The following is a 72,089-nucleotide window of genomic DNA, read 5'->3' on the forward strand; positions in this document are numbered from 1 at the left end:
TTGGAATGGCAGTCAAGTTTGGCCAGTGGAAAGACACAAGGGCCATCTGTAGAGGCCAGGTTGGAGGATAGTTAGAAGCCATTTTGTGGGTGGACATGCACTATGTATTTCACAAGTTGGAGTGATAAGATGGGTGTGTGCTTTTAAAAAAGTATTAATCTGAGCAAAGCAGCTCAGAATATAACACGTTCAGCAGATGCTGGAAAACAGCATCAGAAAAGGTTGACAATGCTCAGGTTAGGCAACAACTGCTGAAAGTTAACATTTCAAGTCAACCTTTCAGAGCTAAGGGAAGTTTAAGGCAGTGAAGACAGGCTGTAGACCAAGGACAAAAGATCTGTTATAGGGTGAAGGGCAAGAGGAGATTGATTTCATGAGGCAATTGCAAAAGAGTGAATCTAAATGAAGTGTGCGAATGGCCACATAGCAACCATCTTGAGCAACATGAACTGCAATTGTATAGGGTGCTGGCGAAGCCACAGCTGGAAGTGTGTGCAGTTTTGGTATCCTTACCTGAGGACAATGTCCTTGCTATAGAGGGAGTACAGCAAAAGATTTACCAGGCTGATTCTTGGGATGGCAAAGAAATTTGATATTTGGGGCTAAAGGGAAAAGGAGGGGGGGAGCGTGGAAGAGAAGAAGGGATCCAAATATTGAATATGATCAGCCATGACCAAAATGAATGGCAAAGCAGACTCAAAAAGGGTCAAATAGCCTAGTCCTGCTCCTAATTTTTATGTTTTTATGAAAAAAGGACAAACAGAACAAAAATAAATACCAAAGTTGTCGTCGGAGGTTGATTTCTGCCTAGTCAGAAGAGCTTGACTGAAACACTGCTGCAGGAATGGACAGCAAAGGTTACCATAAGGCCAAGGTGGAGAATTGACAGGCAAGCACATTTGTCATGCTTGCAGACAATACAGGTTTTCCCCACAGTGGTCACTCGGTCTCTCCAACGTCAAAGATATGAACAGCAAACATACAAAATGGAGTGTACACTTTCATTTGCAAAGTATATTGGGTACTGGGGTAGGTGAAGGAGCACATTCCCATGCATCTCCTGTGCTTGCAATGTGCATGTTAAGAGGCGACTGAAGGGGTGGGCCAGGATGTTGGAGGGGGAAAAACAGCCCCAAGTGGCAGTGCAAGGTGTTTAGTGGTGGCATCATCATACTGGATATGGCAGAAATAGCTGATGGCCGTCCATTGAATATGGAGGTGAGGACAAGGTGAACACTATCATGGTTTGAGGGGGGAATGGAGAGAAGTGCATTGAACACTGTGCAAGGCCTGTTCACATACTAGGTGGGAATCGACGTTGGAGGCAAAAAACCTGGAAAAATGAAATTGAGTCTTTACATGAAGCAGGCTGTAAGACAGTGGAGTCCACGGATTTGTAGTGAACATCAGTTGACAGCCGAGGTCTCATCAGCTTTACCCCTTCATGTATTCAGATGGTTGTTACACCAATTCAAACCTCATTTGGACAATTTTTGTTTTCTATCTCATCACCATTCTTTGGCCATGCCACCCTTGCCTTCCACCTAAATCACACAGACAGACCTTCCCTGGTTTTAAAAACTTACATTCTGATCGTCAGTTCTGATAAAAAAGGTAGTCAACCGCAAATGTCAACTTTTCTCTCTCGATCTTACCCAGAGCTGGACATTTCCAGCGATTGATCATTGTCCCAATTTAAAGATGGAACAACCTCTATATAGATGAAGCAATTCAACTCCTGTAAGGGGTATTACTTAGATGAGGAACTTGGCTGCCGAAAGACTTGAATGTCACAACTGAAGAGGAAAGAAAAATAAATTTGATACTTGACAAAAACAGCTGCACATTTAGCATTGCCCTTATATTACCTCACCAATCTTTTATACCCCCAATAGTGGGACTATAATTTGGTCTAGTTATACACCAAAATTCAAGACAGATCAAAATCCAAAGAATCCTATAACTTCACAACTTTCCTGTGCTGATCAATTTGATATCTTTTTGAAGTAAAGTTCTTAAAAAAGTCAATGTTCACAAGTAGGAACATTTAATTTTCTTTAATGCACACCAGTAATAATAAAATTGCATTACATTTATGTAAAATAAATGTTCCAGTTTATATATACAGAAACACTGTACATACCCTCCCAGACCCAACATCACAAAACGTACAGGCAAAGCACTGCCCAGCTAAACAGGCACAGCTGTGCATCTAAAATCTTAATTGCTCAGTGTTGGAGAAAGTTACTTTAATCCATCCTGGACTAATTGACGTGTTGCAAGCAAGCTGACAGATGCTCTCCATTTTCGTTAAGTGTTGAACATCCCACAATGCTTTAGAAGGCCATGGGCAAGTCACTGAACTTGTGATGAGAAACTTCCATTCATTGCGCCTTCCTCATAGTCCATTTGGCAGAGGATCATGTTATTCTTCAGAAAAAATTTGTCTCCCACACAAAACCTAAAAAAGGGAAAACGAGATAAGTCACAGATATACAAGGGAGTTCTGCAGAATTTCCCATGGTGAGTGGCCTCATGCCACTTCACAAATCCTGCTGACCCAAGTGGGCAGCTGGCATGGAGATCACTTCAGATTACTGCCACGGGTGTTACAAGTGGAGAACGGAGTGTTCTCTCCAACATTTTTCCCTCCCTCAGCCAAAAAACTAACAGGATTATCCATTCATTTATGGATCAAGATCTTGCTGTGTGCAAATTTGCTGCTTCATTTGTCTACAAGGTGACTGCAGATCATGAGTAATTAATTTGTGAATAGCTTTCATACATACTAATGGAGTGTTAAAGTATTAGTAAACGAATACAGTAGTATCATGGTTACGTTCCTGGGTTAGTAATCCAAAGATTTTGGCCTAGATCCAGAAGAGTTCAAATCCCAGTTTGGTAGCTTGAATTTGAAATCAGGTTATTTCAGAATTGGGCTGAAAGGCTAACATGCAATTGTAATGGCCTTAAAAATACTTCTGGTTCAGGAATTAAACCAAGTACTGGAAAACTCAGCAGATCTGGCAGCGTCTGAAGGGAGCGAGGGTTAACAATACAACAGAATTCATGCTTGTCCTATAGAGGATGAAATCTACCTTGCCTACCCTGCTCGTTACTGATGCCAGTCCCACACCAAAGTGGCTCACGATTAACTGCCCTTGCTAAATGAGATAAGCGAGCCCTGTTGGGTACATCAAACCACACCTCCCTTCCCCACACATGCCACACTAGCAGCCCAAATCATCTTCCCATTCTTAAAAGCAAGCTCAATCCACAGGCACATTTTAAAAGGTGGTGACATTCAATAAGAAATGCATTTAGGCACTCCCACATTTCTAAATCAATTGAAAAAAGTGAGCTCAAATGAGCATATAATCGTAGAATCCCTACGGTACAGGCCATTCGGCCCATTGAGCCTGCACCAATGACATATTTACCCTAATTCCCCAAAACAAGGGTCACTTTAGCATGACCAATCCACCTAACTTGCACATCTTTGGACTGTGGGAGGAAACCCACACAGACAGGGAGAACATGCAAACGCCACAGTGACCTGAGCCAGGAATCAAACCTGGGTGCCTGGCACTGAGGCCACAGTGCTAACCACTGTTGCCAAAATGATATCTACATTAAAAAAGATCAAGTAGTAAAATATCCTTTCCTGGCATGCTAAATTGAATGTGGAGATGCCAGCGTTGGACTGGGGTAAACAGTAAGAAGTCTCAACACCAGGTTGAAGTCCTATAGGTTTATTTGGTAGAAAAGCCACTAGCTTTTGGAGCGCTGCTCTTCTGTCAAGTGACTTACCTGACGAAAGAGCAGCACTCAAAGCTAGTGGCTTTTGCTACCAAATAAACCTATTGGACTTCAACCTGGTGTTGAGAAATTTCTTACTATGCTAAATTGGACCCATAAATGAAAGACCAAGCCAAGTGGTGCATTTAGTAGGAAATAAAACAGCTTAAGACTGGTTATTCAGATTTTAAAAGCAGCTCAGGAAATTTCAACTGTATAATAGTTAGAACAGCTTTGCTGGAGACAATGTATTTCTCTGCCTTACCTTTGATTACAAAGCTGACAAGCAAAGCAGTCCAAGTGGTAGACATTTTCACGGGCTCTCATCACCATCTCAAAGGCAGGAATCAGTTTACTGCATGCTGCACAGTTCCCTGTGGTACCAAAGAGCCTGGCCAATGAAAAAAAGCAAAATCCTTTGTAAGTTCAATACAAACCATTTGAATAAAAACATTCCAGGGTAAATGGATCCAGTAAAAACTTCCATTCACAAAGTCATCCAAACTTTGGGATGCGTTTAGAAACTCAAGATAACAGGACAGAAGATAATCCTCTCCAGTGTTGACATTCTACGTTTCTAGATCAACTAGGAATCCTTGACCACTTCAAACTATTAATACATACCCCAATAATCAAGGTTATGAGTTCAAGCCCACTCAACATTTTCACACAAATCTAAACTTTCAATGCAATAGACGAAGCGCAGAAGTGATGCCATCTTAAAGACATTATAGATCTGTTCAGCTGGGCACCAGAACCCATGGTATTTGAATAAGTGCAGATCATCTCCTGATCTCAACTATCGTTCCTCAAAAGATTAATTGGCTATTCAACTCTGGAAAGTCTTAACTGTCTGCCCCATATGCTTACAAAATGGAAAGCAGTTACACTTTAGTTGTGAAAGGACAGAGTTCTTTGCTTTAAAATGATCTGGTCGATCTGTACATTCACATTTAATTACATTTCAGCACAATGTCCTTCTGCTTCATTAAAAGATCCAGTTATTTGTCAAACATTTCTATGTTTAATAGCAGCCATTTTCTTTGAAAACATATAAAGTACATAAAGTAATGTGAACCATCGCACGCATAATCTTGGGATGCAACCAATCACCTTTTAACTAGGACCAATTACAAGAGTCACATACATGCCAGTCTGAAAAATGGACAATATTAGAGGGTGCAAAGTTTGGTTTAAATTGCATGCTGCTTTATTTCACTGGAATATGTTGAATTGTTTTGTAAAGAGCTTGTGGCAGTTCACCAATTCAGTAACTCCTCAGTTAGTGGCTAGCACTGGTAACTCAGCACCAGGGGCTCAGATTCAATTCGAGCTTTGGGTGACTGTGTGGAGTTGGCACGTTCTTGCAGTGTCTGCATGGATTTCCCTCCACAGCACAAAGATGTGCAGATTAGGTTGATTGGCTAATTGCCCCTTAGTGTCAAAGGGTTAGCAGTGTAAAAATGTGGGGTTATGGGAATAGGACCTGGGTGGGATTGTCGTCAGTGCAGGCTTGATGGACCAAATGGCCACTGCCTCAGAACAGGCAGTTTTCCAAAAAGCTTGACTGCCATGACCTTTCCCACATTGAAATATTTGTCAAAGCACACTGCAAGCTGATCAAATTTTTTTCCCCCAACATAAACACCTTGAATACCCAAACAAGCCATTTGTTTGGTTTAGGAATTAACTTCCAATTAGCATATTAGCCACAGCTTATTTGGAGTTTAAATTTCCACATTAGCTTCCAAATTAAAAAGCCTTTTCTCCAGATGTTGAATGAACAAAATTGAAAAGTGATCATCTCTCACTGCCTCCACCACCACCCCCTCCCACCACAAACCCAAACTCCAACAATTCATTTTCCCCAAATGATTTGCCAAATCTCTAGCTTCAACAACATTGCACCTGCTATCTCTATCCATTCTCTGATTTCAAATCTTCTGTGGCATTTCACATTCTAACTCCAAATATTAATGGACAGTAAATCAACAGTACCATGTGCAAATCCTTCTCTTTGGAGGGGGGTGGGGGGGGAGGATAAACAGGAGACAGACTATCTTTTACAACTATTCATTTCTTCAACAATTTTATAATAGCCATCTACCTTTCAATTGTCAAAAAATTTTATTCATACTGCAACTATTCTAAGAATCTATACAAGCCATACCCACTACACAAAAATTTAATTCAGCAAGTTGAAAAATCACAGAAGTCTGGTTAAAAGCCAATTCACTCCCAGAAGTATTTCACTGTTAAAGTGATACCCCTAAATGGTCACAATTAAGACAACTTGTCCAGATGGTACAGACAAGGAAGGTCTGGTTTGACAGATTACCATTACAAGTTATAGTGCTAGTTAGCTGGTTAGCTGGAGCACTAACTCGAGAATGAGTCATTGACCTGAAAATTTTAAACACTCTAGTACTTGTTTCTTTGTTTTGCCATCTACCTCAACAGCATTCAAAGCACTCTATCAATTTACGCTCGCTACCAATTCTGTAAATATCAGAAACAATTGTCTCTTTTCCCAATCCTCAATAGGTCCCCTTAGAGGAATTTTGAACTGTTTGTAACCATAAACTCTCATTTCAGTGAACTCAAGCTATACTTTTTCCAGTAACTTCAATGTATTTTTTTTAAAAAGCAGAATGTGGAAAATATTATACCTAATATACATAACCACATTACAAATAATGACTTATACTGCCTTTTCTACCAGTCAATATCTGAGTTTACAGAACCAGGAGATAAATAAATATTTCCAGATAACAGGTTCTAATTTTACTACTTCAAGCTTGCACACTAACTGTCTGCTCAGGAGTCATTTCTTCAATTTGCCAAACCAGATTTAGCATCAAAATTCAACGCATTGTTTCCTGCAATGTATAAATGAAGGCAGTTTCAGAACTGCCTTTTGGGACAAACTATTCTTATTGTATCAAACAAGGATCTGCTGATGCTTCCCTTTCCTAGGCCTCAATGTAACTGTGATAACATTTAACCTAGAGGCAGTACAATAGGAAGGCTCTGGAATCCAATTCTTTTAAGAATGTTTGAAAAGGACTTAGTTTGCTTTACGATAAAAATTGTACCTTTCCTACATAGAAATACTGGTCCACCCGACTTGGCAACTCAACCTGGTAGTAGCAAAGGGAGCTACAAGAAGATTTGGCCAGAGCACAGACAAAGGAGAGCTACAAGTGGAGGAGCTGGGGTGACAGCAGTGACAGAAACAAAAAGACAAAATTGAAATTGTTAGGGAGCAGAAATAAATTGTAAAAGGCAGTTCTCCCCACACAACACCCCCCAGAAGTGGACAGTGATGCAACTTTGTGAATGCTTGCAGGTGTACAAGATGTATCTTTGTATAAAAGAAATGAAATCCACCTCATTTGAAGTATAATTCATGTATTGGTTCCAGTTTATTAGGCTAGAAGTTACAAAAGTGGAATTTTAATTATTTCATTTGGGGATTTAGAAAAATTGTTGTTTAGTGCTCCTAGAGAGATTGCAACATATCCCTGAAAGTTGGCACCCAGGTTGATAAGGTTGTTAAGGTGGCGTACAGTGTGTTAGTTTTTATTGATAGAGGGATTGTATTTCAGAGCCGTGAGGTCACGTACCAAACTCTGGTGCAGCCGCACTTGGAGTATTGCGTACAGTTCTGGTTGCCACATTATAAAGGAGGATGTGGAGGCACTGGAAAGGGTGCAGAGGTTTACCAGGATGTTGCCTGGTATGGTGGGAAGGTCTTATGAGGAAAGGCTGAGGGACTTGGTTATTTTTGTTACAAAGAAGGTTAAGAGGTGACCTAATTGAGGCATACATGATCAGAGGGTTAGATAGGGTGGATAGTGAGAGCCTTTTTCCTCAGATGGTGGCAGCTAACACAAGGGAACATAACTTTAAATTAAGGGGTGGTAATTATAGGACGGATGTCAGAGGTAGGTTCTTTACTCAGGAGGGTAGTAAGGGCGTGGAATGCCCTGCAGCAGTTGTGGACTCGCCAACTTTAAGGGCGTTCAAATTGTCAGTGGATAGGCACATGGATAACATTGGAATAGTTTAGGTTAGAGGGTCATTAGATTGGTTCCACTGGTCAGCGCAGAGGGCCGAAGGGCCTGTACTGCGCTGTAATGTTCTATGTTCATCTCCTCAATCATAAGGCTGAAATAGCACAGAGTTTGGAAATCCATATAGATGAACAAATTCCTTTTACTTCAATTTAGCCACATATCCCCCAACTTTTCAATCCATTCTGATACCTCAGAACTGTAGTCTCTGGTATCAATAGCTATTTAGTACAACTGAGTGGCCTACTAGGCCAATTTGGAGGTTAATCAGTAGTCATCCACTGCTGCAAGAATGGAATCACTGGAATGGCATGTCTGATGTACGAGAGATTGAGCCTGTTAGAATTGTATTTGGGGGTGGGGCGAGGGGCAAATCTCAAAATACAAAATTCTAACAGGACTAGACAGGATAGATGCAAAATGTTCCTGATGGTGGGTGGTGCCCAGAACCTGGGGTCACACACCAAGGATACAGTGCACAACATTCAGGATGGATGAGAAGAAATGTCTTCACCCAGAGTGCTCAGCCTGTGGGATTCACTACCAGAGCACAGTTGAGGCCAATGTTTTTAAGAAACAGTTAACTCTAGCACTTGAGGCAAAGGGGATTAAAGAATATTGGAGAGGTGGGGCCAGGATCAGGCTATTAAGTTGGACGGTCAGCCATATTATGATACAGTAGAGCAAGCTCAAATGGGCCGAATGGCTTCCTGCTCCTATATTGTGTGTCTCATTGGCAAACTAGATTTGACTTTTTTCCCCCAAAGCAATAATTGGTAGCTTCATAGCACCATGACAGACTAATTGAATGTACATTTCATCAACTGCAGGAGAGGGATTCGAAACCTTGACCTCAGAACCTGTTAGTAGTCTAGTGACACTACCAGTATCCCATCATCTGTGTGAAGCATTAGCCATCTTCAATCTTTTTCAGCCCTACAACTTAATTGTGTCCCTTCAACTCTGGATTCTTATGGCCCATTTCCTTCTTTCATTTTGACTGAATGTTCCAGAAGAGCAGAGCAAATGTTATAAGCACTTCCTTAAATATATGTTCTGTTTCTTGAAATGAACTGATTAGGTTTAGGAGGCATGGTTAGCACTAAAGCAAGTTTTGAAAATTTAATGCAAAAGATGCTTAATGGACTTGATATCTTTTGCTCTTGCTGCTTTCATTCTACTTTTGTATTGTAGACTTTTACTATTAGTCACAGTCCAGTTTATAAAGTCCATTTAAATTTCATCTCTTAATGTCAAGCACTATAAAATTGCAAACACTGGCTACAACTCAGCCTGGTGGGTCATTTCAGATCAGACAAAAAAAACTGGGGTAGAGTTAGAAACCTGCTAAACAGCCAAACCTGTACGCTATATGGAAATAAGCAGTTTTGATATCTAGGATGAATGACCATTTCTGAAATTACTAGATACCAGCAAGGGCAGCAAGTGAAAGTTATACTTTAATTGGTAGTGATACCTGTAAATTAGTTGGAAAATTAGAAGGGAATTTAAAACCATGCCACAATCATGGCTTGAAATAGGCACTTGAAGGGTTTATAATTGATGAGATATTGGTCAGGCTGTCTGCACTTAAACTGGATAAGGCAGACATCGAGACTGGATGAGTTGCATCCAAGGGTAGAGGGCAAAATAGAAAATGCAGAGGTACTGGCCATGATTTTCCAATCTTCCTTAGACTCATGGGTGGTGCCAGAGGACTGAAGAAATGTAATGATACCCAGTTTGAAAACAGATGCAAAGTCAAATCCACCATAGATCAGTTTAATTCCAGTGGAAGGAAACAGCTAGAAATAATCTGGGATAAAATTAAGGATCACAGACAAAAGTGGAAGAAAGCCAGCATGGATTTCTTAAGGAAAGCAAATCATGTTCAACTAACTTGGGAGATTTTCTTGGAGGTAACAGGGAATGAGGGCAATGCTGATGTGGTATACATGGACTTCCTAAAAGTATTTGATGCCGTGCCACAGAACAGTGAGCAAAGTTAGAGCTCATGGAATAAGAAAATAGCTGTTTGGCAAGACACAGTTAATGGAGGTTTTTCCAGGCTGGAAGGTCTATAGGGGAGCTCCCCAGGGGTCAGTTTTGGGACCCTGGCTTTTTTGAAGGTTTAGTGACCTAAACAGTGGTGTACATGGTACAATTTCAGAGTGTGTGGATGATACAAAACTCAAAACATTGTGAATGGAGGATAGTGTAGAACTTCAAAAGGACAGAAGTTGGTAGAATAGGCACACAGGTAGCAGATGAAGTTCAATGTGAAAAATTGTGATGTGATTCATTGAGAATAAGAGTGCAGGAGCATGGAGACCCAAGTGCATGAGTCCAGTTATTAAGGAGGCAGGACAGGTTGGGAGAGTGCTTAATACTGTAACACAACTTGTACAAGACAACTTGGTTTCAGCTCAAGTATTGCATTCAGTCAGGCAGCACAATGACTAGCATTGCCACCTCAGCACCAGGGACACATTCAATTCCAGCCTCAGGTGATTGGAGTTTACACCTTCTCCCAGTGTCTGCTTGGGTTTCCATCCAAGTGTTCCAATTTCCTCAGTGCAAAGATGTGGTTAGGTGGATTAGCTTTTAATTTGGAAGCTAATGTGGAAATTTAAACTCCAAGAAAGATGTGGCTAATTGGAAGCTAATTCCTAGACCAAACAGCTTGTGTGTTCAACATGTTTATGTTGGAGAACATTTTGATCAGTCAACTTGCAGTGTGCTTTGTGACAAATATTTCAATCCAAGATCACAGGGTAATCGAGCTTTTTGAAATTTGTGTGTTTGCCAAGAGTGGCCATTTGGCCCATCGAGTCCTCCAACAATTCCACCCAGGCCCCATCCCCGTAACCTCACATTTTTACCCTGCTAACCCCCTGACATTGAGGGGCAATTAGCCAATCTAATGTGCATCTTTGGACTGTGGGAGGAAACTAGAGTGTGTGGAGGAAACGAGCAGTCACAGGGAGAAGATGCAAGTTCCCAACAGACAGTGACCCAAGTCAGAAATCGAACCCAGGTCCCTGGCACTGAGGCAGCAGTGCTAACCACTGTGCCACTCTAGGATTGAAGAGCTTCAGTTAAGATAGATTGGAGGGGTTAAGGGTTAAGAGGTCAATTCAAAATCATGAAGGTCTGAACAGGGTATGTAGGAAGACACTGCTCCCACCCAAACGGCTGAAAATGAGAAAGTGTCAATTTAATTAGCAAACAAAGCAAAAAGGTTACGAGAAGCTTTTATACAGCATGTGACTAAGGTCTGGGACACATTGCATAAGTGTGTGGGGGGGGGGAGCTCATTCAATTAAAGCACAAGGGAATTGCATTTTTTATCTGAAAAGGGAACATGCATTGAGATGGGAAGGCAGGAGAATAGGGGATTGGCAATTCAGAAAGCAGGTGCAGACAACAGGCCAAATGGCCTCCTGTGCTGTAACAGTTGTGATTTTGAATGAACCCAGTATCTTGGGACTGAATTCAATTCACAAAAGCTCATCTTTTATGCACCATCCACTTCCAAGTCGTGTGGAATACTGAGCAAGAGGGAGGAAAGCTAAAAGTAATGCACTGACTTCCATCTACCAGGACTACAATAAATATGGTAAGCTTTACCAACAAATATACCCAAGTTCACTAGTTCATTTTTAAGAAAAACTGGTTTTTCTGGTAGATCTGGTCATTTTTAAAGGGAAAACATGCCAACCTCAAAGCAGCAAAAACTGACAGCTCCAAAAAACATTAAGATGCATGGTTTACAAGCATTTCCTCCCACAGTCCAAAGATGTGCAGATTAGATTGATTGGCTAATTGCTCCTCAGTGTCAGGGGGTTAGCAGGGTAAAAATGTGGGGTTATGGGGAGGGGGCCTGGGTGGGATTGTTGGAGGACTCGATTGGCCAAATGGCCACCGTCTTGGCAAACAGGTAACTTTCCACAGCATTGAAAAGCAGGTCACTTTATATCAAATTCAGTTTCAGAGTTAGATTTGTTTTATGAATACCATTGTACAGACTTGAGCTAACTGCTTCAAGCTTTTTGAAATTTATGTGGGAGGATAATCAAATAGGTCATGGCACGCTTAAAGATTGGCCTAATATTGTCAAAAATACACAATTTTTTCCTTTTTAAAAATGCATGGGACTGATGTATGCTCAAGTTATGTGAGGTTTGCAATTCTGCTGGAACTGCCACTGCTCCATATTTCCACACCTGTTGGCCAAGGGGTGGACACTTTCCCTTTCCCCAGTTAGGCCACCATAATGTAAAAGGACTATGTCAAAGCAAATTGGGAACAAGAAAATTGCAGAACTGCACACAAAGCAATACTACACTTATGTAGTATGCTGTAGAACACTAGGTCCTAAATCTGGCGATCTTAATGTGGCAGCAGGTGACCAAGTCATTTTAATGGAAATTGTGGTCCTCATACCCCAAAGCGCTTGCAACTAACCTCCATTAGAGCAACCCAAAAGATTAAGCCTAACAAGTTTTTTTAAAAGCTGCATTCAATAGCTTAATCTTGCAGTTCAACTGTTTTCATATCATACATTTCTGACTTGCGTTTGTGCACACCAACAAATGGTTCCAATTGCATTCAGCTTTGCCCTCCCACTGATCCTGACAGATTTTGACAGTCTCCAATTGTTGCTTCTGGGTGCCTTCCAACTGATCTAATGGCGATGATTGCATGTTGCCAATTTAAACAAATGAACTAAAGCTAGGAGCTGACAGCTAGCATTACAGAAGGGGATGGCACCTCAGTGAATGGAAGAGCAGTTAAAATTAAGATTCCTACAAGTATTGTTCACTAGCCAATGAGTAAAACGCACCGCTAGATCATGCAGAATGTACAGTTAAACTTGTGGAAATTGATGCTAGTGTGACAACATCACAAAACTCATCCAATAAGTGGATCAAGGAGACACATTGGGTAGTCAAGGCAAAGGGGAAGCACAGCTATTGGAGGGAGTTGGAAAAAGTGGCGGTGGTTTATTTTTGGATAGCTATTGCAAGATCTGTGCAGATTATGCACTGAAATTATCTCCATGCCCAAAGCTGCAGGTGGAGGTAAGGTAAAGTTGCCATAGTCCCAGAAGACCATAGGGGAAAGCTCCAGATGACCAAAGGGAGAGCATCAACAGAAAATGTAGGAAAATCTCAGATCCTACAGCATTTGTGGAAAGGGAATAGAGCCATCAATTCTGGATGATTCTTCGTCAGAACATTTCTCCAGAGATGCTGTCAGATATGTTGTCATTTGAGCTTTTTTTGTTTGTGTTTCAGAGTAATAGTGAGAGTGTTGACTGGTGGTAATTGAACCAGAATCAGCACACCTTAGGCTGGGAGTAAATGAACTTTATGAATAACCTCAGCCGATATGGGAATTGAGCCCATGGTGTTGGCATTGCTCTCCATCACTAATCAGCTAACTGAGCTGTGGGCGGCATGGTTAGCACTGCTGCCTCACAGCTCCAGGGATCTGGGTTCGATTCCTAGCTTGGGTCACTGTGTGGAGTTTGCACATTCTCGTGCTGGCGTGGATTTCCTCCGGATGCTCCAGTTTCCTCCCATAGTCCAAAGACATGTGGGTTAGATTGATTGGCTATGCCCCCCTCTTAGTGTCCCAAGATGTGTACGTTAGAGGGATTAGCAGGTAAATATGTAGGGATATGGGGTTAGGGCCTGGGTGGTATTGTGGTTGGTGCAGACTCAATGGGCCAAATGGCCTCTTTCTGCACTGGAGGGTTTCTATGATTCTCACCAACTTCCCTACAGGACAACACATCCAACAATGTCACGGAAAAGGCTGCAAATTCTGAGCAAGCTGCTGACCCAGACAAATTGTGGGATATGTTTGAGGCCTCTTAATAGGAGTTGGATGCAGTATTCCAGTGGTTGTGGAAAGATTTCCAATTCAAACCAGCTGCTCCACATGATCAAAATGAACAGCAGCTAAATATTTTAATATTCAACTATTTTAACAGCACTTCCAAAAATGAGTCAACGAGTCTATAGCTACACATGGAGCTAATCTTCATTATTCAGCTGTACACAAAAGTTACCCTCCTGAATAAAAGGGAGTTTTTTAATGCCATTGACCCAACATTTGGCAGCACAGATCTCTAGCCCTATTGCAGGATGAGCACAACAGTTCAGTGCAGTGATGAGGGAAACATTGTCAAACCAAATCCCCAGCTACTTTGGATCCAAACTTCTGAAAAAGAAATTCTGTCATGCACATTGCCAGTTTTTGGGAAGGGCTTATGAATGTTGGATGCAATCTCCATTTGAATGGGACTGTGTATACAAATTTGCCATGTTTTCATTAAGTGGTCATGTTCGGTAATCTGCAGAATGAAATGTGTCCAGTTAGTGTCAAAGTTAATCTATGTGGGTGAGTGCTACCAACCGGGCCATGGCTAACAATGGTGTTAAGTCAACGGCAGACTGTGCTGCAGGCAGGTTTTCAGGAGTGTTTGCAGGAATCTATACAAGCTTGATGGGTCATCATTTTAAATTTATTGCAATTTGCATTTTTAACCCATATTGTAATTGTGACATATATTGATTGCCTTTTGAATTCTGTTATGGATTGGTCCAGTTAGTACTCCCATGTCTTTAAACAGTACAATTGAACTCCAGACAATGTGCCAAAGATGGCACCCAGGCCACTTTTTTTAAAACTAAATACATTGAAGCAAAGATCCTCAGGATATGTATCTGAAATTACAAGACCTCAAGTTATTTATTCTTGCATGTTGTAGTCATTAATGCATTCAATTGCTTAAAAAAGGGCAAGAGATAACAGGAACCTTGACAAGCAATGGGAACTACAGACCAGTGGGCCCAGCATCATTAGTAGGGAAGTTGCTAGAGTCCATTTTCAAGGATTTCAGGACACAGCATTTGGAATGCAGTTGTAATCAGTCAGCAAGGATTTACAAAAGGAAAATCATGTTTGAGAAATCTTCTAGAATTCTTTGAGGATGTAACAGTTGACCAGGGAGAACTGGTGGATGTTATTTTAGACTTTCAGAAGGCTTTCAAATAGGTCTCACAGCAGATTACTGAGTGCATTGGATTGTGGGATAAGCAGCTGGTTAGCAGACAGGAAGCACAGTTGGAATAAATGGGTCTTTTGATTGGCAGGTAGTGACTAGTGGGGTACCACAGGGATCTGTACTAGGACCCCAATTGTTCACATTTTATATTAATGATTTGGACAAGGGAACTAAATTGGAACATGAGATTTCAGAAATGGAAAAAGTAAATCTAAAAATGGACAAATAAGATAAATAAAATGTAAATAGGGTGAAGGTGGAAAAGAGTTCATACTCTGAAGTTGAACTCAACGTTCAGCCCAGAAGGCTATAAAGTGCCCAACTGGAAGGTGTATGATGTTTTGCTGCAATTCTATAGGGTGTTGGTGAGTAGAGTGCAGTGTTTTGGTGTCCTTGACGGAGAATGTTCTTGCACTCGAGGGAGTGCAGCAAAGGTTTATCAGGTTGATTCCTGGGATGGCAGGACTGTCATGAGGAGAGGCCAACTCAGTTTGGATTATATATTCACTGGCATTTATAACAGAGGGATCCGCAAATTCTAACAGGATTAGACATGGTAGATTCAGAAAGAATGCTCCCCAAAAATTCAGGACTGAGGTGGGGAGCAATTTCTTCACTCAGGGTGTGGTGAATCTGTGGAATTCACTATTATCTGATTTGATATTGCTCTTGGGGCTAAAGAGATCAAGGATTTGATGGGGGGTGCAGTGGATGTAGAAAGTCAACCTTTTGAACATAACGAATGGTGGAGCAGGCTCAGAGGTCCTAGTAGCCTACTTCTGCTTCTATTTCCTATGTGTTTCTGATAAAAGACTAAATGTTGATTACACCACTTGTTACAAGCCAATGAAGAAATTTTATTCACTCAAAGGGTGGTGAATCTCTGGAATTCTTTGCCCGTTGAAGTGGTGGAGGCTACCTCGCTAAATATTTTTAAGACACGGGTTGATGGGTTTTTGATAAGAGAGGGGATTAAGGGTTATGGGAAGAGGGCGGGAATGTGGAACTGAGCCACGACAGATCAGCCATGATCTTACTGGATGGTGGGGCAGGCTCGAAGGGCTAGATGGCCTACTCCTGCTCCTATTTCTATGTTCTTATTCACTGATGCAGGAGGCTAAAGTACTTCATTTTCCTTTAACAACTTATTCCAAAACGCTTTCACGATCCATGCTTCCACTTTCTCAACACTAAACATCTCATTCAATTGTAATTTTAAGTGTTCAATATTAATGCATCTGCCAGCTATAAACAGGTCTAGAATCAAAAATAGCATACAATCCCCATCCTTCTCTAAGAGATGCTTATCCCAGTCCCCAGAGCAAAGATACTAGATCACTCCCAAGTAAAATAGGATGCATAGCATCTTACAACACTATGAAGTAAACCCTACAAAATACAATGGGGTAACACCCAAGCAGCACCAACATTTCTGAACCTACATGATCAAAAAGTGAGTGGTTAATCCTGCATGCTTCTTAACCTTGCGCTAGTTTTTTAAAATTGTTTGTCCACAAAGTGAATAGCTTTTGTATCCAACTAATCCTTACTTTAAAATTTAAATAGGATCACTCCACAACCTTTTAAAATCAAGGGAACATGATCAGGTTTGTGCAACCTGTCTGCAATTTAATCCAAGTACTGGTATCATTTAGCAAATCTGCATTATCCCTTCTAAAGGAAAAATATCCTTCCTAAGGGTGTCCAAAATTATGCAATACTCCGGATGTGGTCAGGCCAAGGCTTTAGAATAAAAGAATCAAACATTTGATATTCTAACATTCCATTAATTGCATTGTGTACCTATGCACTAATGATTACCTGGGCCAAACACTTGTGCTCTTCCAAAGCTCAGTATCTCACCATTTAAAGATTCAGTTTAATCTTTTTGATCCAAGTGCCTCATTTCAGAGATTGGTGGAAATTTATGGCATGAATTGCTATGACACAGTACTAATTTCCATATTGCAGCTCCTTCATGTTATAAGGTGGGCTTCATTCAATTAGCACTACAAAAAAAATGGCCTTGAAGTTTATACATTTAGGATTGATCAAGATTTGGATGAGCAAAATGGCTAGTAAATTAAGAGAACAATTCCCCTACATTAAGTCTAGACAGCTGAAAAAAAACCAGGAGCGCAGGTATTTATTGGTGAAATTAACACCCAAGAAACCATTAATTTGAAAAGGGACAGACCCACAGTATCAAACTTAAAAAGCATACAATTGTGTAAAGATGGGTGGCAGGTCTGAAGACTGAACATAAAAACAGGGAACAGCTTATGATAACTAAAAGATTGAGGGAAAGCTTAGTACAAAAGAAAGCTAGCCAGAGATTTTAAAACAAGTTTCTATACTAAGTTAACAAAGTGAATCTTAGTCCTATAGAAAGTCTGGCGAATGGACAATGGAGAACAAGGTTGAACTGAACAGATATTTTGCATCATGAGGATACAAGCAACATCCCAGAAATGGGTGGAAGAGGGAACTCAGTTAGTCACCAGAGAAGAGGCACTTGAGTAAATTGGAGCTGTGGGCTGATAACAGACCTGGTCCCAACAAATTTCATCCTAGGGTCTAGTGCTAATGAGATCGTTGATGCATTGGTTTTAATTTTCCAAATCCCTTGATTCAGGGAAGGTCCCATTAGATTGACAAATGGAGAAGAGAAATTATCCATTTTGGCAGGAATAAAAATAGCACATTATCTAAATGGCGAGAGATTACAGAACTGTGCATGAATCACAAAAGGCTAGAATGCAAATACAGCAAGTAATTAGGAAAGTTGGAATGTTATTTATTGCAAGGAGAATTGAATACAAAAACAGAAGTTTTGCTTCAGTTGTACAGGATACTGGAACCATATTTGGAGTACATTACTGGTTACCTTAAGGATGGATGTAAATGCATTGGAAGCAGCTCAGAAGGTTTGCCAGATTAATAGGATTGGTTTGAGGGGTCTTGACAAGATGGATGTGGAGAAATGTTTACTCTTGTGGGGGAATCTGGAACTTGGGGTCACCTATTTAAAACAGAAGAGCTGAAAATGTTTCACTCAGGGTCATGAGACTTTGGAGCTCTTGCTTCCACAACCTTTTCAGGGGTCAGTCTTTGAATATTTAAAGGCAGTGGTGGATAGATTCTTGGTAAGCAGGGGGATGATCGATCAGGAGTAGGTGGAGTGCAGATGAAAATACTATCAGCCATGATCTCAATGGTGGAGAGGCCTACACCCACTCCTTGATTGAACGTTCATGTACAGAAATCTTTTACAAATCATGTTTAGTTACAAAAGATATTCCCATTTATGGACATTAGCCAGCTTCCAAATTAATTTTTAAAAATCTTTACCTTAAATAGTCTCTACGACAGAGAATTAGGTTTGCTTTTGTGTAGAGTGTAGATCCGACTTCTCCAAGGCGGCAGTCACAACAGGCACATTTTAGACAGTCTTCATGCCAATATTTGTCCAGCGCCTTTAGCAGGTAACGATCCTTGATTTTGCGGTTGCAGCCAGCACAGCCTTTCTGCTTCCCTTTCGGCTGTACAGAAAGCATTGGTACACCTAGAATTCAAGAGGAGCATTTAATTGAAAGATAAATTCTTCCTCCTCTCAAGACTATCTTGGGCAAGATCATAAGGAAGTTTACTCAATGGTTACATTTGAGTGATTCATTCTGGAACTGGAATTAACATTTATGATCTGGGGACAGTCCCAAAAGGTTCCACTCAATTGTTAGAGGATAGTCTTTCACAACCTGCAAGCTGTTTATTCATTTCATTTTTTAAATACCATTATCCTTTAAAATACTCAATTATTACACTTTGCAGATAGAACTTAGATCTTTCATGACCGTGGAGTTCCAAAAAAAAAAGCAAGTGCTTTGTGGGTAACAAACAAAGCAGGAATTGCAGCCAATTTGCAAACAAGGTTCCACAAGTGACCAAATTAACAATTCTTAAGAGTGAGATGTTGGAGGGTAGGGAGGAGATAAAAATTGCCACGATTCCACTGCTCTTCATAACGTGGAATTTGATCGAGCCAAGTGGGTCCTCATTTTAACATCTCACCCAAAAGATAGACTCTTATCCAGAATTGCTTCAATACAATGCAAGTGTCAGCCTAGATGTTGGACTGAAATCTAAGTGGGATTTGAACCCACTACTGACCAATTGAGGAAGCACCACCAAACCACAGTCAAGTGTTGCAAGGCAGCAGAGAAATCCTGAATTGCAGTAATGCAAGAGAGATTGAGGCAAGCACTTGATTCTGAGGGGCCTACGTCTGACCTCTGCCATCAACTTCCATTAGATGCAATTGTTCCTCAACCTGATTTCATGCACAATTGCAGGAATCCCACGAACACACAGTAAAAACCAAAATCTATACACCATTCGGATGCTTTGAATGCACAATTGCAAGCTCATCTTTTGTACAACAAATATTCAATTACAGATTGAAACAAAACAGGTAAAAAAACCTTACAGAAGTTACCTTTTGACAATTACGTGATGAGGTCTTCATTTTATTTTTGGAAGTTACTTTTAGAAAACTTGATTCCTCAGATTAGCTGCACAGAATGAGACAAATCTTCAACTGCTTAGTAGTTTAGGTTCAGCTGTCCCATGAGCATAATAAACAATGTAGCTAGCTGCATGCACCCAATTATTGTTGCCTGTAAGATAGAATCTCATTTTCCATTTCTGCTACTAACCATCTAATGAAGTTGCACACCCAACATAACCACACTGAACTAAAGAGAACTAGACTTTGAAAGGAAATTCTAGTTTTAATGTTTAATTGGAAATGAACACTGCACCAGGATTTTTTCAAAACAATGACAAATTACATTCAACACAGACATACTTCCACACCAATGTTCTTTTGGTTCTGTCATATTGCCCAAGATAAAACATGCCTCCTGTTCCCTTCAAGGCCCAGATTGACCAGTTCTGTTGCAACTTCACTTTCTATGGTATCTGTAGCCAAGTTCAACCTCTAGCTTTTGATGAGGTGAAAAATTCACATCTGTCCACAAATTTCAAATTCAAGCATTTGGGTTATTATTAAAAACTGAGGTAATCAGCTACAACATTGGAAACAACAAAGATTGTTTATCTCTGAATCTGCTGTGCCATCTAATCAGACTGTGGCTGATCTACAACTCCACCTTCTGCACCTGCACTGTCCAATACATCGATTCCCTTAGCATCTACAAAGCTCGATGTGCTCAGCCTTGTGACTGAGTACCCACAGCCCTCTGGGAAGAGTGAGGACAATACTCATCTGTACTGTCCCCGGTGAGGACAATACTCATCTGTGTCAAACGGTTAACAGGAGTCTGTGCCCTAGTTCTAATCCCACTAACCAGGGCGAGCAACTTCCCAGCATTATCAAATCCCTTTAAGAATTTAATACTTCAATTAGATCACACCTCACTCCCATAAACTCCAGGGAATACACACCAAGCCTACTCAACACTCATAAGGGGAGTGACCAAAGCTGGGGCCAAAATATTGAAGGCTATTTGAAGACAAACTATGCACCACATCTTAGAAGGGTCCATCCAAACACTCAGCAGAGGCCTAGCCACACAAAGTCACCATAAGAAACCATTTGGCTAGTGGTGGGGTAGCTCTGTTAATCAAGGGCAACATTTAACAGCAGTGAGGTGGCCTTGTCCAAAAGAACAAGATGTGCAATTTGGTAATGGTAAGAGGCCATTTGCAGGAACAATTTATAGGTCCCCTAACATTAGGTTTACACATTAGGGCATAGCAATATGGAAGAAATAAATGGAAGAGGAAAAAGCTACCATCATAACCATACATCCTAGGATCTTAAAGAAATGGTTGCAGATATAGAATTTCTAATATGGAAAGAGGCTATTTAGCTCAAGTCTGCACAAAAGAACATCTTACCCAGGCCCAACTCCCCACCCTATCCTCATAACCCTGTGCATTTATTCTGGCTATTCCGCATAACCTACACATCTTTGGACTGATGGTAGACACTGGCCAGAACTTTCACGATTCCTTAGATTTTTGGAAGGGTCCCAGTGGATTGGAAAATAACTAATGTAAAAAGCACATTTCACCAAAAAGCTGACCAGTTAGCTGTCAATTTGTCAGTTGCTAGAATCCATTGAGGATATAGCAGGATGCTTAGAAAAACTACTTTATCAGGCATGTGAAAATGAAAGTGTTTCAACAACTGGAGTTTAAGTAACAAGTTGGATGAAGGATCTGATTTGGGTAAGGTGCCATAAGATTACCCTACAAGATTAGATGGTGTAGGAGTAACAACAGGATGCTGGAGTCTGCTTCTCTCGTGCCTGCTGGGTTTCCTCCCACAGTCCAAAGATGTGCAGGTTAGTGGATTAGCTAAGGTAAGATTGGGGGCTATGGGGATAGGACAGTGGTCCAAAAGAGTTGAAACGATCTCCTGTTCCCGATACAATCCCTTCAGCCCAGAAATTACTAAGCCTCCTTTGAGCTCCAAAACATATCCTCTCAAAGCAGTATACAGTATTCCAGATGTAGTATCACCAAGGCTCCTATAATTCCATCCACTCAAGTATCCAAATCACTAAATAGATTACTGTCTACCAGGACTCTGCTCACCATTAAAGTATAGGAATAGCTGCTAGGAAATAATTGGTGCCACAAAATCTTCAGACAATAAAAGGCAAATGAACCTCAGTGTAGAAAACCACATGACCAGTTTTTGGCAGGGGAGGTCATTTAAACTGAAGTGGATGGAGGCACTACAAAATTCAAGCATTGCCATTGAATTGGAGAGCAAGTGTCACAATAAAAGGGAGAGGATGATAAACCAGGAAACTACAAACCTCAACATTATGGAAATTACTAGAAGATTAGAGCCTGGGCTATTATAGGAAGGAAAATAGGAAACATTGCACAAGGACAGTAGGCCCACAATAGGCTTAGACAGGTATTAGGCAAGGGCATTAGACAGAATGTATTATAGGAATGGACATCAAATGCTGGCCTAGCCAGCAATGCCCAAGTTCTGTAAATAAATTTTAAAAATTAGGCATTTAGGATATGAATTAATGGCAAGTAAATGGATTGGAGGCACAGATCGGTGGCTGAATGGCCTACTTTTCTCATCTTCAGCTTGGATGTAGATGGCAAGCAATCAAAATTCTTTGACGTATTTCAACACTCAAGGTATCTAGCATTTTCCCTACACAAAAAGATATGCACTTATTCACTCCCATGTCATCAACATTTAGTTGAAGATTCACTCAAAATACTGGGTAAAGGAGTTAAACCTACAAGACTGGAAATTCTTTAGTTTAGTTTTTCTTATACCAAATCAATGAGAAACCTGAAAAACAGGATCTGAATTTCTGGCTCCATCTTTTAGATGCTGTCTGGTGCATTTCCAGCTGTTACAAACCCATGTTAAAATTTAACAAATTGAATGTGCAAGTAGCCAAAAGTTCCTTACATATACACTACTACTGCCATAACCACTTGCAAGATAAAATCCAGGGATGCATCCATAGCAGCCAGTTGCAACCTGAACAGGATAGTGATGCTTTTCACCTGGATCTCTTCACTCAAACTGAGAAAAACAGTGAGGCATGACTTACACAAATTGTTAAGCCACCTGAACTCTCAGCAAGCAAGCAGAGAAGCTTTCAGATTCACTTAGTTCAATTGATGCCATTTATCTTCATATCAAGATACAAAATAAACATATCATGCTTCCCCACATCAATGGGTTGTCTTGCTTGATAAAGGTTTCTTGCTATTCTCCAGCACTCCAAGATTCTCTCAGAACAAGTATTCCCCCAGGCATTCCCTCAAGCCCTCTGCCTCAACAGCTTCTGCACATTCCACCTTAAGATCAAAAAGGTTTTCCAATGTAGTTAAAAAAGGTGTTTTTCCACTGCCTGATTAACTAGACAAGTTAATGAATTGCTTGCTGCATCTTTGGGGAAATTGAAAAACTATTCCCATTCATCATATTAATTATCTTGCTTTCCTTTTATTTGAAATATTGACAAAGTAATATTTTTAATTGTATTTTCAGCCTTTGACTTTTTCCATAATACAACCCACATTTTAAAATTTGGTTTATAAAGGTTAAGTTTGGTTTAAGGGGCAGCAAGTCTCATTAGTTGCCAGTTTTGGCAGTTAATTTTAAGGGAAAGAGGTAGATGTGCTAGATGACAGTGGCATGTATATTTACACATCCATACATAAATATTCAACCAGTTTCATCTCAAATTCCACACTTGGACTATAAAATTGCTCGAAGTCAAAGGGATATTCTTGATCCACATTATAAGATGCTAAAGGCTCAATGATTGCACAAGAGTACCTTTCAGAGAGTTATATGTACAAGCAGATGATCTGAATACCTTCTACCCAGAAGCTTTTTCTTGTGAAGTAGGCAAGTGAATTGTTCAGCTCACCGTAAATGTAGTTTCAAATTAATCACTTCAGCACAGCTACTGAGAGACTTCAGAGTCTCACCACTCCAGTTCCCTTTTTGCTGTGCCCTTGGGAAGAATGTTTTGATCATTCCCCATGGAGATGGGCAACAAAAAGATTGTTAAAACTAGGAGGGGGTTTCCCTGAAATGCTAGGGTATATCACATAGCGCCATAAACCTGTAAGACTCAAAACAGCCCTTTGGTGTAGATTAATAGAAAGGACTTTCATTGCAAGAGGTGAAAGACAAAGATCATTGGAGGCAATTCACAAGGTTGATTCCTGAAATTAAGGCAATGCGTTATGAAGGATGGTTGACCAGTTTGGACATATACTCAGACACAGGAATGAGGATCGTATTGAAACAAGATTGAGGGGACTGACAGTAAACATTGAGGAAGCTTCCCTTGGAGGTGCATGGGTTCAGAACAAAGGTCTCCATTTAAGATGAGGAATATTTTGGAAGGCCGTGAATCTTTGGAATTTTGTACCCAGATAGAGGACGCTGGGGTTATTTAAGATTCAAGGCTCTGACATTTATAAAAAGAGTCAAGGGAGGAAGGGTAGAGTTTGAAGCTATGATCAGATAAACTATAATCTTATTGGTTGGTAGAGCAGCAAATTGCCTACCCCTGCTCTTATGCCTTCAAACTTGCACCAATCCAGTGTTAGTGGCAACTGAGGAGCAGGCAGACTGGATGGACTATTAGCGGTTAAAAAAATCATCCTGATCATAAAAAACTGGATTCGGACCAATTTGACCATCTCCAGGATAAAGCTGAGATGATTAAAAAAGATTTCAAGCAGGGATGAGTTCTTATAGGATAGTGTGCTCTACCTCCATCTCTACAGGAAGAGTTTTCTTCAATGCTTCATAGTACTCTAGTTGTGGATCCTATATTACTGGCTATATAAATTTACATACAAGATTCAATATTAATGAGTAATTGCATACCGTTCATAGCATTAAGTGCTTCAAGTCGTGTCCTGACTAATCCATCGACTCAACCTGCAGAATTCCCAGCATTTGTGCAAGTATTAGAAGCTACGAGACAATAAGTTCTTGTATTTTTCTTAGGCACAATTAATTGCTACATTTGGAATGGCCTCAAATTATGTGAAGAACTGATCTGAGAAAAGCTAGATAAAAATCTATCCATTCCCAGAGGATTAATCCCAAAAATCAAATTCTTCAAGGGTCAGCTTCAACTATATAGATCAATTTTGCATTCCACCCCCCCCCCGCCCAAGTCCGATAGCAGACATGTTTAACTTGCTCCTTTCACATCCTCTCCCCCATCCTGCAATACATATGGATTGGGATATGCTGACAAGTGCAATTTTAAGACATCAGCCCAATTTGAAATATTGCTCCAAATGTTTGCAGTTATTACAAGTTTGTAATCAAGGTGTTTAAACACTTACTAAATATTCAACTGCTCAGTTGGCAGCTGATGCAAACATGTTGCACATCTGTTGTTGAACGAACACACAATAGGTAGCTGCCTTCAAGAAAGTTTCAAATTTAGTATTTTAGTTTAAGTTAAAATTACTCTGGCATAACCAGATTTCCAGCTTGCTGAATTTGCTTTACTGCTACATGTTATAGAGTGAAAAGTATTTTTTCTTGCATGCTATACAAAGCATACCATTCATGAATTATATATCATGCGTCATCAGTAAGGACAAACAGGTAGTTGAGTTACAGTTCTGGATTATGCAAAGTGTTAGGTCATTTTTAGTCAAAAATAGGAACATTTCACATTTTCTTTCCCTGCTAAATGGAGGTGAAATAACTGGAACCTCGTTCTGCCTCATTCCAAGCTCCAGCACCACTTTCATTGGCAGTTCAATAGGTCATTTTGACTCTGATTCTTGCCACATTAACCCCCTATCCTCTGGCATTCAAAATCTTAAAAATTGACCCAAGTGTTGAATATACTCAACTGGACATCCGCAACTCAATCTCTATCCAACAGAAACGAAGGGATAGCTGACCACATATTCAGAAACCGAGACCCTGTGTTGAATGCCCAGCATCCACCCTATCAAGCCCCTTAAGATCGTTTCATTTAGACCTCAACCCCAGATAATATAACCTGGTTTATGCATTGTTCATAGAACAATCCCCTCATCCTAGGAAACAAAGTGAATTTTCATTGCACTCACTAGGGCAAGTATGTCCTTTCTTTGGCAAGGAGACAAAAACAGCACAGCACTCCAAGTGTGGCCACAACAATGTCCCTATATGGTGGTAAAAGATGTTCTTATTCTGATTTCATTGAACTGTCATTTGCTTTATAATTACTTGCTATACCTGCAATTCATGAGAAAGCGCACCCAGATCTCTCGATGCAAACATCTCCCAATTCCATGTTTAGAAAATTATTCTGCTTAATTTTTTTTCTCCTGAAGTGAAAATGTTCACACTTTCTGCTGCATTCCATTTGCCAAGTTATTGCCCACAGATCCTTTGCAATCTCACCAGATACTTTCTCACTTAGCTTTGTCTCATCAGCAAACTTGGATATGCACTCAGCACTCCCAAATCATTAAGTGGATTGCTAGGACCAAGTATGGACCCTCATGGTGCTGACTAGACAGCCTGCATTGTCCCATTTCCTCCTACTGATTAATGGAGAGGAAAATCATCAATCCATACTATGAGTAGTCCCACAAGCCCTAAATTTAATCTAGTGATATCTGACACCTTATTGAATACTATGAAAACCCACTGGTATCCCTTTATCTATCTTAAAAGCTCCATCCTCAAAACCCAAGAATTGTTCTCCTTTCGTAAACCCATGTTGATAATTGAACTGCCCTGTACCATGTCTAACACCTGCTTACAGCATTTTGCCCACTGATTTGGATTCACTAGTTTATGGTTTTTCCCATTTTCCTCTTCCCTTTGAGAGTGAGAATACGTTGGTTACTTTCCAATCTTTGGAAACAGTTGCAGGAATTCTGGGAGATTAAAACGAAAACCAGCCTGTTTGTCACTTCTATAGATACCTCCTAAAACCCTAGGGAGCAGGTAATCAGCTCCAGGGGTTTATTACTACTCTGCCCCATTAATTGCTCTAGTATTAATACCGATTTCTTTAACATCTCATTTGCACTAGATCCTTTGGTTTCAATGTTTTCTGGAATGTGAAAAGTTTTGTTCAATATGCCTTCCATTTAGTCCCCATTACCTAATGAATCCACAATACTTCAGTGATCGTTTTGTTTGCATTGCAAATGTTTGTTTTCATGACTGTTGCTGCTCCTTTCTCTTTCATTACCAATTTTTTGATCCTGCTTGCTCCAGAACAAGCTCTCATTTCACTTTTACTGTTTTTGCTTGGTAACATGCCAAGGCTTTTCCTTTAATCTATATGAATTTAATGCAATGTTAGTGCATTTGAGCCTTAATGTATCTTTGTTACAAATTATGCATCTTGATTTAAGTGTTCCAACAGCTATTCTTAAAAGCATTGCAATTGATCTATTACTCAACTATATCTGTGTAGTTTCCCCAACTTTTGACCCTGATTTCTAAGTTTTATTATGGTCACTCTTCCTTAGAGGTCCTTTGTTTCTTGTAACAATGAAACAGAATATCTTGCTACTATTCAAACCACACATACTAATGCATTAAACCAGAGTCATCATTAGGATAAAATCTCCCTAAATTATGCTGATATTAATACAACGCATTTATCAGCGTCTAAATTTACTAAAAAATCCAAGTCAAAGGTAGCAAACATTAGTAAAGTGCCTTCATGTGCAAGCCAGAAAAAGGTAGCAAACATTAGACAGAATTGATGTAATTTAATATGCTTTTAAAATTATCCTTTTACTACTGCAGCATTTAAGAATCCACACCAACTTTGGATAAAGCATAAATTACCACTCATCCAATTAGAAACTAGGACAGTTAAAAATGGAGTTGAGGGGAATGCATATTTTATCTGGATTTTTATTCCTGCTCTTAGTTTTAAGCCCAGAGCTATTTGATTACATTAAAATTAGAGATACAACTAAAAGACTGCAGATCAAGAAGCTTCTCATCTAACCCAGCTTGTGGGTTAATGTGTTGGTGATGACCTTTAAAATGATATCAAGTTGAGGGACAATGCACTATTGTCTGAATGATTCACTGACTGCTGTATTGGAACACTTTAGCTTTTACTTTGCTAAAATGCTGTTCTCTGCTTGACATCTACTCAATATGTATGTGCCATTAACACATGGCAGTTTTTAATCAAGTGTCATTTCAAAATTCTCCTTGCTCAAATAACTATCTTAACTATTAGCTCAAATAGTTTCCATAATTCTTTTATTGCATGCATCCAAATCTACTGCCAGAAAGCTGTTTCTGCTTTACCAGTTTCAAATATGCCTTGCACTCCCTAAAGTACATTCCACAATTCCATTTTATAGCATGCTTGGCCTCAAGTTCTATAATCACTTCATTAATACTGATTTTACAAATAGTACATGGGAAAGGTAGGGTTAAGTGCCAGGAGGATTATATGTTTCCTAGATCACTAAGAGACTTCCATGATCCATCTTCAATAAAGGACAGTGAATGAGCACCAGATTAGGAGTGTCGTGAACCAACTTAAATATTTGAACTTGAGTGCCACACCACTTATGGGTCATCATTTGTTGATAATGCAATAAAGCCTACTTGTTTACTTTTGCTCAGCAGTCAGTTATATCAGTGCCTGGAATAGAAGGGCCTTCACATTCCACAGTAACAGCACAAAGTGGCCAGAAGGCTGTAGGTCTGTAAAAAAAGAGGGTCAGGAAATGTCAACCCTTTAGGCCACTGCTACAAGTAATCCAGGACAGATAAAAGTGTTTCACTTTTAAAGTATAAAATGTTCAGAGGAAATGAGAAGTATTGGCGAAGGGCAAGGTGTTCTGGAATTATACAGTAAAGTCTGGTGCCATGATGAGGGACTAATGGGGGAAAACAAGAGATGACACCACCAGGAATACATTTAGAGCTGGCAATCCAAGTGAAATAAGAGTTAGCCTTCAACATTGATCCTATTCTCCATTTACAGCCAGAGACAGTCAAATGCAAACTTCTCATTGAATGAAAGCAGCTGAAGCCCAACATTGGACTGTGGGTCTTGTAACACTCTCAACCCTTAACAGTTTGCCATATTACACAGTTTTGATTAAACTCTAGTAAGCTCTACCTGCAAGAATGCTCTTTAAGGTCATCGGGGTGTAGGATTTTAAACAATTCTCTGGTATAATTTTCATTGTCATAATGGGCAGCTTTCACACTATTTTAGAATTCCAATTATTACCAGAAAGCCAATTAAGCTCCATACTTCTGGTTCAATATATCCTTCATGCCACATGGCATTTTATGCCCAGTCTAAAGGTAGTTGTCAAGTCAAAGAAATGACTCAAACAGGGCATGTTCTAGTTGGATACATAAAGGCACAGCAAGAACAACCAAGTCTCCAGATTTTCAGGAACTCAGTGTAAGGGGGGGGGGGGGGGGAAGACAGGGAGGGAGGAGCCGCCTACTTGGGCTTGGCCAATTTAATCATTAATAGGCCCAGGCAAAGGGGTCATCATTCCTGACCATCTGCTTGTCTTCCATGGCTACAGTTGCTGCTGGGCACCTCTGGAAAGGAACAGTTTTCACTGGCACAATCAAGGCCTTCCATGCCTCATGGGCACTGTGGCACTTTAATCGACCTTTAATCATGTAATGTTTTGATGTTTTAAGTGCCCTTTGACATTTACTTTGATGTAGAATCCCTTTAAGGGGCTGTTTTCTAATTTACTCAACTTGTTGATTTAGTTTACTTGGCCAACGCAAAAGAAACACAACCAACAATCTGTCAGCTATCTTGAGGCCTTGGCACAAACCCAAGCAGTGGTCAAGGACAATTGCTTCCACTTTCTCTGGAAGTGAGGCGAATACAGTTCAAAACTTCTGCAGCCAATTGGCAACCCCAGTGGAATGCAGCCATTCTGGGTCATTTCTGCCCCTCCAGCTAATGCTAACCAAATGCAGCAATTGGTTGCCCTCAGCATCCTTTCCACCAGACAAAAGCTGCTCAATGTCCTGCTGCAGGCAGGAGTACAGGGATCATTGATGACAGCTTCCAATCTCTGCTGTGAACACTTTACACTCACTGGTTTCACTATGTCTCACCCCCGGCTGCTATCTCCAGCTCACTAACTGCATCCAGTGGAATGTGTTAAGTGTTGGGGGTGGTACAGGGAGCCACACTGTTCTGGAACATTACAATACTGAGGGCACTTGTCCAGGTCCACCATGATTGAAAGCGTAACATTTGCATGCAAGAGACCAAAAGGAAACGGTCACTGCAGCATTCATGTGCCAATGCAGGAATAAGAAAACTGAAGGATAAAACCTGTTGCTCCACTTCCTCCCAAAAATGAGAACTGTTCAGGATGGCTTCCTGAAGTATGCCAAGTGTCCAGTTTGTGTGCCTCCCCTACATAACATCTCTGCATATAGAAAAATAGTATCCTGAAGGAATACACTGCTATGGACAGGCTGCAGCACAGCTGGGGTCAGGCAGGTGCACTGTGTTACATGATTGAGACACCGAGGATTTTAATCATATTGAAGACTGCTTGCCTGCCACCAGTTGGCATGCAACCTTGGACTAGCTAGGTGCTGCTACTGAGTAGGATTAGATGACATACTCAAAAGGTCTGCCATCTTGATTTTTTTTTCAATGTTTGCTGCCTATTACAGTATTTCTTGAGGGGTTTTGAGTATGTTGGGCATGTACTCATTGGTGTTTAGAAAAACAAGGCTATTAATTTTCAGGGAGCTTAACAATAGATGCTGAGAGGCTGTTTTCCCCCTTGAGAAAGGATCTGGAACCAGAGGGCAATATCACAAAGCAAGGGGTCATCTATTTAAGACAGAATGAGGAGGAACTCCTTCTCTGAATTCCAGATTCACTACCTTCAGAGGGTTGGAGTGTCTGGGTCATGTTCAAAGCCAAGGTGAATATGTTTAATCAAAAAGGTAATCAAGGATTATTGAAAGCAGATAGTGGAGTTGAAAATGATCATATTAGATAGTGTCAGATGAGTTGTAATATCATTGAATGGCAGAGCAAACTTGATGGGCTGAATGGGCTACTTCTGTTCTTAGACTCAGTATAGCAGTCAGTTACTTGCCCCTAGATATTCAGTGTCATGACCAACAGGGTAGTGATTGGAAAACTTCCTTGTAATCACTGTGGTAGAATTGGCACTTTGCAAAGCATCAGTTGGCAGCATAATGCTGCATTGCTGTGTAACTTTCCCAAATATCTGCCATATTATCATGATTCTACCCTCAAGAGCAGCTTGCGCTTTCAGACTTCACCCAATTTAGGGACAGTCTTTTATGCTGTAGCCACCTAACTTTTCTCATCTTCATTCATGACGACATTATTCATTCATTATTCACTAAGTAGACAGAAGCAAAAATGTCCTGTGGATGCTTCTCTGAAAACACCAAGGCAAGTCCAACCATCCAGTTTCTTTCATTCCCCATTAGGGTTTAAGAATTTTGTTTGGCACAGGAAAGTAGCCAAGGAAAGAAAATAGAAAACTTCAAATTAGTCTCAAGATTCGAGATTCAAATCCAAATATCACCAATGCAAGATCACTAAGCTCTGAACCATTGACGGATGAAGTCTAGTGTTCTGTACAGTTCTAGCATTAGTCGTCTTTTACATACACTTCAGCTAGAGGCAAGTATCCCATGTGTCTTAATCACATTACCTACTGATCCCGCGACCTTCAAGGATCTGTGAACACAAAGGCTGCTGCTCCCACATTTTTTCAGAATCCTACCATTTACTGTACTCCCTCACCTTGACCTTCCCTAAATGTATTATCTCACTTCTCTAGATCAGATTCCATTGACACTGTCCACCAAACATGCAACTAATCTTGGAAAAAGTGACGACCCCAGAACTATTTGACAACAGGAATTACTATATACCGAATGAGAAAGGTAATACTGATTACCCCAACTCCAGGCCACCTGGGAGAACCTGCACTAAGCCCCAGGATTCCCATGCTTTGGCCCAATTGGCCAAATGGGTCACAACTTTCCAAAATCTTTCCCTTTGAAGGGGCTTGTTACTATAGTGACCTTTTGTGTATCTGCATTTTCTTTCATGCTGTCTCCATTTAGGCTAAATCATTGACTTGAGATATAGTTTAAGTCACAAAAGTATCTATTGAATGTTACCATTTCCTGTCGGAACCCATTTTACGTACAGCCTTTTTTGGATCCAATGGACTTGCAATACTGGCTAATCTGCCATGTGGGATCTTGCTGAAACATCCATAAACAAACACATTCAACCAAGTTAGGCGCAACCTTCCCATAACAAATCCATGTTGACTGTCTCAGATTAATCTCTGCCTATCCAAAGGACAATTTCTATCATCCCTTGAACGATTTGTAAATTTCCCCACCACTAATTACAGGCTTGTCAGCCTAACCTCAATGTTCAGAGACTAATTTCCTCAGGCGGATGTAGCTTTTACTAGGGGGCATAACTACAAGGTTCATGGAGATATAGGAGGGATGCCCCAAGATTGATTCTTTACTCAGTGGTTGGGGGTGTGGAATGCACTGCCTGCAGCGATAGTGGAGTCGGACACTTTAGGAACTTCAAGCGGTTATTGAATAGGCACATGGAGCACACCGGATAGGGAATGGAATCGCTTGATCTTGGGTTCAGACATAGCTCAGCATAACAGAGGACCAAAGGGCCTGTACTGTGCTGTAATATTCTATTCAATCTTATAGCTTGCTCCCTTTTCAAACAATGGTAAATTGGAAGCAGTTCTCCAGCAACACACCTGCAGTTAGAGGATTTTAAAAAAACCAGTCTCAGATATTCCCCACCTTGGTTAGCAGCCTGGGATGCATTTCATTTGGGCCTGGAAACTTATCCACTTTCAAAGCTGTTTCATTCCTTAATACTTAGAACCGTCCAATCTCTATCCTTTGGTTTCCTTGCTTATCCTCTTGGGTTTTTATGGATTTTTTGCCAAAATTCTTCATGCCCTCTGCTTTCCAACTGCACTGCTACCCCTTTTATACTCTTCTCGGTTTTGCAGTATTGAGCACTGAAACCTTTTGACAGAGCTTAATCTTACTTTATACCCTTCCCTGCACATTGTATGGGAATGGGTGTCTGAATTTGGGAGTCCCATTCTTTCTGGGATATTATTTGTTTGAAGCCATCCATCACCTTGAATATTTCAGAATCCTGCAACAGTTGAGAAACTTGGTTATCACATGTACACTTGCTCTCACTCAGTTGGTTCCATGCCCCTCACCTCCAAACATTCACCCATGAGGAACTTGCTCTTTAGCAGTAGCCCAATATTGCTAGGCCAAAAACACAACTGTTTTGTGGTCAACCTTTCTTACTCATCAGCTCAGGTCACATCCCATTACATCTTGGTGCAAAATTCAAAGCTGTCTCTAGGTTTACATTACAGTTAGGTTACTATAGCAATATGTAGCTGGCATATTAAACCTTTATTAAAATCCCACACAGCTGGTCACTATTTTGATATACTTGTTCCAAAGAACTTGATATTCTTCAAATATACAAAATCATTGCCACATAAAAAGGCACCCTCATTGAAACACTAGAGCATTGCTGCCGTTTCCCCATAGCAACTGACCTTATCACCTCTCCCAGGTTGCTTGAAATAGGACAAGGGGGTAAAAAATAATCAGAGGTGGATTAATTTCAAACAGGCTGACAGGTAAATTGGAAAATAATAAAATGCTAGATAAACTCAATAGGTCCGGCAGCATCTGAGAGAGAAACAGAATTTAGAAGAATCATATGGATGCAAAATATTAACTATTTCTCTCTGCAGATGTTGCCAGACCTGAATTTATCCAGCATTGTTATTTCACATGTCCTACGTTAGGCGTTGTGGGTTTTAAGGGAAAATGTAGTTTGCACATGTAGATTCAAAATAACAGATTTTATTCTAAAAGTTCTTGCCTCTAGTGTACAAACTAAAACAGCATCCTCCTGACATCACCAAATCATGTGATCAGTTCTTAAAGTAAACATGCAATCTTTTTCAATGTATAATACCCCCAGCATCTGTAGTATTTGTTTCCAATTGCAAAAGATTGGCACGCAAATTGTAATGAAACAGTAGGCTGCCTTTCAAGAGATGATGGTTTGGGTACAGTTACAGTTGAGGCAGATTCTCATGGGAAAGTAGGTCAAAGCCTCAAATTCTGGGATGAGATGATAAAAGGATGCACATGATAGGTGTTAGATTGATGATGCATAAGAATCAGGTAGCATGTAAAGTGAGGACAAGTGAAGAAATAAGCAATAATAATTGATAGACTTACAGCTAACAAAAGCTAATTTAAAAGTTTTATACAGGTAAATAATTTTTAAAAGATGGTTAAATAAAGCAGGGCTAATGAGGGATCAAAAAGGAGATTTACACAGAGGCAAAGGATAAAGCAAAGATACTAAACAAGTACATTTGTCTTTAAAAGGGAAAGTTTTGCTGGAGAGATGGTGAAGGAGGGCAAGCTGAGCTGTGATAAATAGGACAGCACACATTTAAGGGCAAATCCGTTTTGTAGATAGATGAGGGCAATGCATTTGATGTGGAATACATTGCTGTTTAATGCCACATAACCGCAAATAGAATAAAGGGGACTGTGGCAGCACAGATACAAAGCTGGTTAAGAGACAGGATAAACAACAATGGACAGTTGTTTTTCAAATAAGAGTATGGAAGTATATAGAGGGGTTCCCCATATTAGAAGCAATGCTTTTCTTGATCTATTACTAGCCTAGATTTGGATGGCCAGGGCTATTTGGAAATTTTCAGATGACAAAATGTGCAAGTATGAGGTAATGGAGATGGATAGAGATAAACTTCAAGAGGACCTTAGCCTGGTGGTATGAGTATACATACAGCAGATGAAATTAAACAAATCTGAAGGGATAAATTTTGGTAAAGAGAAACAAGGAATAAAAAAGGTGCCTGGAATGCAAAACTGGAGGTTGTGGAAGCAGATACAATAGCAACTTGACAGATACATGAATAAGCAGAGAATAAAGGGACGTGGACCACGTACAGGCAGAAGGTCTTAGTTTAGAACAATGCCATTGTCAGTGCAGGTTTGGTGGACCAAAGGGCTAGTTCCTGTGCACTGTTCTTTAGGGGCTGGAGTATAAGCAGTGAACGCAAGAGACAGCAAGAGACTGAGCACAAGGTATACAGGAGCTCGGCCTTTATGGAGGGATAAAGTACAAGCCCATCTTTAAGTATGGTACCACGAACTGGATGCAATACTCAAGCCAAACCAGCATTTTGTACAAGTTTATAAATTTGCTCGGTCTTGCACTCTATGGTCCTATCAGATCAAATGTATGTTTTAACAACCCTCAACAAGTCCTGCCACTGTTAATGCCATATGCACATATCATGCAAGGTTGCTATGTTACTGCACCCCTTTTAGTTGTTTTTAGAATCCTTAGTACATTATTTTGGCTGGAATTGTCTTGTACATGCATCTAAAAATGCCAAATACATCTGCATGGGCTCAAAACAAGCAGCTGGCAGCAACACATTTAGTATCTAGTCCCAACGTGCTTCACAGAAGTAAAGATGACTCGGAATGATTAGTGACCAAAATCTTAGACAATGTTAGATTTTGAAGAACGGAGGGTGTTTAGGGCATGGCAGTCAAAGGAACATGGCTGTCAATGGCAGAACAATTAAAATCAGGATGCATAAAAGGAATAGTGTGTTGCTGGGCTGAAAGAGATTAGACGTGGGAAAGGGATTTAAAGAGTCAATGCAATACTTAGACATCATATGGGAAGCACAGACACAGGAGAGCAGGACTTCAGAATTAGTCACAAGTAGGCTTACCTTAACATCGCAATAAAGTTAATGAAAATCCCCTAGTCGCCACAGTCCAGCACCTGTTCAGATACACAGGAAGAATTCAGCATGGTCAATGCATCTAACCAGTGCATCTTTTGGATGATGGGAGGAAACCCACACAGACATGGAGAATGTGCAGACTTCACACAGTAACCCAAGCCAGGGACTGAACCCAGGTTCCTGGCACTGAGACAGCCATGCTAACCACTGTGCCATTAGAGCACAAGCAGAATTTTGGTGTTCAGGTTTATGGAGGGCAAAACATGGGAGACCAAACAGCAAAGGGGTGAGGAGGATTCAGCAGAAGACGAATGAAATAGGGTCAAAATTAGCAGTGAAAAATGCAGCCTTGGTGCAGATTTGTTTGGAAGCTCATTTCATGGTCAAATACAACAACACTTAACAGATTGGTTCAACCCTGGACAGTACACAGGGGAAGGGATGGAGTTGGTGGCTACAGTACTTCACAAGCTTACCAGTTCTGAAGAGCCGTTCAGAAGCGCCGACAGAGCATAATTAGTGTAAAGTGCAAAAATCAACCTTTCAGTGACAGCCTCCTGTAGACAATTTTCAATTTTTATCATGTCCTTTGCTTCTGCAATCCTTTGAAGATTTAAAATTAACAGCCTCTGACATTATTATAGAACTGCATAAACCTATTCTGCAAAAGATTCTAACACCTTCATCAACCCCTCTGCAAGAAAGTTTCACATTATTGATTAAGTGATGCATGCCCCTCAGCCTCACCTGGATACTATATGCCTTAAATTCTTGGAAGTGTCTGAAGTTGAGACAGTGAAGGCACCCCATTTCACGATTATAAATACCGTACTAGGTAAAAAAACAAACTTGACCTTTTACGGATAAATAAAAAGCTATGAAATCGACACATTAAATGTATGCAGATTTCAACAAGCCAACCCACTTAAGCATTCACAAATCATTTTGCTTATGACAAATCCATCTACTTAAGCAATCGTATCTTGTTTCGCAACTGAAGTTAGTTCTTAATCATTTAAGAAAGGCTTCCATGTTCAGACAAACTTTGAAAATCCAATTCAAGTTTATAAAAATCTCAGTTCTCTTCATGGCAATCTTGGTTTTACAGCGAACAAGTACTGACAGCACAAAATTGCAGTCAAGCAAATCAGATAATGTGCACTAGTGCAAATATCCAGTGTCGTCAATCTAGAAAATATTTATAGAAATTTGTCATGTCAAACCAAAATTCAATTATATAAAATGAAGCGATGGCTCAAAAGTGTGATGTGCAAGCTCTCAAACCAAATACACCCCAGAAGAGAGAAATAACCCCAAAATTCAATTGTGAGATTAGTTTTATAGTCCAGCAAAAAGACCAATAAACCAGCTGTATCAGTATTAAATAGGGATCGGATTTTATTGGCACAGAATGTAAACTTTTTAAAAAGTTTAGAAACGCTAATCAAGACAGCAAGGACAAGTCAAACTATTTGCAGGGGCAGGGGGGCTGGTGGCAGCAGGGTGAAAAGCAATTTGGAAACCAAATACAGTGGCAAAGGAAGAAAAATGGAAATTTGGTTTAGGGAAATTACTCAAGCTGAAACAGGTACTGGTATTCATCTCATTTCTGCCACAGCCTAATCCTAAATCAAGCTGTAGGAACTCAGTATACATGACAGGAACATTACTGTCCACTTTTAATGATATATACTCTTATGAGGGAATCACCATGGCAACTCAAAACAAACAGCAATTCCTAAATTTCTAAATACAAGAAAGCACCCTGAAGCCTAGATTTTATTGCAATGACTGCCAGCAAACTCAAAGCATATTAACATTTGCAAAGGTTTCAACCATACACTTTATGAACACATTACCAAACTGTCTGTTGATCAAAGCTAGCTCAGAGTAAGATGGGCTCATAATTTGTCTTCGACTTGCCTGAAAGGGCTTGATTTAGGTACATTGCACTAATCTCTATAAACATGAACTTTATGGCAGAGAGTAGTACCGTTTTGTGCAAAGATAATGAAAGGGGATTCAAGTTAGCTGGTTAGCTACAGGTTAGCCCATCAGCACAGAATTGAAATTAAGGCCTGTAAATCAACCAAACCACTTTGGAAAACCAAATATAGTCCCTAGGCAAATTAAACAAGTGTTGATATACAATTCCTGTACCTTACTCTCTTTGGAAGTCATCAACAGCTGAATTAGGTTTTACACTGAAATATTCAACTTTTAAGCCAAAGAGTGTATGTCCTTTTCAAAATTCTTGTGAACATCTGTAATAGATTTACAACAGCTTAAATTCTAAATGTGCAGAGAGCAAACCTATACAAAGCTGAGTAAGCTGCTTTTCAAATCAACGCTGGACTTCAGGACACAATCAATGCAGCCCTCAAAAGGGTTAATCAAGTGTCAATAAAACATTTTGGTATAGCTCAGAAACCAAGTTTACTTGCAGCCTTTTCCATCAACAGGAGTCTGCATTAGCTGTAGATTATGAATTTGGATAATAACACCATCTGTTGTAGGTGCATGTGCTGTAAAGTGAGATGCTGCCATCAATTTCAGAACCAATTCATATCCATCAGCAAACCATCTTGCATATCAAGCACTCTCCATTTTAGAGGGTCCACAATACCCTCTTCACAATCAGCCTTTTAAAAAAGGTATATGCAGTACTGATACTTGACAAAAAACTTTCAATAATATAAAAAGGATCTCTTTCTAGTTAAACAGCTATTCTGCAATACGTGAGCATGCATTTTCCAAAATAAAGCAAATACATAATTATGAAGCATTCCTTCAATCACTTCTGTACAGCAGGATTTAAAACAGGAGTCCATGACCAGATGCAGAATACTCCATGCCCACATGAAGTGAATTTATAAACAATCTTAATGCATGCGATGGCAACTTATTTAAGCTCCAAATTATTCCTCCCCAACAGAAGTTGACATTCTCAGACTTGAGAAATGCAAACAATTCAAGCCCGCGAGTCCTTACTGAAGCAAGTCCAGCTGGCTCAAACTTATTTAAATTGCTATTAATAGTTTGGATTGACTACTTTTAAACATGTATCAACACGCAACCAAAATAATCCAGTTTAAAAAGCTCGAAAGGTGCTACAGTGCATTTTCTGATGCCAATGATCAGTTCACCAAATTGATACCTTTCATGGTATATTTTAAGAAAATGTGTGCGGTGTGTGTATGTGGCGGGTTTGGAGGTGGGGGGGGGGGGGGGGGTGGAATGAGGAATAAAATGGCCATTTAAAATATTGACTTTCTGGGAAGTTACAGATTCTTGGCTGTAATTCACAAAGCCCATTTCACTTTTGTGACACCCTCAGCATCTCTCTGGTTGTTAGTTAAGACCATAAAATGAAATGAACGTACCTGCCTATTTCAGGCCAAAAGGCACCAGACAAAAGTAACTTTAAATGATCACTAAATTAAGGAATGGTAGGGGAAGATATTCCTCCTAAAATACTTGTAGTTAAGACTTGCAGCTATAAATCAGTGCAAAAATCTCTTCAACCTATAACAGTGACTAGCTTTTACTGTCACAACCAAGTCCAACAAGCAGAAAACAGGCAGAAAGAAATTTTCAGCTATTACTCACAATGAGTGGTTGAACCCAGCAAGCAAAGGGTGAAGCTTTTAGGCAATAAACAGCAGGTGATCTTGCTCTTCTGGAAGTCCTAATGCTACTAAAAGCCACTCTGTGTACTGTAATTGGGCTTCAGTAGTTAATGTAGTATTGACTGCATTATATGGCCCTGTGTATCCTCTTTTACTAATGCCATTTGTATCGCCTTTGTACATTTACCATATTGCTTAGCCAATATCTGCTAAAAGCAATCCAAATCATGAATCATACACAAAAAACTTTTAGCAAGACAAGACATCCAAAACAGGAAATTTACAGTTGACTTGGTACGTAGCCCACCTAAACTTGTCTTTTTTTCTTCTACTATGGTTTGCGACTATATCAAAACAAAGCCGCTCGTCACCATTCATTTGTGCCGGTTTAACCCTGCCCACACTTTTGCATATGGTGACTTTTCCACAGTAACATTCGAGTGGAATTAACCTCGGCGTGTAATGAACAGCCAAGACGTTCAACGCGGGGCTGTGTCCTCCGTTATCCTTGAAGCTCATGTCAGCTGAAGCTCAAGTCGGGGCAATTTTATACGAGGACAAATATTTCAAACGTTCTAAAGTTCTTCAGGGGGAAAGAGTGTTTTTTTTCTTAAAGAGGAGTTGGCTCACTTGACTGACTACCGGCGGCATGTATAAAGCTAGAGACTTCCTAACATTGAAACCCAACCATCTGAATGGGGGGAGTTGATGATTCATTGATTTTATGTAGGGAGTGTGTTTTACACTAAAATACACGTGTTTCAGTATTTAGGCTCATTGTAACATGCAGCGGAAAAGGGAGCAAAAGTATCAAGCATTTGAAACAAATAGAAGCGAATGGGAAAGTAATTGTGTTAATTGTATCAATTTCATCTCCGTAGCAACGGGGCAAGCGCCAGCAGCCAATGACGGGGGGGGGGGGGGGGGTGAAAGACAAACAGACAACTGGCTACACTCACTCCTTTATATATGAGCCATGGTAGGAAATTAAACAGCTCCAAGCGTCTCGATATTGAATAATCCCATCGTTACACAGCCCGGCGCTGCTATAACTTTGGAATTGCATCATTTAATAAACCCACACCACATACTTTCAAAGCAGGAAGGGGGAGGTAGTCTATAAGAGGTTGAGGTGCAACATTAAACCACCAACACAAAGTGATTTCCAAAAAAAGGGGGTGGGGGGAAGAAGGGGAGGGGAGGTAGGAGAAAACAAGCTAACACGTACAAAAGAAATGGTGCGATTTCTGCCGGCCGGGTAAATAATTTAAGAAACAAAAGCTCCAGATTAGAGTTCGCGAGTCCGGTAAAGGGGAGAGGGAGAGACAGACATACACACAAACGGGAAGAGAAAAGACGCAATGCTTATACACGGCCGACATAAATACAGCAGGAACATGTGAAAAGCATGTAGAATACTAAAGCATGGTGTAAACAGAGCCGAAAAGTGATCACACACAAAACAGCTTCTATCATTCAGTCGCCGATGTTATTTTGCCAGTTCACATATCAGGAGAGACAGAGTCCTTGCGGGGGGAGGTGTAGGGGGTGGGTTTTTTTTGGGGAGGGGGAAAAAAAGCAACGCGTCTCACCTTCCTCCTTGTCAAGCACCATCGTCCTCTGGCTACAGCGGAGTCCGGGGCACGGCGCTCCCTCCTCGGCTTCCCCAGCCAACGAGAGTCGCTGGCTCAAACTGCCTGACTATCTCTCTCTCTCGCCTTTTGAAGATAGACAGAGCGACAACCGACCTTTTTTCTTCTCTCTCGATTAAATGAAAATGACAACAAGCCACACACACACCTTCAAGGCTTTGCACCTAAAAAAATCGCACTAAACCGATCTCAAAAGCCAGCAAACAGCGACTCGCAGCTTTTTCCTCCAATTTATGTGCTTCTGTACCCTTTAGGGTCCCTGGCTGGCGAATAAATGCACACATTTCCCAGTATTCCTCAGGTTCCCTGGTTAATTAAATCAATTCATTATGCTCATATCTGATTAGCGGCCCCCGAATCAATTATTCAATACACAAACATAATTGCCTGTGCCAGAGGTGTCTAAGTTTTAGCTTATTTAACTCCAAGGACACTAATTACCCCTAGGGCAAGGGAACTTTTCTCATTAATTCTGACAAATACAAAAGCCCATTTAAGGAGTGTGCGTGGTTCACTCACAAAGGCAACATTCTGTAACACACGTGCATTTAGCAATGGAGATCGAGAGAGAGAGAGAGCGAGAAAGGGCTTTGCTACTAATTTATAAATGGTAACCTTATTTCTTCTAAAAAAGCTACAATGACGCCAAACCACCCTCGAATCTTTTTATTAAACCTTGGAGGAAAGTGTCCCCCAGCACCTCCCCCCCGGGACTTTTTTTTGGGGGAGGGGGGTTGGAAGAAAGAGAATCATTAAACTGTGGATTCATATTGATCTTTTAATAAAATGACAGAACAGTGGTTAGATCTAAAATGACCCCCCTTCCTTCCCTTTTTCTTACACTCAATGCAACTTTAATCCTAACTATTAGGAATTAGACATGCAGAGCTGTCCAGGCAGTTCTAAATTACAATCAAACGGTTACCAATTACACAAATTATTGACGGCAGATTCTCTTTTCAACTGCAAATTAAGGCTATTAAGAAAGCCTTTTTTAATGCAAAAGTGACTAATTAACCAACGGATGGGAAATCTGCAGCCCAGATATCAAAAAAGTGCTCTGTGCACATTGCGGAAACACAAGGGAACCAATTAGTTTAATTATCAAAACAGCTAATTAAAATTGCACAGTTCCTAATTAGTTCTTTGCTTTTTCCTCTAATTGACAGGATGGAGATAAATGGGCAGCCGATGAAAAAAAAGGAGAGAAGGAAAACAGAGAAACTCTGGTTGAATATTTATGCTGACTTTATCTCGGTCTGTGTGGCAGCCTTGAAACTGGGAAATTAATGACCTTAATTCCCAAACTCTTTTGCTCTAACTGCGCTCCCCTCTGCGTTCCCTAAGCATTCTGATTTTTATGAGCCTAGCCACCCCGCCAACAATTTACACGGGAAATAAAAGCCCTGGGAGGTGGGGAGGATCCAACAATTCACTGGCCTAATGTGACAGTTCCCAGTTAAAGAGACAGGGCCTTCTTTGTGTGTTACTTCTAATAGCTGCCAGAAATCTGATCATCATTACACTCTCCTTCAACCCGCTTTTTCGGTGCCGCTATGTTCGTTATGACTTTAAAAGAAAAAGAGAGAAAGAAATAACGTTAATTAACAGCTTTCATTACCTGGGGAGGGAGAATCGACACAAATTGCCCCAAGTGGTTACGGCGGTTTCTTTTTGTGACTTGATGTAAATTTCACTGTTGTATAGTAGAGCTAAACATCCCCCCCCCCCCACAAAAAAATCTTGAATGCAGATTATCCACTAATAACAAAACACTATTCATGAAAACAGTTTAAACTCTTACCAATGTTCAAGGTATGAAAATTGTGTTAAGTGATGACCTCCAATGAAATGGTATTACAGAACAACAGTTTCAAACTATTAACAATATTCAAGGCATTGAAACTATTATTGTGACGACCCCCCCATTTTGTGTGTGTGTGTGTGTGTGTGCGTATGGAGAAACCGATGGTCTACAGTGACTGAATTATTAAACTTTCATTTTCTCATTGTGTGGGACGCTAAGCTGCTAATTAGCCCCAGATTCTCATTTGCAGTGCTCTGCGTTTTCCCGGCGAACACGAGTTTTCAAGATGTCCTTTGAAGGGAACTGCATGAATTTTCACGTGGAAAGAATTCGGCCTACAAGTCAGATACTCCTCGTGACAAAGCCACTTTTATCCGCATCCTTGCAGCCGCTACTAAAATATCCAACCAGTTTGACAATTGGATCATTAGGATTCGGTGGACTCAGCATTCTAAATTGCGAATATTTAACTGGCATTGACTGATGTTTTGTTCCTACTATTCCCCCCCCCCACCCCCGACACAACGGATGTTCCGCTAAATTCTGATCACACGTTATAAACCAGTTTGAAAAATGATCAACAATAACTAGTATTACTTCCCGCTCTACTTAGGAATGTAAACCTCCCATTTCACGTTGTATAGGATTGCAGCAGCACAACTCTTTCCATGATGCAGGTCCTGCTATGTATCACGATTTTACTTCATGATCCACCAGGAAGCTAAATAGATCTTGCACAACTTAGATGAATTTAGTAATTGTGTTGGCTTGAAATAATGTTGCAAATTTTAGCTGGGAACTATGAAGACAGGATTTTGAGGATAGGGATTATTTACATCTAGAGATGAGGGGGGAAAAACTAAGTACCTTAAATGTTAAGGAAATATAAATAACAATAAGGAAAATCACCCCCCACCTATGGTATAAACAATTTGAGGAGAGATCTGTAACCAGTTTGTTCTAAGCTCTGACGAAGGGTCATCCAGACTCCAAACGTTAACTCTATTCTCTCTCTGTCCACAGATGCTGTCAGAGCTGTTGAGTTTCTCCAGCATTTTCTGTTTTTGTTTCAGATTCCAGCATCCGCAGTATTTTGCCTTTATGCACGATTTACTCTCTGGTTCCCACTGTTTATCCCCACTTTATAAAATATTAGCTCAAACATTGACACCATATTTTAGTATACCATGGACCTCATTCCGTCACCTTAAATCAAGATGGCGTTTTGGCTTAAATTGGATATTTGTGTTTCTAAAACTTTGTAAATTTGTGTGCTAACATGACAACTGGATATAGGATATATTCCCTCTTACTGGCCTATGTATGAATTCAACACAAGGTTGAGCAGCTTGGTTTACTGGAAATAGTATCACCTTTTGAGTCAAGATGGATTTCAGCCTCTCTCAATTCAGGTTTTCAGCCATTTCAGTACTAAGGGTAGCATTGCACTGGTAGAAATACTGTCCTTTGGACATATTACTAAACTGAGACTGTTTCTACATGTTCTAGTAATCCAGCTGGCTGCTAAAGATCAATAGTACCATTTAAAGCCATCTTTTATTTCAGAACTTTCTGCTTGTCTTGGTCAACATTCCTCTCTCCATCAACACTGCCAAAAGCAAATTAACCAGATTTAATCATCTAATTTGTTTGAGGTTTTGTTATGTGCTAAGTGGCTGCAAAAGGCCTCTTTAGGTTCATCTGGCTGTTCTGAGTGACATGGCAATCGTACTTCCAAATACTTGACTACATGAGAAGCACTGAAAGATGTAATCAGTTACGATATAAATTCCAGGCTGTAATTCTTTTAATTGTCTCTGACTGAAGTATGTATTACTTCCATACCAGTTGGTTACTTATTTTTTATGTCATTTTTAACAGTGAATTTCTAAAAAAAATCAGTTTCTGTATGAAGTCCAAGAGTTTAATATTTGCACCTCGATTTAATTATGAGAAAAGTAAAAGTATTTAGTGGCCAGCCATATAAAACACAAGTCAGAGGCAGCACAGGTGACATAATCAGACCATTCTAAGTTTATAATTCATATTAGAATTAAATTAGTAAAAGCCCAATTAATTATATATGTATGAACAGAACCTGGTTTATTCCCCATATGACAAAGACTTTCATAACATATTCACTGATGAATTATTCCTATTTTTGCGCACATAGAATAAGCTGCCTATTTGACATTGGGCATCATTTGGTTTATCACTGCCCAGTTGTCAAGTGGAATGCAGGCTATGATTAATGCAAAAAAATATTATTTACAGTTTAAATGCTGTGATTCTACTATGCATCTTTCCACTATTGTTAAAGCTTACAACATTTCTTCAATTTAATGGTTGGGAGACCGATGAAGTGACACCACCCACACTGGCATCTTGTGAGGTTTCAAGACACGTGGAAGAGAAAAAAAAGCTATTGTCCTACAATCGTGCACAAAAGGCATTACTATAACATCGTACTAACTGAAATAAAACCTATAGCCAGCCAGTGGAATGTCATTTGCTATTGGTACATCACCTGAGTGATGCTATTTCCCTAGAAATATGGATTACTACTGGATTCATTATGAAACATATCTAGTAATTAACTTTGAACTCATAGCAGTCAAGTAAATGATTATCAGAAAAATTGCATTAGAATACAATTGAACTCAAGAATTATACAGAGGTCAGAACTTTACTTAAAGGGAATGAATAGAAAATGATTTGGTAAAATTAAACTCTACAGTTGAATCAGAACCATTTTAGGGTTGGTTAAGTGCTTATCTGGAACTGGCCAACAAAGTGACTATACTGTAATCAGGCAAATTTAATGAAATTCAGATTTTAAAGAATGGGCGCCAGCACTAGGATTCTGTCTCTAGCAGTTAGTTGCCTATGTTTCATCCTTGTATTTATTTGAATTCCCTGGGAATTTAGGAAAATAAAAACTCAAGCATTAACGGCAAATTATGATGATATATTTAAAAGTTTGGTCTCCTTTTTGCACACAAATAATTTCAGCAAATTTAGATCTTTCTGCAGTGCAATGTGGAAAGGTTTAGACAGTTTGGAGGAACATGTAAAATGTAGGAAAAAATAAGTAGAGTGCAATTGGTACTATGTCATTTTCCTCAGAGCAATTGAGGGAGCAATTGGTATTCTCATTGGACTAGTAATCCAGAGACCCCGTGTAACAATCTGGGGACCTGTGTTCGAATCCCACCATGACAGATGGTGACAATTGAATTCACTAAACATCATAGGATCATAGATTGAGGGTAAGGGGTAAGCCTTTTAGGACTGAGATGAGGGGAAATTTCTTCACCCAAAGCGTGGTGAATCTGTGGAATTCACTACCATTGTGTGATTTCAAGAAGGGATTAAATATAGTTCTTGGGGCTAGAGGGATCAAGGGATGTGGGGAGAGGCAGGATCAGGATATTGAATTTGATATTCAACCGTGATGAAAATGAATGGCAGAGCAGGGTCATAGGGCCAAATGGCCTACTCCTGCTTTTCTATGTTTCTAACTGGAATTTAGAGTCTAATGATGATCATGAACCCATTGTCGATTGTCCATTTATTCCATTAATGTCCTTTAGGGAAGGAAATCTGCCATCCTTGTTTGGTTCAGCTTACATGTGACTCCAGATCCATGTAGTGCGCCCTCTGAAATGGCCCACCAAGCCATTCAGTTCAAGGGAAATAAATTCTGGCCCATGAAGCGATGCTCACATTTCATGAACGATTAAAAAAGGAATTTTTAAAAGTTGATAAAAATCCGGTTTCAGAACAACAGCTAGCCTTTCCACTTAATTAATGTGCCACCATTGTGTTATAGATTTAAATATGGGTAGGCCACTGTTTGAGTAGTTATGTCTGTGGGCAGCTGGTTTGAAACTGGCCCAAATCATTTTACTCTGGATACTTAACGATAAATGAAAGAACATTTCTATTGCATCCATCTGGGTTGCATTTGAACCCATGTCACAGGAATGGACAATTCTGACCAGCTGTGTTAACCAGTTTCCCTGAAGACAATATTAATGGGGGTGGACTTGACACTGCTCTTCTGGTTTCACAGAAAAGTTTCCTTTTAAAAAAATCACTGCCTACCTTTGGCTGGCACTAGATGGTGCCATTGAAGATTTTCTATCCTGCTTATTGCCAACTAACTTCTAGATGGGGGTCTTTCTACAGGCATTGGGCACTTTACTTACATGTAAAAAGGTGGACCAATATCTGGTTTTTGATAACTGCCTGGGACACCAAAAAAAAACCCTTATAAATTTAACAATGGGATTAAATCTGCACAGATTAATGCACACTATCTTATAGCTAAATGGGTATGCTTGGTGTCAACCTTGTGCCTGAAAAATGGGCACAATACATATCAATTTCTACTCTTATAAATTTAAAAGATGAAGCAAAAACATATGAGGAAAAACATTTACAGAAAATTACATTTCAACTAGTTATTCGCTTCAGTAACTACGAAAAATGGTGTTTCAACTGCTCCATTGCATCATCAACTTTAAGACATTAGTTTATAGAACTTTAATAAAGGTATCCTTTTCTCAGTACACCAACACAAACACCACTTTGCTTGTTGGACTTCCTCTGTGAAATGTTTTCTTATTCTGTCATGTATTTGTTTAAGCTTTCTTGAGGAATTAAATTAGAACTGGTTTGACTGACAAAAGGCTTTAATAGTGGAGTGTTACAATCATAGAACCCCTACAGTGCAGAAGGAGGCCATTTAACCCATCGAGCCTGCTCCAAGCACAATCCCAGACAAGCCCTATCTCCGTAACACCATGGGGGTATTTACCCTAATCCCCCTGACACTGAGGGGCAATTTAGCATGATCAGTCAACCAGACCTACACATCTTTGGACCATGGGAGGAAACTGGCACACCTGGAGAAAACCCACACAGACACTGGGAGAATGTGTAAACTCCACACAGGCAATGGCCCAAGCCGGGAATTGAACCTGGGCCTCTGGTATGTGAAGCAGCAGTGCTTGCCACCGTGTATCATCTGAAGCTTCTAATTGAAAGACATTACAATATTAGCAACATTCTTTCAAATATTTGTAGTTTTGATAATACAATGTTTTGCATTGTATTTTGATCCCGCACTCTGGAGCATTGGATGGGTCAGGACGTGAATGCAATTTAATTTACCGATCATGAGACAGGTTTGAGGATAAAAAAATCAACCTTGTAATTTTCCCCTCTCTGGCTAGGACAGCTAGGATTTACTGTACAAAACCATGCTATTCAACCTACCAGCCTGTGCCAGTGTTTATTATGCCATGAGTCTCTTCCCATGCTATTTCACCTGCATACTCTTCTATTCCTTTCTCTCTGATGTGCTTAGCTTCCCCTTAAAGGCATCTGTGCTATTTGCCTCAACTATTCCATGTGTTAGGTTCAGACTCTGACCACTCTCTCAATAAATCATAAAATTCAACTGAGATTGGAAATCACAACTGCTGGGGAATCCCAAATGCAATTTTAGTTCAAATTGGGTTTCAGATTTGGGTCATTTTGCTCTGAGTCCAATGGTCGAACTACCCCAGTTAACCCTTTATATCCTCTTTAGAAACCAAGAGAATGTAAAATCTTTAAACAAAGCTGTAAACGTACTTCTGTGCGACAAAAGTTTAACCCATCCTCCTTCAATTTTATGTGCGCTTTGTTTTCCCACTTGTGACTTGTCCACATGGCAGCTCTTTCATCCAGGTAAGCAGGACAGCAAAAATATACCCAATGGCACTCAGAATTCCATCAATAAAAAGGATCACTTGCAAGAGAAAATATGAAATAATTTTTGCCCCATTGCCAAGGTAGAATGCTACAGTTTTGTGAAATGAAATCCAACAAGATTTGATTTAAATTTAAGTTTTCCTCGAGGACTTAGTTAGGAACAGAGAACAGGAGTAGGCCATTTTACCTCTTCAGCTTTTTCAGCCATTTAATGAAATCGTGTGTGATTTACAAACATTAAAATGGAGATTGAGAAATGTTAACATTTGATTTAGCATCAATGGCTGTTTGCGGAAGAGAGTTGCAAACATCTATCACCCTTTGCTTGAAGAAGTGTTTTCTAATTTCACCTTTTGAAGGGTCTGCCTCTAAACTTTACACTGCGCATCTTAACCCTAAGCTTCCCAATTGGTGGAACTGGCATAGAAACAGTAAAAGGTGGAAAGACTCAGCAGGTCTGGCAACATCTGTGAGGGAGAAACAGAGTTAATGTTTTGAGTCCATATGATTCTTTAAAATTGAGGGGGTGTTGAAAAGTGATGGATTATTTGTTGGAGAAGCAGTTGAGAAGGTGGAGCAGAATATAAGGTCGGGGATAGGTGGAAACTCAGGAGAGATTGACAAGAACGTCACAGACACAAGACAAAGGGAATGTTAAAGACTAAAAGAGGTGCAAATAATGACATGATGGTAAGGTAGCACAATAGCAGAATAAGTGTTGGTGCTCTGAAAGCAAAACAAGTTACAGATGGCCCAGTGGGGGAGGGAGTTAGGGAAATAAATCAAAATGGAGGATGGAGTCTGTGGTCTGAAGTTGTTGAACTCAAATATTAAGTCCAGAAGGCTGTAAAGTGCCAAATCAGAAGGTGGAGCTGCTCTCCCAGTTTGCAATGGGCTTCATAAGAACTTTGCAGCAGGTCAAGGACAGAAATGTAGACATGGAAGCAAGATGGTTAGTTAAAATGGCAAGTGACAGGAATGTTGGGGTCAGGCTTGCAAACTGAGTGAAGATGCCCCACAGTCACCCAGTCTGCGTTTCGTCTCCCCGATGTAGAGGGGTGTATTGGAATTGGAAAGTGGTCCTGGTACTTGAACCTGGAGCAATAGATTCTACAACCTACGCTACATTGGTGGATTAACTAGTTCTTTTCACAGTTAAAATATATTTTAGAATGGAAATTTCATCTCCCCCTCACCACCACCATCCACCCCACCAACATTACCTAATTTGAAGATGCAGATCTTGCAAGGGAAAAGTTTCAAAGCTGCCAGTCAATACTCCGCTCTCTCAACCAAGAGGTTATTCTAAAGGTATCAACCCAGAAAGGATGTGCCGACAAATAAATAACTGTGGGAAACATGACTAGTGCCCCAGTTTAAACCTTGTCTCAACCAATATTCTCAAGCCTTGAGCAAGGATCTCTATATTGATCAAGATTGGTGACTTGCTGTGACCGTTTATGATGCTCCATACTGGTACTCTGACTCCAATCTGTTAGTTCAGCTCAGAGTAGGGATTTAAACTTGGCATCTTTTGCTCCAAATGGCTCACTATTCTACCAGGTGTTGCATTGACCCACTAAAGTTGACAAAGCCATTGAGAATCCTTCAGTAGGTAGATATTACCTGAAGAAAATAACAAGTTTCTCTCTGAAAGGTGCATCTGAAACATTCTGTAATCTTGGCCAAAATGGTTAATGGATTTTTTTTTGCCTTCAACTACTTGAGGTTAGTTTAATTAAACTTTTAATTAACCTTAAAAACTGTCAGGACAAAATGTGAAAATTTGAGGGTACATTTAAAAAAAATCAATATCAAAAACTCAAAGAAATTATAAGCAATTCATCATTTTAATGCAATTCAATGAAGTTAAGAATTTAAAAGTAGATGCTTACATTATGTTATTCCTTGCATAAAACTGTACCAATGTGGAAAGATAGGGTTGCTATAAAAAAGCAATCAGCATGTTTGTGGACCACCCCATTGTCAGATATTTATAGAGATGGAACTTATTTAGGTTGAGTAACTTGAGTCCACAGGTTTTCATATTAAATGTCTTGAAAACTCAGCTCTGAAAGGGTCATGCGATTACTGAACCTCGTCAACCAAGGCTGAATTTGTATTGTATGACACCACAGCTGAAGTGTGCAAATTAATTTGAGATGGACAGAGTTCAATAACTAGCCCACCCATGTAATAGGGAACTTCTAGAGTTCAAGGAATAGCCTAGAATGATTACCAGATTATATTCATTTGTTGTAATGCACAGACCTCGCTGTCAATCACAATGCAACTTTAATTGAGAGGGCAGAAGCAGGGTTGTTTAGACAGTTGCTTGTTCAGTCTGCCCTCGTAACTACCACTGCCAATGAGTGCATACTAAGCAGCAGGAGTGCACGCAAACTTTCTGCTGCTGTTTGCCAATTCAGAAATGAGTTTTGCCCATTCAAGGATTGTTTGATTCCTATTCCATACATGACCAGTATGCATCGTTGAATAGATTACACATTTATTGAATTTTTGCATGCTTAGCTTTTTGAACCAGCTTCACCGTTTCCTTTGGTCTAATGATATAAAAGATGAAGCAAGTTAATGTGTCATTCAAAAGCTGATAGTACTCAAAAGTCACAACATCATTCCTGGACTGGCAAGGGTGCCATCTCTCTGTGGTTCATTTGGTAGTTTCCGAGTCACAAGACTTTGGGTCCAAGGCCCTCTCCAGGATTTGAGCATTATGTTCCAGGTTGATACTCTGTTTTAGCACCGAGGCACCATTGGACTGTCGGAGTATTTTAGCCAAGTTGTTAAACCTGTCCTGTCCTGTCAGGCAGATGGACAATATTCCATGACACTCTTTCAAAGAGAAGCAGGGAAGTCATCTCTGGTGCCTTGCAATATTTATCCCTCAAACAGCATCCCAAAAACAGTTTATTTGGTCACTGTCACATTGCTGTATGTGGGATCTTGCTGTGTACAAAATGGCTACCACGTTCCTTATGTTGCGACAGTGATTACACTTCAAAAGTACTTAATTGGCTGTAAACTTTGAGGCACCCGATGATCACGAATGGTGTTTCATGGAAGAAAGACATGTGTATATCTGCATTGCTCTGCATATTGGATGACTTTTTTTTCCATCAGACTATTTATTGTCTCTGACCGGAGCAAGCATCATCTTGACCCTGCAGTGAAGAAATGGTTAGACAGCGAGTGCTGTAGCATATTGGATTAATCACACGGCATGTAGGAACTTGGTAAAAACACTTCCCCAGCAGATAGGAGGGACATCAAGTCATCAAGTCACTCTGGGTACTCATATATATCTTATTGAATGTCTGAAAGTGTAGCATTTGAAGAGGCATGGGGCGATGCTATTTACTTACTTGGCTGAGGAAATAGCACATAATAGATGTGGAAGATATAAAGAATGAGGTTAAAGTTTTTTTAATGTTTATTTATTATTGTCACAGGTAGGCTTACATTAACACTGCGATGAAGTTACTGTGAAAATCCCCCAGTCACCACATTCTGGCACCTGTTTGGGAGAATTTAGCATGGCCAATGCACCTAACTAGCAAGTCATTTGGACTGTGGGAGGAAACTGGAGTGTCCAGAGGAAACCCACACAAACACATGGGCCGAAATTTTACCGGCATGCCCACCCCGGAATTGCCTGAGTAGGGTCGTAAAATCCTGGCCATGGAGGACATGCAGACTCTGCAGAGACAATGACCCAAGCCAGGAATTAAACCTGGGTCCCTGGCACTGTGAGGCAGCAGTGCTAATCACTGTGCCACCGTGCCATCAGGACATCAGGATTAACAAATTAAATTCGGGATCATGTCAGGATAAATTGATAGAGGTAAGTGGCCTTTAGGTGATGAAGGATAATGGGTAGCGTTGTTAAGTGCATAAAGTAAATTGTTTTGCGTTGCTTTATTGTTTCAGATATGTTAATTAGTAAGCATGTTGTAATTATATAATTGTTTACATGAGAGCACCGTGTTGCTTAACTAGCTAGAATGGACTTGTTACACTCTTCCACAAGTTCCGCATACACCTTAAAAGTTGATTCTGAATAAGCACTGAAATAACCTGATGCTAGCAAGATTAATGCAGAGCATTGCAATCAATGAACACATGGCTAGATGCCTTCTTTTGACACCGGCACAAGGCATCAGCATAAAAATGGGTCATCTGGAGAAATTTTATTAGAATTTTGACTGCTAATTTCAATATGTTAATTGGTTTGCATAGTCTTTACATTAAATGTGAAACCAAGCCTCCCTGGAACAAAAAGGACAATACGAATTACATAAAACCAACTACTTTAAGTTTTAATGATTAAAAAATAATGCAGCTGAGCCTAAGGTGTGCTTGGTTAGTAGAAAGTGGGCTTTATATAATTTATACACCAGCTGTTGCAACAGTTATCTCTACATGCTTTTCTAGGCCATTTCTTTACTGACTGTGTCTGATGAAATTCTGTTGTGAGAACTGGCTGAGGGAAGGGGGAAGGGTTGCGGGTGGGGGTTGGGGGGGGCGGTGGCAGTGAATTGAGGGTTTTAATTCCACTGGTGTTACTGAATGGAAAGGCATACTGGTGGGAACTTCTAATGGAAGGTCTGTAATCAGAATACACTTGTATTCAGCCCCGACAATAATGAATCTCATCAAATGTTAAAGCACAGGCATGTGTGGAAGGATAGAATTTCAAGGTTTTAGACTGTCCCCATTTTAGACACTCCTCCGGGAGCATGTGATTACTCAGGTTTAGCAGTTTATTGCCTCATCTTTCAATATCCAGTGAAGCACAAAATTCTAATCTAAGTTGTTCTTTCTACTTAAAGAAAAGGCGTCGATATGCTCAGAGACTTTTGTTAACATTCCGGCAAGTCATTTCTTGCTCTGATTCAAAATGATGTGGGTAAAATGATTTTGTGATGTGAACAGGCAGTCCATTATTGGTGCAGTTAACATTATTTAAAAAGAACATCCGAAGATACAGGCTGTGCAATCCAAGAATAATTTGGGTCTTTTACTGTTTAAAAGTAGAGAACTATGCAGCTCAGCAAAAGCTGAGTATCATTATGGGGTTTTCATTACAGGAAAGACCTGGTAATCTGAATTTATGTTAGAGAGGTCATAACACTTTGCTTAGCTACTGGATGAATTTAAAATTGAATGTATATGACACTCCCTTGTACTCTGGTTCTTAAAGCGAGGCGTTTCAAATATACAGGGACCTCATCAAAAGAAGTTAATATTAAATAGTATGAATCCAATAGGCTGAATGGTCTCTTTTGTGCTATGATTCTAGAAGAGTTGATCAGTTGGTATCACCTTTAAAACAGAAGGGACCCAAATACTAGAACTGGCTTAACAAACGTTAAGGGTGAGATTTTCTGGCTGTGCTTGCCCCAAACCAGGAAAATCTCACTCGAGGTCAATGGACCTTTGCATGGTCTCCCCCTCCCCCCACCCACTATGATTCCTGTGGTGAGCGGGATGAGGAAATTCTGCCCGCGTGTTGGTGTCTATGTCCCAGTGCTCCCTCTACTTTTTAATCCCAGTTTTGTGTATCATATTAAAAAAAGAAATCTCTACCTTATGAGCGCGTCTGACATTAACAGATTATTGCAGTAAAGTTTAAATGGCTTCCCAAATTAAAGGTGTCGGTTCAAATGAGGGCCATTTACTTGTAAATTGTTGTAGCTTTCAATACGGAGTCTATGAAAGCAAACAAAACCCAGAGAGAGAAATGTTTAATCCTTAAAGAGTTCTTTTAACTAGGTGACCACACGTACCAGGAGACAGCATGTCTTTTGCATAGAGCAGTCTCCCACTATTTTTTATCCAATTTCCAACAAAAATTAAATTTAATTATCCAATTACGATGATTATCTTGCAGAAGCTGCCCACAACTGTGCCTTTATTATCCAGTCACAGCTGTTATATAACTCAGCAAAAGACTCAGTAATTAGACATTGACCACTTAAAGAGAATTGTAACAGCAGCAGAGGTGAAAAGCATCAGAAAATTCAAAAAGCCAATCCCTGAGTGAAGGTCAACATTGGTCATCTTTGAAAAAAGTTTTAAAATTGTTAAACGTTTTTATACTTTATGTATAAATAATGAGATAAGTTTGCTGAAGGCACCATCAAAAATAGTGCCTCGGGTGGAAAAAGGTTATTGGGTCTGATATAAAGACAGGGCAGGATCTTGCTGCCTTGCTTGAGCGGGACCAGAAATTCCTGCCCGATGTCAATGGACATTTCCATTGTCCGCCCCTCACCTCCCCAATTCCATGGCGGGCGGGGTGGTAGAATTCCAGTGAATGAATCAATGAAGGTTCAGTCATTAATCCAAAAGTTGAAAAATGACATAATTGTTGATTTTGCCCCCTTAGCGTCTTCTCCAAGTCATTTCTCTTAATGATACCATCAAATATTGTGAAAAGGGCATTAGGAGGTTATAAAGGGATATTGATAGGTTAAGTAAATGGGTATAGATCTGGCAAATGGAGTATTATGTGGGAAATGTGAAATTGTCCATTTTAACAAGAAGAATAAAAATGAAGTATATTACCTAAATGGTGAGAAATTGCATAGCTGTAAGGTGCAGATGGATCTGGGTGTCATAATGCATGAGCCACAAAAGACTAATATACAGGTACAGCAAGTAAGTAGGAAAAAATAATAAAATGATATCACTTATTGTGAGGGAAATTGAATACAGAAGGAGAATCATAGAATTCCTACAGTGCAGAAGGAGGCCATGTGGCTCATCAAGTCTGCACCAACTCTCTGACACTATATCTTATCAAGGCCCTATCCCCTGCCCTATCTCATAACCCCACATATTTATGGGAATAATAGAACATAAGAACATAAGAAATAGGAGCAGGAGTAGGCCATCTAGCCCTTTGAGCCTGCCCTGCCATTCAATAAGATCATGGTTGATCTGAAGTGGATCAGCTCCACTTTCCCACTTTCTCCCCATAACCCTTAATTCCCCTGTCTATCAGAAATCTATCTACCCGTGACTTAAATATATTCAGCGAGGTAGCCTCCACCACTTCAACGGGCAAAGAAGTCCAGAGATTCACCACCCTTTGAGTGAAGAAGTTCCTCCTCAACTCCGAATCCATCTAAGCAACATGAAAGGGAAATTTAGCATGGCCAATCCACCTAACCTGTGCAGTTTTGGACTTTGGGAAGTTATGCTTCAATTGCACAGAACACTAGTGATGCCACATTTGGAGTACTGAGTGCAGTACTACTCTTTTGTGGTTCATGCACTATGACACCCAGATCCATCTGCACCTTAGAGCTATGCAATTTCTCACCATTTAGATAATACACTTCATTTTTATTTAAGGAAAGATGTGCATGTGTTGGATGCAATTCAGAGAATTTTTATCAGATTAAAAGTAGGAATGGTGGGTTGTCTTATCAGGAAAGGTTGAACAGGCTACTCCTGTATCCACTGGAATTAGAGGAATAAACAGTGACTTAATTGCAACATACAAGATTTTGAGGTTTCATGACTGGGCGGATGTGGAGAGGATGTTTCCTCTTATGGGAGAATCTAGTACTAGGGACTAATGTTTAAAATAAAGGGTCACCCATTGAAAAAAAGAGTTGAGGTAATCTGAGAGGCATCTAAGTCTTTGGAACTCTCTTCGTGAGATGATGGCGGAAGCAGAGTCTTTGAATATTTTTAAGGTAGAGTTGGATAGGTACTTGGTAAGCACCTATTATTGGGAGTAGGCAGAGTGCAGATTTGAGGTTACCATCATAGAACATTGAAACTCTACAGTGCAGAAGGAAGCCATTCGGTCCATCGAGTCTGCACTGACATCAATCTCACCCTGGCCCTATCCCTGTAATTCTACATATTTACCCCGCTAATCCCTCTAACCTACGCATCCTGGGACACCAAGGGGAAATTTAGCATGGCCAATGCCCCTAACCTGCACATCTTTGGAGTGTGGGAGGAAGCCCACACAGACATGGAGAGAACATGCAAATTCCATACAAGCAGTGACCCAAGCCAGAAATCGAACCCAAGTCCCTAGAGCCGTGAAGCAGCAGTGCTAACCAGTATGCCACCATGCCACCCCAATCAGATTAGTTATGATCTTATTGAATGGCAGAACAGGTTTTAGGGACTGAATGGCCTACTTCTGCTCTATGTTTGTATGTTTTACTTAAATTCAAGACAAATAGGAAGAGGATATTAATCATAATTAATTGTTAATTTATTTTAAAGTATAATATTATAGTTTACATAAAAACAGTTGAATCACTTTAGCTATATTTCACCTGTTTATAAAGATCTAATTTATCAAACCATTGCAAAAAACCTCAGTACATCTTCGCAAAATAAAAAGATTGAAGGAGAAAATGGTTTCTGGCACGCTGAGTGAGAATTTTCTTCAGAAGTTCTCCACTCCGAATGATGGCAACTATCCCACCTATTTAACCTCTAGAGGGAAATGCATAAATAATCCCCAATTCCCAAAGATTTTGCAAAATTCAAACTATTGATCCATTTTTAAACCTCCACATACTTCTTACCATTCACAAACAACAAACATTTCCTCCCCACCCTTTCCTAGATACACAGGAACTATTGCCTTGTATGCATTATTTTAGTATCTCAGTCTTTACTGATCTCTGCAGCCTAGTCCATTCAAATACTTACCTGTCTTTTAGAAGAAGGCAATTGATTTAACCTCAACTACTTTTCCTGGTAGCCTGAATCATGTATCTACCTCTCTTGTGGATAGAAACCTGATCTAAATTTCTAGAACACATACAAAAAATGCTGGAAATTCTCAGCAGGTCTGACAGCATCTGTGGAGAGTGAATGGAGCCAATGTTTCAATTCTAGATGACCTTTCGTCAGAGCACTGACAAAGGCTCAAGCAAAGGGTCATCTTGACTCAAAAGGTTAGCTTTATTTTGTTGTCAGACCTGCTAAGATTTTCCAGCATTTTCTGGTTTGGTTTCAGATTCCAGCATCTGCAGTAACTTGACTTTACGTGGCACTGGCACGAGGCAACTTCTCGCAGGCTGTGCCCAGCATACCTTCTAACTCTATCTTTTACACTCGTTCCATGTCTCTAAAACTTCATTCTAACTCTTTAAACTCTGTAACAATGCTGCCATCAGATTTTTGAATGGACCTATCTCGCACTAAGTTGATCTTTCTCTACACGCTAGCAATGACTGCAACACTACATGTTGCACTCTCTCCTTTCCTTCTCTATAAACAGTTTGCCTTGTCTGTATAGTGTGCAAGAAACAACACTTTTCATTGTATACTCATATATGTGACAATAATAAATCAAATCATCTTAATTTCTGGAGGTCAAACTAAGCCTGTGTAGTCACAGACTAAAGTTAAAGTTTATTTATTAGTCACAAGTCAGCTAACATTCACACTGCGATGAAGTTACTGTCAAAATCCCCAAGTCACCACACTTTGGCGCCTGTTCAGGTATGTTGATAGAGAATTTAGCATGGCCAATTCACCTAACCAGCACGTCTTTCAGACTGTGGGGGGAGAAACTGGATCACCTGGAGGAAACCCACACAGACACGGGGAGAATGTGCAGAGTCCACACAGTGACCCAAGACAGGAATCAAACCCAGGTCTCTGGCGCTGTGAGGCAGCAGTGCTAACCACTGTGCCACTGTGCTACCCAAGCTAAGTTAAATAGCTCGCTTATATCTGTACTAATTATATCTCTCAGGTACTTTAAAGACCTGGGATGTATCCTCCTTTAAGTACAGCACAGTTGCATGAGATACTCTTTATACCTTAGGACATCAAGATGTAGATTCACTGTTTCTTTTCTGAGCACTCTGCCATGCATCAATCTAATCAATTCCTATACAAGTAATGGAGTAGTGAGAGCTGTGCCTAAGAATGAAACCTGAGAAGGAAAATAATCTGCTTAAAATTGCTGCCACAAACTGGCAGATTTTTCATTATAACTTAGAATACATTCTAATGTAACTGCCAGAAATGGAGCAAATGTTTCCTTTACTTTAGCATTCACGAGCTGGCAGAGATCGCTTTCTCCATTTCCTGGAAGCAAGTCTGTTTTCCAGCAGATTTTGTTTCTCAATATAATATTCTGAGCAAAAAAAACTGAACACTATAGACAATGACAAGAAGAGGTATATTGAACATGTCCTTGGTTATAGTGAAGTCTAAAAAAAGGGACAGTTCTAATCTACTATTGGGAGTTTAAACAGCAATGCGTCTGCAGTCCTCAGAGGATTGAATGAAGCAATAACAAAGGTTGATTAAAGAGTGGCCTAGTCTTCATCCTGTAGTTGTTCCAGGTATCCTCAGTTATCTTATACATTCTTCAGTTGATTCCCCTACTTTGATTGTCTGCTTTATTCTTCATTGAATCAGCAAATTCTTAATTAGCAACTGTACTAAATTCTGCAGTCAATCAGCGAATACCTAATTACATTCACTTATGAATCAGCCAATTATTGGGTGCATTCTCTGAACAGTCCATCGATTCATTTATCCACTCTCAAGGTGATTGACCAATCTTGACTTTTTCTACGATTTTCCAGCTGGTCTATCCTCAGATTCTGGACAAAGTTCTCCATCCTCCATTATACATTCTTCAAGGTGATCAGATTTGGTTATCAGTTATGTTCCTCAGCCTTACATTCAAGCGCTGTTCACTCATTACCACTGTGTTCGCTGATCTACATTGATTTCAGGTTCATTGATGCCTCCATTTTAGAGTTCTTACCTTTTTCAACCCCCTCATGACCTCACTCCAACCCATCTTTGCAATATCCTCCAGCGTTACAAATCTCCTGAGAATTTTGGTCTCTTGCCCATACCTGAATTTGCTCCACAATTGGTGGCCATGCCTTAAGTTGGCAGGGTGCTAAACTCTGGAATTTAATTCCTATATATATAGCTGCATCTCTACCTTCACCTCTCAGTGTCAACTCAAGGGCTGAAGGGCCTCTTTTGTGATGTATGATTCTACCTCATTTAACAAGCTCCTTAAAAGCTACCTTTTTTCCAAGCATTGGGTCATCTGCTGATTATCTCATGTTGTTCTGTCTCTAATTTTGCTAAAATGCTTCTGCGAGGTACCTCGGGACATTTTACAACATTAAAAGTACCATATAAATGCAAGTTGTTGCCAATCAGTTTATGCTGATGACTAATCAACCCATCTTCAATTACTGTGCCTGCGCTCCAATCAGTCGATCCTAAATTATTGGGTACATCCTCCAATCAGTCCATCAATAACTGAATACATTCTTCAATCAGTCAAACTATCCTCAATTACTGGATACATTATCCAGTCAATTTACTGATATCAATTACCAGCTGTATTTCCAAATCAGTCTATCTCGATGACCAGGTATGGTTTTAAATGAGCCAGTTCTCAATTACTGGCTACATTCTCCACTCAGGCCAGCCTCAATTAGTGGATTTACTCTCCAGGAAGAGCCAAACCTGAATTACTGTCTCCAGTCAATCAGCCTATATCACAATTACCGAGTGCATCCTTCAGTCTTATCCTCACTTGCTGACTACATTCTCCAATTAGCATACCCTCAATTATTACTGGGTATATTCTCCAATCAGCCAATCTACAATTACTGGCTATATTCTCTAATTAGCCCATCTTCAACTGCTGTCTACTCCCTGCAATTAGCCTATCTTCAATTTCCACTGCATAAAGTATACCAGAATAATGGTTGCGTTACTGCACTGATCATCCATGGAGACCTAAAATAATAATCCAGTGAATGTACATTTAAGTCTCACCATGGCAGATTAATAATTTTAATTCTGCATTTTTCAAACCTGGACATAGAAACAGCTGATGTTAGCAAAAGCAAACCAACTCGCTCACTAGTGTCCTATAAGGACAGAAACCAGCTTTAAACATGACTCCAGCCCCTCACTGCTGTTGTTGACTCCCAATACCCACTGAAGAAGCTTTTCAAGCCACTCAAGAACATCTGGAGATGGGCAATGAATGCTGGCCTTGCCAGTGATGCCCACATCCCAAGGTGAATAAAAATAAATTCTCCAATTAGTGTAACTTCAATTATCGCTACATTCTCCAATTAGCCTATGCCCAATTACTGGCTGCATTCTCTAATTAGCTTATTCTCAGGTAGCAGATGCATTCTCTAGTCAATCCGTCCATCCTGAATTGCTGGCTACGTTCTCCAATTAGTGTGCCTTCAATTATGAAATAAAATTTTAAATTAATCAGTCTAGCCTCAATCTTAACTCCATCCTGCAGTTAAATATTACAAGTATATTCTCCAATCAGCTCATCCTCAATTATCCATACATTCTTTAACTCATCTCCCCAGCCTCAATCACCTCCTACAGTTCATTGCCTAGTTTTAGACGCTCTGAATACTGCTGCTGGTTCACAAACAGGAAAGCATTAATCTTGTTCTGCAGAAATCCTGCCAACTTGGTTTTGTTCATGTGTGATATTGCTGAAATAGCTACTTAGTGTGTAACAGTTACCATATAAGGGAATTTCAGTTATATGTGAAAGTAAATGCTTTGTCCATCCAGTATTACATTTCTCAATGCTATGGCATGACCAAATATATAAATACGTACTGGAATTATTGCAGTGCAAATGACTGGAGACTTCTTCTAAATTATACAGTGGTGTGGTGCCTCAGTGATTCACACTGCTGTCTCACAGCTCCAGGGACTTGGGTTCAATTCTGCCCTTGGGTGACTGTCTACGTGGAGTTTTCACATTCTGTCTGTGTAGGCTTCCTTTAGGTGCTCTGGTTCCCTCCCACAGTCCAAAGATGTGCAGGTTAGATGGATTGGCCATGCTTAATTGCCTCTTTGTGTCCCAAGATGTGTAGGTTAGATGGATTAGCCACAAGAAATGGGTAGGGTTACAGAGATAGGGCAAGAATGAAGACCTGGGTAAGATACTCCATCAGAAAGTCTGTGTACATCCAATGGGCCAAATGGTGTCTTCTGCACCATAGGGATCCTATGATTCTGTAGGTACTGCTCCTTAGAACCGATTGGTTTTAGAAAGAGTGCAGTGCAGATTCACCAGGGCTCCAGGATTACTTAACTAGTCTTGTCGTCCCTAGTACAAAGGTGGCTAAAGGGTCATAATCATTGATGTTTTAGTACTTCAAAAGGAAACGATAAGGTTTTTCTGCCAGTGGGGATATCTAGGACAACAGGATATAGCCTTAAAAATCATAGCCAGATTGTTCAAGGGAGAAGTTAGAAAATACTTTCAACCAAAACAGAGAAAGTAGAAGCAACAGTAGGCCATTCGGCCCTTCAAGCCTGCTCTGTCATTCATTTTGATCATGGCTAATCATCAATTTCAATTCCTTTAACCCCAAGAACTGTATCTAATTTATTCTTGTAATCACACAATGTTTTGGCCTCAACTGCTTAATAAATTCCACAGATTCACCACTCTCTGGGTGAAGACATTTCTCCACAGTCCTAAAGGGTTTATGCCTTGTCCTCAAACCATGACTCCTAGTTCTGGACTCACAACTGATGGAGAAGTGTAGAATTCTCTCCCACAAAACACAGTCAATGCCAACTCAATCAATAATTTTAGATCAGTAAGCAGAAGATTTTTAATAACCAAAGGACATGGAGCCAAAACAGGCAAATGGATACAGATCAACCATAATCTCAGTGATGGATGGACAGGGACTGAATAGCCTTCTCCTGTCCTGGAATTGGATTGTTAATATTCTTTTTGCTTGCTATTGGCTGTAATTGTCATTTGAATAAGGTTGTTTTCAAACTATACCTTTAGTTAATAATGCTAGGCATCTGCATGACTTCTCCAGATAGTGTTTGTGACCAAGTGAACCATTTTCTCCCCATTCATAACTGCTGTTTGTCCAGCCAAGACCCTTAGCCTGCCTGAGGCACTATTTATCAGACCACAATATAGCATGGTAGCCCAGTGGTTAGCACTGCTGCCTCACAGCGCCAGTGGCCTGGGTTTGATTCTGGCCTTGGATGACTGACTGTGTGGAGTTTGCCCATTCTCCCCGTGTCTGAGTGGGTTTCCTTTGGGTGTCCCAGTTTCCTCCCACACTCCAAAGATGTGCAGGTTACGTGGATTAGCCATGTTACATACACTAGGTTACCGGGGTAGGGCAGAGGAGTGGAATGCTCTTTTGGAGAGTTGGTGTAGAGTCGATGGGCCAGATGGCCTATTTCTTCACCATAGGGATTCTATGGTTCTATGACTTTTACTCTCTCATCAAAAGCGATTCAGGGAATACTACTTGGAGGTAAAGTTGACCCATCCTCTTCAATGGATTTTGGGAGCACCAGAGAGGTTAGCGCTGATCTCTCACCTCACTGCAGATTTAAAACAACTAGAAAAGTATTTCACAGAGGCCAAGGGACAGCCTCTGTCCATGTCAGAGCATATGGTGGAATAATCACTGGACTGCATAACAGCTTGCAGTGAAACAACAGATCTCAATAGTGCTGTATGGCTTAGCAACTTCCAAGATTCAGAAGGGAGTAATTTAAATCTCTGGCTGCAAGTCATCTCCATAAAATGCACTGAAGTTTTAATGGTAATGCTTGAACACCTTGGTTGAATTAATGCTTTGTTACTCACTCCCATTCTTGCATTATTCAATGTGGAACGTGTGGGTTGGTTGCATAGTTAACCTGAGGAGGAACACTGACATTTTAGATGAAACATCTTCACTTTTCATTAAACAATAGAAAACAAAACAAAAATACGATCAAAATGTGGAAAATCACAACTGTTAAAATTCAGGGTCAGCAGAGTTGATTATTCAGCAGTATGTCATGTTAGAATCAAATAGATCATGTTACATAAGACACAGGGAGAAACACATAGACAACTATACCAGATGTGCTTATTTTCCATCCCAGCAACCTTTGTTCTAATACTAAAGCCCTTACTAGCCTGATGAACAGTCAGTCAAATTAATCTGAGGGTCATCAAGTATTCAAGCGTTAAAAAATGCAAGTTGGAAATTAAGTTAAACGAACACTTAAAGGAACACCAAAATAAATCGGCTCTGTCAAGTCATTGGACTTACCAGGAAAAGAAACTCAACCTTACTGGCTTTTTTTAGGCACAGCCAGCAATTGATCTTCCATGTCCAATCTACTCCATGTTGGATCTGGTGATTTTTTGAAAAGGTTTTCAGGACAGTTCCTTTAAAGGAATGAAAATATCACAATTCATGTTGAGTGAAATATTATTCCACTGTCTAATATTTGGCCTTCATGTCCATTATTAATTGAATTGAATTGATTTCTTGTCATCACATGTATTGGAATACAGTGAAAAGTATTGTTTCTTGCGAGCTAAACAGACAAAAACAAACCAATCATAGAGTACATGGGAAGAAGGAAAAGATAGGGTGCAGAATGTAGTGTTACAGTTACCAATAGCATGTAGAGAAAAAATCAGCTTAATATGTAATAGGACCAGTCAAAAGTCTGATGGCAGCAGGGAAGAAGCCCTTCTTGAGTTGTTTGGTGTTCTCAGGCTCTTGTATCTTTTTCCTAAAGGGAGGAGGTGGAAAAGAGTATGTCCAGGGTGCGTTGAGTTCTCGATTGTGTTGGCTGCTTTCCCAAGGCTGTGGGAAATGTGCACAGAATCAATGGATTTATCTATATACCTTGATGGTGAGTGTGAGTTAGTCATTCCAATACAGGTTGCATCATAGCTCGACCTGTTTTTATTCCCAACTCATGCTTATTCCTAACAGGGGAAGCTTTGAATTGATTGAATAAATTTAAGTTGATTCCACCCCCATCCTCTGTCCCTTCCCTCTCTCCTCCCCCACCCTTTCCCCACCAAACCCTCTCACCCTCCTGTCCTGAAATGAATGGCCTTGGGATATATAGTTCATTCCCAAGCTACTCTTCCTCATTCATGAACTGGACTGCTAAGAGGGAATTTCTACTGTCAGAAACTGGTGGGTAGGATGTTAACGTGTGAAAACAAATTTTAGACACAAACCAAACCAGCCCACAATTGTTGGTTTTATTGGAGACAGGAAGTCGAGAGCTGACGCCCAACCCACCACCAATTTCAATATTTTAGTGTATTTCTTGCTGCAGATATTGTCTTCCATTTTAATGACTTTCCCAGTCTTCGGGATACCCGATGGATAAGCAGCAACTGTTACACAGAAGGGCTATGTGTCTTCACAGCACAGCATGGTGGTCAGGTTCAGTAGAACTTCCCCATTGTTTACTTCCCCAAGGATCAGATCTGCCCATGGATCAAGCCCCCTACTCCATGAATGGACCCTCCTCTGTCAACATTGACCACCATTCCCCTTCACTGCAATCACTGATCCCACCAATCCCCAACTCACTCAGAACCCCCTACTCTTTCCCAAATTGTCTCTCACACCAACAATCACTCTTTGAATGTCTGGGGAATTGGAAGGTCTACCTGATCCTGATCTCTCTGGAAGTCTTCCTCACCTCATAGGGGACCAAACACTGGAAATCAGGCTGGTTTCTGGGCAGGAAATCTGGGCTTCTGGTTCAAATCATATCCTGCTCCTCTTCACCAGCTTCGAAATCTCATCCCAGTAAATATTGTGATCCTCATGCCTTTTGCTCTCAGCTGATCCTAATCCAGTGACATCCACGTTCCAGGTACCATTACTGGGATACAGGAAACTTGCTAATAATATTTTCTTTCCATAACGTAGTGACACTGGGATTAATTGCTGTGCCCCTCCTGTTATGACTGAGGTCACCTAACTAGCCGCAACTTCAAGGTCTAACTTGATATTACCTAATCCAAATGAATTCTTTTGAACCATTTATTCCCAGAATCATCAGATGTTAAAATTTAATTAGCAGGGAGACACCAGAGGAAGTTATCTTTCCTTCCACCTGGATAGCTCTGCAATCATCTCTCAATAGAGGAAAGATCTTTGGAAATAAAGAACTGTAAAGCATAAGGATTAAACAGAGCTTACCTCATCCTGACAGTTCTAACTTACCCCATTAAATTTATAATAATTTTTCACAGTCCTCTATCCTACCAGCTAAAGAAATACATCTTTGTTCCCTTGTTCAATTTGATGGTCTCCTCCAGTGGTCCAATCTTCATTTCAGGAACTTTCATCTGCATTATAAAAAGAATCAAATATTTTTTGAATTACACTCAATGGGTATCTTGTGTAAAAGGAGGAGATTTCTATGACACTATGGTTTTAGAACTATTCGTGTGTTGCTGTGGAAATTAAAATAATAATTTCAGGATCAATCAATGAAATGTCATAAGATTTATTTTCCACTAATGTACTTTCCTTAGATCTGTCACTTGCATTTTAATATTACTATCCTCATTCTATTTAGGAGTTGGTTGTGCTGGATATCAGACTTTGGTCAAGATGTCAGGATGGTTTACACTGTCATCTACTGTCCACTGTCTACACTGAAAAACAGCCAGCATAATTATGTACCCCATGCACCCTGGACATTCTCTGTTCCTCAGGAAAAAGATACAAAAGTCTGAGCTCATGTACCAACTGAGTTAAGAACAGCTTCTTTCCTGCTGTCATCAGACTTTTGAATGGACTGACCTCACATTAAGTTGATCTTTCTGTAAACCCTAGTTCTGACTGTAACACTACATTCTGCACTCTCCTTTCCTTCTCTATCAACTATGTGCTTTGTCTGTAAAGGATGCAAGAAACAATACTTTTCAGTGTATACTAATACATGTGACAATAAATCAAATCAAATCAAAATCAAAAATGGTAGCAAACCTCCAAGCCTCTGCCAATGCCATTCCTAAACAAAATGAGAGCAGCATGAATTGACTCATTGGAAGATCCACCCTTTCTCCCTGGAGCAACCCCTGATTGGTAATTTGTTCTGCTCAATGATCCTGGCTGGACGAATTGTGTACGGAGCTTTGCATCTTTCAACACTTGTTTTCTTTTCAACCATTTCTTTTAGCTGTGCTAGGAACATGTGTTCTTCATAGATTTTCTAAGTCATATGTTTGAAACACAACTTCCCTGCCATTTGATAACCTAACCTGAACATATTCATCAAAATAATGACTGTATTCGACAGGGAGATAGTCATAGTTCTTGTCCATTCTTAGAATCAGCTTTTGTGTAACTTACCTGTAGATCATAGACAAGTCAGTAAAATAAGTGCCTGAAAGGTAGATGTCACACATTTTTCCAATTAGAAGCAAAACTACAGCCAAGCAAAAAATGAATATGTCCAGTTACTTGCAATTGGGCCTGAACAATGAACCTGTAATTTATGCTTAGATGACCAGATAAACTACAAGAGGAAAGCGTGAGTAGTTTATGGATCTCACTTGAACCCATAGTATTAAATTACACCCTTACAATTTCTACAATAAATATTGAAGTCTTAATAAAATGAAAACAATGCCAGTAACAATTAGAAGCATCCCTGAAAATGACATTGATCAAAGACTGTGAGGTTAATGTGGTGTCATCGTTGCAGAACACTGTCACATGACTCATAAGAAGGAGTAACCAGGAAATGAGATGGGCAGAACTTTACTGAGGCAGGTCATGTTGGCTATCACATATTCTATTCAGAATATTTGTAATACGTCTTAACTTTAAAGATGGATTGATAGGAAGTGTTACGGTGTTTATGTCAGATAAATCTGTTATTACTTTAAATAGTTATCAGAATACATCTTCCACTAACGTTAGTTCACTGGTAGTTCAGTTTTGTAACAGGGTGGCACAGTGGTTAGCACTGCTGCCTCACAGCGCCAGGGACCCGGGTTCGATTCCCAGCTTGGATCACTGTTGTGCGGAGTCTCCACAATCTCCCTGTGTCTACGGGGGTTTCCTCTGGTTTCCTTCCACAGTCTGAAAGATGTGCTGGTTACGTGCACTGGCCATGCTAAATTCTCCCTCAGTGTACTCGAACAGGCACCGGAGTGTGGTAACTTCATTGCAGTGTTAATGTAAGCCTACTTGTGACAATAATAAATAAACTTAAACAATGGGGAATGAAACCTTGGATTAATTATTCCTATAACTTCGTTTTCTGATTCCAACCAACTTTTGTTTGCCCCCCTGCTGCAAATGTGTGAGCGAATTATTCAGTGAAGCCATAATGACAATCTCTCACTTTGCTCACTTAATAGAATTTTGATAGCCTTTTACTTGTATTTGTGAAGTATTACTTCTGACAGAAACCTATATATACCCAATGACAGAGAATAACTTAATTGGGAGTTAAAGTTCAGGTGACATTCACAATGCACTTCATTTTCAAAGCTCATAATTCTAATGGAAAGTCTTCATTAAATTTTAGCCTCATTTCCTGTTCTTAACACTTTTGTTTATCCTTACCCAATATGCATTGCTGCTTTATTATCGGTGCTGATGCATCAATTACAAATTTGAAGGATGTGTAAACATTCAGGTTCATTTGGGCTTTAATAAATTCATAAGACAAAATATTTTCCCCATCTACCACCTATGGCTCTATTGGATTAGTTGTCAAAAATCTTAATCTTCACAAGTCTAGAAATTATCAGGCAGCATTGGTGGTCAAAGGCTATAATAATTTGTGCTGTTATTTAAAAAAAAACTCATTTACGCAGACTGACATCCTGACATAACAAAGAATAATAAATCAGAAATACTCCCCTCAAGATTACATTGTAAATGTCAAACTAGACAGTAAATTGCAATTAAAGAAGGGAAATTGCTTCAAAGAAGCACTTGATTTCCAAATGAACAGCGAAAGATTTCTTAAGCATTTAATGATGGTTGAATTTACTTAGCTATTTTTAGGCAGAAGGATGATGATATAATTTTAATGTGCTTTGTAACTCTGTTTTTGTTCCAAAAGAATCATTTCAGAAACTAACCACCAACTACCTGGGAAAACATCACAACACATCAACAGCTGTTAGAGCTGACTTGAAGGTTAAATATTAGGAACGAATCCAATTTCTCTTGTCTGTTCAGCCCAGCAGTGTGTTATATTACAGTTGGATTGTGCTTATGGAGTGTGGGATATGAAGTAGACTAATCAATCCCCTCTGCTCCTGTTCTCAAATTGCTCTCATATCAGGTCCGTGCCCTCGGGCATCCTTGTGGTTTCCAAAAGCTAATTCCATAAAAATCAAAATTGCGACCTGCAGCCAAAGGGGGAAGTTACGTTTTTTCCCTCATGATTAATCTCCTCTTGGGTGGTTTTCAAAATAAAAACACGCAAGCTGCTGCCTCACGGATGAGAGCTTTCCTCTTCCAACAAACCTTGATCTCTGGAGCCAGATCACCAGGAAAGGAGTGCATTTCTGATGGCACCTCCTTTTGACATTGAGAACATTAAGTACAGAGTACTGCTAACCAACTCCTGTTGTGCTTAACTTCACACAAAGTGAATATATTTTGCAGCTACAAATTAGGACTGTTCAAAAAAAGCAGGCAAGAGGAAACCTCACTACAGTTGGTAACAGTAATTGGGAAATGTTTAATGGGAGCATTTTGTTTATAAGGTTTTCTTTTCCTGCTGATTTTCTGTGTATTTAAATCAGTTTCAGTGAATAAATGAGTATTGATTGATGAGATAATATGATACATAAAGGCCATTTCACTGCCACAAGGATTTATTTATTGATAGATTTCAAACACATGATATTAAACACAGTTGAGTTACTTGTGTCAAGTTGTAATCTAGTTTATATTTTTATTATTTAATGTTTTAATGTTAAATTCAGATATTTCGCCCACCAACATACTTGTTACTGAGTATACCGAGCATCTTACTATTACAATCTCTATACTATATCAGTTCAGCCAGAGGCCAGTATACGTGTTCATCCATCTGGCGGAGTTGGCATTTACTTGTTAGTGTCACAAGTAGGCTTACATTAACGTTGCAATGATGATAGCGTGAAAATCCCCTACTCCGGCGCCTGTTCGGGTACAATGAGGGAGAATTTAGCATGGCCAATGCAGCTAACCAGCATGTGGGAGGAAACTGGAACACCCGGAGGAAACCCACGCAGAGAGAACGTGCAGATTCTGCACAGTGACCCAGATCAGGAATCAAAGCCACTGTGAGGCAGTGGTGCCACTGTGCCACCCCCATGCAATTTATTCCCTATTAAACCTTCAAGAATGTGATGCATGCCTTTCCTTAACTGTGAATCCCACCCCAGTCATCGCACAACAGACACATATCTACCATTGAAAATATCAGTGATATAAAGGATGGATATTTATTCTCCCTTTGCCTTAAATTGTCCTTTAGAGGTCAAATACATCAACCAGAAAAACCAAAGAGTGTGTTGTTCCTAATAGACATCAAATAATAACCAGCCACGAAGCAGGAGTTTAGTCTCAGGAACTGGATTTGATGAGTACAAAATTAGCCAAAAATACAAATTTATAAAATCGCATATATATGCAAAGAGAAACTTACACTTTATACTCATATATATGGCAGCAATGTGGCACTGTAGTTAGCACTGCTGCCTCACAGCACCAGGGACCCAGGTTCAATTCCAGCCTCGGGTAACTATCTGTGTGGAGTTTGCACATTCTCCCCATCTCTGGGTTTCCTCTGGGTGCTCCTTTTCCCTTCCACAGTCTAAAGATGTGTGGGTTAGGTTGATTGACCATGCGCAACTGCCCCTTTGTGTCAGGAGAGTAGCAGGGTAAATACATGAGGTTATGAGGGTAGGACACTGGTGGGATGGGCTGAATGGCCTCTTTCTGTGCTGCAGGGATTCTATGATTCTTTGATTGAACAAAGGCCCATTTAATGCTCACCCTGCACAGGATTACTTATTTTGTTTCAAAGGCATAGACTCCTCCAAAGTCAAATTTTTGACTTTGAGTTGAACTTTAATTTTTTAAATTCTTTAGAACTGAGATGAGGAGAATTTTTTTCACCTAGAGGGTGAATGTATGGAATTCACTACCACAGAATATAGTTGAGGCCAAAACATTGTCTGATTTCAGGAAGAAATTGGAGCTAAGGGGATCAAGGGCTAAGGGGGGAAGGAGGAAATCAGGATATTGAATTCGATGATCAACCATAATCAAAATGAATGGCAGAGCAAGCTCAAAGGGCCGAATGGCCTAGTCCTGCTTTTAGTTTCTATGTTTTGAAAGGGTCCGAACTCTCAATTTTGGACTATCTTAGGTTTTCTACTCAATACTTAACCATAATTTATTTGTGCAAAGTTTGAGGCGTTTTCCTACATGACCCACGTGGGCCTGTGGAATGTAGGTTTTGATCTGCAATCATCCTTCGTATGGATAATGCGAAGTGTCTTTCTCTTTATAACCCACCTAGTTTGTAAAATTGCGTGGTATCTGTCTCCACGTAACTCAATTGTCTATATGTAATGGGCAGGCCTTGCTCCATCTAGTTCACTTGGGTATGGTATAATCTTTGAACAGCTTGACCTAGGTCCGGCCAATAGCTATTTAGAATCCCACCCACACACACAAGGAGGTTGTTCGGTGCTGAACATTAACTGTAAATGGACAGTCCATTTACAGTTAACACAAATTAAAATTACTAGCATCATGCAGTCACAATGCATGAGACTGCAATAACAAAATTCACACTAAACTCTCACAATGAACAAAGGTCAGTTTTATGGGTAGTTCACACTCAACACGCCACAGAATTTCCAATGGATATTGGTTTACAAAAGAATACTTTGTGAAATACAGACCAGAAACACAATAGAACAAACTGTACTAACAACATTACAAGGACCGTAGAAATATACAAGAGGAAAATAGATCAGAAAATTCAATTTAAGCAGTTCAGGATGTAGAACAGGTGCTACCACACAAAGTTCAAAGGATCAATGAAGACAGGTAACTGGGCTTATCAAGAAACACAGCTGGAAACAAGACAAAGGATAGAAGTCATTCAATTACTAACTCAAAACTTGAAAACCAACAACAAAGTGACAGACAAACACTGAGTGATTTTCTCCCAGGAAAACAAAGGTCAGTAATATTAATACTACCTGGCCAACTGGACAAAACATTACAAAAATTCATCTTACCAGTAAAACAGAAAGATGACACAGATTATGAACCTTGCCTCACCAGGAGCAGTACTACGAAGCACAGATATTTGAAAGAGAATCACTAACCATTTGTCATTGTACCAGACAGAAAATTCACAAAAGTCTAGCAGCAAAGAAAAAAAAATGAAAAGAAGAAACAAAATGAAGCTCAGAGGAAATCACAAGTGACATAAGTGAACAATTATTTCAGAAAGAATAACTAAGCAACTACATACCAAGACTGGCAATAACTCTCCAGAGATTCATTTCCATGCTCTATTTTGTAACAAAGAACAATCACACTTGGGATGAAGTATATTGCTTTAAAAATAGAATGAGGTAAAACGAACAAAGACCACCACTGCCAGAAATCTCAAATAAAAACAGAGCAAGAATATGGCTGTCTATATTGGGTTTCCTTCTCCTGCCCCGGTTTCCTCCTACAGTCCGAAAGTTGCATTGGCCATGCTAAATTCACCCTCAGCGTACCTGAACAGGCGCCAGAGTGTGGCGACTAGGGGATTTTCACAGTAACTTCATTTGCAGTGTTGATGTAAGCCTCCTTGTGACACTAATAAATAAACTTTAAACTTTGAAACTTAAACTGAAACTCATAGCAGGTCAGTCAGCGTTTGAGAGAGGAAGATATGTGTTAAGATTCTACTGCCCCGTCCGCCATGGAATTGGAGCGGGCGAGGGGCGGACAATGGAAATGTCCTTTGACCTCAGGTGGG

General features: G+C 40.0%; 1 protein-coding gene across 2 annotated transcripts; it reads right to left on the reverse strand.

Moving 5' to 3' along the window:
• Positions 1–2,042: 2,042 nt before the first annotated feature.
• lmo1 (LIM domain only 1) lies at positions 2,043–41,242 on the reverse strand. Of its 2 annotated transcripts, none has more exons than XM_080191580.1 (4): positions 40,604–41,242; positions 18,304–18,517; positions 4,064–4,189; positions 2,043–2,461 (listed from the first exon to the last, which is right to left on the reverse strand). In XM_080191580.1, the coding sequence occupies exons 1-4, from the start codon at positions 40,623–40,625 to the stop codon at positions 2,356–2,358; spliced, it is 468 nt and encodes a 155-aa protein (XP_080047706.1). In that variant the 5' UTR covers positions 40,626–41,242; the 3' UTR covers positions 2,043–2,355. The 2 variants fall into 2 exon arrangements, with proteins under 2 accessions (XP_080047706.1, XP_080047707.1); XM_080191581.1 differs by lacking the exon at positions 40,604–41,242 and adding an exon at positions 38,992–39,092.
• Between the last annotated feature and the right edge of the window lie 30,847 nt (positions 41,243–72,089).

This window comes from Carcharhinus amblyrhynchos, chromosome 6 (genome assembly GCF_965287045.1).
Source record: "Carcharhinus amblyrhynchos chromosome 6, sCarAmb.v2.hapA, whole genome shotgun sequence".
Lineage (NCBI taxonomy): Eukaryota > Metazoa > Chordata > Chondrichthyes > Carcharhiniformes > Carcharhinidae > Carcharhinus > Carcharhinus amblyrhynchos.

What these genes read in the sequence shown, in the direction of transcription:
- lmo1 (XM_080191580.1), bottom strand. Translation starts at nt 40,625, where the DNA reads ATGGTGCTTGACAAGGAGGAAG. An exon ending in TGTCGTAGAGACTATTTAAG is followed by an intron (nt 4,190 to 18,303) that starts GTAAAGATTTTT and finishes TTCATTGGCCAG; the next exon opens with GCTCTTTGGTACCACAGGGA. An exon ending in TGTCAGCTTTGTAATCAAAG is followed by an intron (nt 2,462 to 4,063) that starts GTAAGGCAGAGA and finishes TCCCTTTTTTAG; the next exon opens with GTTTTGTGTGGGAGACAAAT.